This window comes from Lithobates pipiens, unplaced genomic scaffold (assembly GCF_037356315.1).
Source record: "Lithobates pipiens isolate NorthernLeopardFrog02 unplaced genomic scaffold, aLitPip1_a1.2 Scaffold_28, whole genome shotgun sequence".
NCBI lineage: Eukaryota > Metazoa > Chordata > Amphibia > Anura > Ranidae > Lithobates > Lithobates pipiens.
This window is the reverse complement of record NW_027507789.1, coordinates 19,861,984-19,922,931: the sequence shown is the minus strand read 5'-3', so window position 1 is coordinate 19,922,931 and position 60,948 is coordinate 19,861,984. Positions and strand designations below refer to the sequence as shown.

Sequence of the window (60,948 nt, the reverse complement as noted above, 5' to 3'; positions counted from 1 at the left end):
GAAGTAAAGTCGCTGTAGATCCGAGGGAGACAAGCAAGGAAAATAAAAAACAGCATTTTAGCTTGCACATGATTGGATGATAAAATCAGCAGAGCTTCCCCTCATTTCAGATCTCACCCTTAGATTTAGAGCGACTGCACTTCCAAGTACACTTGCAGTGCAAAGTGGATTTGCCTTTCGTAAATAACCCCCATAGTGTCTACAAAACAGGGAATATTTTTTTTTTTTTTTTTTTTATTTACTAGTAATGGCGGTGATCTGCAATTTTTAGTGGGACTGCGACACTGAGGCGGACAGATCAGACACTTTTAACACTTTTTTGGGACCATTGACATTTATACAGCGATCAGTGCTATAAAAATGCACTGGTTACTGTGTAAATGTCATTGGCAGGCAAGCGGTTAACACTAGGGGGCGATCAAGGGGTTACATGTGTTCCCTGGGAGGTGTTTCTAACTGTTGGGGGGATGGGACTGACTGGAGGAGGAGAAAGATCGCTGTTCCTGATCACTAGGGGCTGCAGATCTCTATCTCCTTCCCTGTCAGAACGTCGGGACATCGTGGCCACCGGCCACGCGTATCGTGTCCCCCGCGGTGCAGTGGGCGTGCACGCCCGCTTGCTATGGCTCTTAAAGGAGCCGACGTAGAGCTATGGCGATTTGCGGGAAAGAGCCTACCTGCTGCATTATAATAACGTCGGCTGGTTGGCAAGTGGTTAATAAAATAGGGCAGGGCTCTCCAAACTTTATAAACAAAGGGCCAGTTTACTGTCCTTCAGACTATTAGAGGGGCCGGACTGTGGCCATTGGAAGTAGAAACTGCCCCAGCATCAGTGGGAGTAAACAATCAGGGTTGCTGTTAGAAACCACAGGGCCCCATACAGACAAGCTGACATGGCGCCCCATACTGCCAACGCTTCAGTTATGAATGAACACAGTGATGATTGGTACCAATCACTCACTGTGTTCATTCAGGAAGGGAAAGGGCTGGTAAATATGACATATTTACCGGATCCATGCACCCCACTCTCCATCTTGAAGGATCCTATTGTGTGCTTTCAACTGTCAGTGGGAAGGAGAGTAGGGAAGCCTGACAGCATTGCTGGGGTAGGGGGGGGGGGGGGGCTGGGCAGCAAGGGGAAATGTATGTTGCACAGGGAACGGATCCCCTGTATGGCTCTCTCTGCAGCAGCTGAAAGCCAAAGGGAGGGAGAAGAGAAGGAGCACATAGGGGGTTTGTTACAGTAATTGCCAACCCCCCCATGTAGATCACCCTTCCTGCCCACATCCAATTCACCCTTCTCCATGAGCCCCCCCCCCTACTGCCCCGGGCCCCATACAGGAGTATCGGTGGTACCCCCTTATCCACCGCCCTGGGCTTAGTTCATACTGAAGAACTGAAGAAGAGGCTATAAAACAAATGGTTGATCCTACATTTTACTGCCCACCTTCAAATTCACATTGCTGCTGATGGGATGCTTGGCTTCGTAGTGTGGCAAGTTAGTTAACCCAGCGTATCGAGTTTAGACCGGACCGCAACCGCTTGCCAAACACAGCTATGGTGGTTGCGGAGCGGTAGTCCAAAATAAAAACCTCCATTTGGTATAGCAATTTCCCCTGGTGATCGAAAAAATAAAAAAAAACAAGCATTCAGGAAGCGGCAGTATTGGTTCCTGAATACCTGTACAGTCTGTCAACCGCGGTCGGAAAAGTGATCCACCGCCAAACACTGTTTGGAGGGCGGTAAAGACTGCTGTCTGTGTGAAGGAAGCCTGAAAAGTACAGAGAAACCCCGGATTGCGAGTAATGTGGTTTTCTGACTCAAGACAAGCAGGGTTAAAGCCGCTGGGGTGTGCAGTACTACATTTGGCCAGAGGTGGGGGGGGGGGCGCTGGTGACACTCGGAGACACTCGGTTCCTGAGCGTCTCTGGTGTGGTACTGCACACCGGTGCCCCCGCACCTCTGGCCACATGCGGTACTGCATACACAGGCGCCCCCGCACCTCTGGCCACATACAGTACTGCATACACCTGCACCCCGCACCTCTGGCCACATGCGGTACTGCATACAGCGGCGCCCCCGCACCTCTGGCCACATACAGTACTACATACACCGGCGCCCCCACACCTCTGGCCACATACAGTACTGCATACACCTGTACCCCCGCACCTCTGGCCACATACAGTACTGCATATACCAATGCCCCCGCACCTCTGGCCACATACAGTACTGCATACACCGGCGCCCCCGCACCTCTGGCCACATACAGTACTGCATACACCAGCGCCCCGCACCTCTGGCCACATACAGTACTGCATATACCAATGCCCCCGCACCTCTGGCCACATACAGTACTGCATATACCAATGCCCCCGCACCTCTGGCCACATACAGTACTGCATACACCGGCGCCCCCGCACCTCTGCCCACATACAGTACTGCATACACCAGCGCCCCCGCACCTCTGCCCACATACAGTACTGCATACACCAGCGCCCCCGCACCTCTGGCCACATACAGTACTGCATATACCAATGCCCTCACACTTTTGAGCCCACAGACTTCACATGCGGAACACCAGTCTGACGATTTGCTGTCTTTTACCAGTTGCTGTTTTACAGGGGCCCCTCAGGGAAGTGTATCTGGGATTTTCTGTCCTGGCAATCACAGAATTAATGATACACCTTTGCTCCATTACATCTCCCTGTCTCCCCCTCCTTGGGAAGCCCTAAACACTGCCAAAACCTGTAATCCATCTGATATTGCTTACTGCTCTTTTTAAAAAACTGTGGGATACATCCAACTGTTGTCCCAAGCTTTAGTCCTTTTGTTTTTGTTTACAGCTCCGAAACGCGTAGGGTGATCGCATCTACATTTGAATGTATAGTCTTGTATTTTGTTACTCACTACTATAAATTTCCATGATATGTATCCATTTTTTATCTTTATGTGATTTTATATATATTCAATAAAGTAAATTAACTGTTTTTGATCCTAGTTTGTACGTGCCAGTAAAATCCACTGTTAGGGGGTCCTCTCTATATAATTGTATTCCTGGATGTGGCACAACCACCCTACACAGCCCTGCCGAACCATATTATTGTTTATTGCCCCCGCACCTCCGGTCACATACAGTACTGCATACACCAGCGCCCCCGCACCTTTGGCCACATACAGTACTGCATACACCAATGCCCCCGCACCTCTGGCCACATACAGTACTGCATACACCAATGCCTCCACACCTTTGGCCACATACAGTACTGCATACACCGGCGCCCCCGCACCTCTGGCCACATACAGTACTGCATACACCAATGCCCCCGCACCTTTGGCCACATACAGTACTGCATACACCAATGCCTCCGAACCTCTGGCCACATACAGTACTATATACACCAATGCCCCCGCACCTTTGGCCACATACAGTACTGCATACTCTGGCGCCCCCGCACCTCTGACCACATACAGTACTGCATACACCAATGCCCCTGCACCTCTGGCCACATACAGTACTGCATACACCAATGCCCCCGCACCTCTGACCACATACAGTACTGCATACACCAATGCCTCCGCACCTTTGGCCACATACAGTACTGCATACACCAATGCCTCCGAACCTCTGGCCACATACAGTACTATATACACCAATGCCCCCGCACCTTTGGCCACATACAGTACTGCATACACCAATGCCCCCGCACCTTTGGCCACATACAGTACTGCATACTCTGGCGCCCCCGCACCTCTGGCCACATACAGTACTGCATACACCAATGCCCCCGCACCTCTGACCACATACAGTACTGCATACACCAATGCCCCCGCACCTCTGGCCACATACAGCATGCTTCTGGAATGGATTATGCTCGTAATCCAAGGTACTACTGTACATACCATAAGACATATTTGAATATATGTAAAATACGCTTTGAAATACATGAATTAATTTTATGTGATACATACTGTTGTAAATTGCTTTTATGTGAAGAGTAACAATGTAACAGGATCACAGCAGGTGTAACATTGTAACACATCCAGTATGTTTCTGATGAAATGTCACAAATTATCACTCCTGTTCTTCCTCCTGGACGTCTATTGTAATAAAATGCTGTTCTGAACATGAAGAGGAGTTTTTTTTTTTTTTATATTTGTATCTCAGTTAACAAGATGGTTCTCCTGCCTTCCCTGTGTATTCACCCAAAGGTCCTATAAAAAGGAAGAAAAAATAAATAAATCTGTGACTAAGCCCTGGTTCCCACTACTGCAACTTCTCATACGACTTGCTGCAATGTGCGACACACATTTGTTTTAATGGGTGCCGTCTTAATTGCTGCACCTCAAGCCGCACCTCAAGTCTGTGGTTGACTAAGGTAGTAACCAAATTTACTTAGTGCTTTACTTGCATTAAATTAGCCCCAGATCCTGTGTAATTAATATTTGTTCAGTTTAAAAGGGATGAGATGGCAACCTTACAGTCCTTACACTGTGTGCATCAATAGAAACACACAGCCCCATAGCCCATAATGGCAAGGAATGCCCTGCTCCTCCATCCTTCCCCCCCCCCCCCCCTTTCTCCAAGCTAACAGACTGACTACATACCTCCCAACATTTTGAGATGGGAATGAGGGACACCTACTACCAAATGTATGTAGACATAGGACACGCCCCCTGCCACACCCCCTTAAAGGCGAATTAGCCAAAAAATTTGAATAGTTTTCGAATTTGAAAACTTTTCGAATCAGTTTCGTATTCGAATTACAAAACTTTTCGAATCTTTTTTGTATTCAAATTAGAAAACTTTTCCAATTTGAATCGTTTTTCAATTTCCAAAGAGAATAAAATAGAATCGAAAATAAAGGAATAGAATAATAAAAAAAGTATTTATTTTTTCTATTCTTTTACTTTATTTTCTATTCTATTTTATTATTTTTGGAAATTGGAAAACTTTTCGAATCGATTCGAAAACAAATAAACAAATAAACAAACTGAATTCTGAACACGAATTAAATGAATGAAACTAATTTAAGTAAACAAATTTATGTAAATAACGAATCGAAACAAAACAAATAAAAAAAAAAGGTTAATTAAATCCACAAAGGCTTTTTTTTTTAACCACTACTATTCCTTTTTATTGGCTTTTAAAATGTACAAATGCAGCAATTTAGAAATTGGATGAAAGGTTTAGCGCTGGAAAACACTTATTGGAAGATAAAAAGTGCATTTTATATACAACTATATAGACCAGACCAAAATGAGGGACTAATGAGGAGGAAAGAGGGACAGAGGGACATTGCTCCAAATCAGGGACAGTCCCTCGAAATCAGGGACAGTCCCTCGAAATCAGCGGCAGTTGGGAGCTATGTGACTGCTGCTCCTCTCTGCCAATTCCTTCACTGGCTTCCCCTACCCCACCGTGTAAAATTCAAAATGCGAACCACAACATTCAAAGCCATTCACAACATCACCCCCATCTACATCACCAACCTCATCTGCAGATATCGCCCAAATCCTCCCCTCCGCTCCTCCCAGGACCTCCTGCTTTCTAGCTGCCTTGTTACCTCCTCTCATGCTCGCCTTCAAGACTTCTCCAGAGCCTCTCCCATCCTCTGGGACTCCCTGCCCCAATATATCCGATCAGCTCCCACCCTGTCCACCTTTAGGAGATCTCTGAAAACTCATTTATTCAGGGAAGCCTATCCCACACCCACCTAACTGTCCCCGAGCCACCCCCATCAAATCATTCTCTGCATCTATTACCTTTTGTACCACCACCCCCTCCCTTTAGAATGTAAGCTCTACAAATCGGGCCCTCCTGTACCTTTTGTATTGAACTGTACTGTAATTGTGTTGTACCCCTCCTATACATTGTAAGGCGTAAACTGTTGGTGCTATATAAATCGTGTATAATAATAATAATATGTGACTACACTGTCCATGGTTAGCCCTTTCATGTGAAGACTGGGAGTTCAGGAAATCAGCACTGAGAGTGCACAGAAGCCAGCATCATTGAAAGTTGGAAATGGCGACTGGTTATGGTTGCCACCTTTTCTGCAAGCCAATCCTGAACATTCTTGTACCCATAAAATATGCTTAGAATGCTGTGCCCCGAGTAAGACTCTCACAGACATGCATAAACCTCAGCACAATAATTTAAAAAGAATAAAATAAAACTCTTCCAACACATATGATTTGTGGACTGAATTAAAAAAAAAAACTGATTCCTCTATCCACACAATTTAGGTGGATTGAGGTATTCACTCCCTCCTTTGGTGGAGGGGGGCCAGAGAATCTGACCACTTCTGATTAGTGCACTGTGTGGCGCATCAACAGATCGCCCGACTCTGTGGAGGGGGAAGAGATCCTGCTAACTGGGGGGAGGTAATAGAGCAGTGATGGCGAACCTTGGCACCCCAAATGTTTTGGAACTACATTTCCCATGATGCTCATGCACTCTGCAGTGTAGTGGAGCATCATGGGAAATGTAGTTTCAAAACATCAGGAGTGCCAAGGTTCGCCATCACTGTAATAGAGTGTTCCTCCTGCCTGGGACAGTTAGCCACAGTTCAGTGTGAATAAATGTTTCATGCAGTCTGAACCCTGGACACATGGTTCAAAACCCGGACTGTCCAGGTGAATCCTGGACAGGTGGCAACTCTACGACTGGTGGGGTAAGAATTAAATTTTGTTACTGAGGAATGTTTGTTTCATTTAACTTATTGAACACAATAAAACACACAACCAGCTGCTTGTAATCTCCCTGGGGGGAACATGCAACAGAGGGTTATACAAGGGAGTCACCACCATAACAGGAAGTGCCTGACGTTCCCTTATGATGATGGCCAATAGAGCCCAGCATCAGCATCCTGGAGATCTTTGCCTGCTCAGGATGTGAGGACTTCCCTGGGACTGGAATCCATATAAAGCATGTGGGCCGCAGCTGTGTACACTAGAAAGCAATGTAATTAGATCTAACAACACCAACCCAGGAATGAGACACTTGCTCCTTTGTCTCCCCGCTGCCCCGAGTTATTTGATCCCAGCACAAGGACGAAACGCGGCTACATGTGGGGATCACGCTGGGGTCTCGAGCGAGTGGATTCACGGCTATGCACGGCCGTAAGGTGCGGTAAAATGTGCGTTTACGATACTGCAATGGAGGGTAACAAATGGCAAGAGGATAGGGATTTTCAGGGTGTCACAATCAGTACCCAGTTAAGTGCCAGGCCTTTTTCTGACATTTGTTGTTTACAAGTTTGAATTGGTATTTTTTGGGAGAAAATGATTTAGAACCCCCAAACATATACACGTTTAAAAAAATATACCAGGGTTATGACAACTAGCTTCTGCCATAACCACGGTATATAACATATATATACAGTGGGCGGTCCAGAAATGGGTACTCGTACACATCCATTATGCCAATCTCCCGCTCCACCACATCTCAAAGGCGCTCTATTGGATGAGATGTGGTGAGTGTGGAGGCCATTGGAGGACAGGGACCTCATTGTCCAGTGGTGAGATGATTGGATCTTTGTGACATGGTGCATTATCTTGCTGGAAGGAGCCATCAGAAGATGGGGGCACTGTAGTCATAAAGGGATGGACATGGTCAGCAACAATACTCAGGTAGGTTGTGGGGTTTAAACAATGCTCAATTGGTACTAAGGGGCACAAAGTGTGCCAAGAAAATATCCCTCACACCATTACACCTCCACCACCAACCTGAACCGGTGATACAAGGCAGGATGGATCCATGCTTTCATGTTGTTTACACCAAATTCTGACCCCACCATCTGAATGTCGCAGCTGAAATCCGGACTCATCAGACCAGGCAACGTTTTCCCAATCTTCTATTGTCCAATTTTGGTGATCCTGTGCGAACTGTAACCTCAGTTTCCTGTTCTTAGCTGACAGGAGTCGCCCCTGGTGTGGTCATTAGCTGCTGTAGCCCATCTGCTTCAAGATTCGATGTGCTGTGCATTCAGAGATGGTATTCTGCATACCTTGCATGTAATGAGTGGTTATTTGAGTAACTGTTGCCTTTCTATCAACTGGAACCAGTCTGCCCATTCTCCCCTGACCTCAACAAGGCATTTTCCTCCACACAACTACCGCTCACTGGATATTTTCTCATTTTGGACCATTCTCTGTAAAACCCTAGAGATGGCTGTGTGTGAAAATCCCAGTAGATCAGCAGTTTTTGAAATACTCAGACCAGCCCGTCTGGCACCAAAAACCATGTCACTTTCAAAGTCACTTAAATCCCCTTTCTTTCCCATTCTGATGCTCAGTTTGAACTTCAGCAAGTCATTTTCACCACGTCTAGATGCCTAAATGCATTGAGTTGCTGCCATGTGATTGGCTGATTAGCAATTGGTGTTACAGAGCAGTTGAACAGATGTACATAATAAAGTGGCTGGCGAGTTGTCGGCGGCACAGTGGTGTAGTGGTTAGCACTCTCACCTAGTAGTAAAAAGGGTTGCTAATTCGAATCCCAACCACAACACTACCTGCATGTTCTCCATGTGTCTGCGTGGGTTTCCTCCAGGTACTCCAGTTTCCTCCCACCCTCCAAAGACATGCAGGTAGGTTAATTGGCTTCTGTCCAAAATTGGCCCTAGTATATGAATGGGGACCTGGGATTGTGGGCTCCTTGAGGGTAGGGAGTGTGAGTGTGCAATGTACAGGGATAAGGATAATTGTAGACACTCAGGTTGAACTGGATGGACTGGTGTCTTTATTCAACCTTACTATGTGTATGTATTTAAAGCGGAGGTCCACCCTAAAGTGGACCTTCCGCTCATTGGAATCCCCCCCCCTCCGGCGCCACAATTGGCACCTTTCAGGGGGGAGGGGGGGGTGCAGTTACTTGGATAATCCAGGTAACTGCACCCACTTCCGGGATAGCTCTCTGCGGAAAGGGGCGTAGATCTACGCCCCTTTCCGAAAGTCCCCCGCTGCCTGCTCGGAAACACACAGATCCCAGAGGCAGCGGGTCCATCCTTATTGCGCAGCGCGATTCGCGCATGCGCAGTGGGGAATCGGGAAATGAAGCCGAAAGGCTCCACTTCCTGATTCCCATACCCAAGATGGCGGCGGCAGCACCCGAGTGACGATCGAGAGATCGGCTTCGGGTGCCGACATCGCGGGCGCACTGGGCGGGTAAGTGTCCTTATTTTAAAAGTCAGCAGCTGCTGTATTTGTAGCTGCTGGCTTTTAAAAAAAAACGCCGGACTCCCGCTTTAATAATTTTCTTCATGTTATTTACCTAGTGTAGATATCTATAAGCCCCGAGACTAGGGTTGACACCACATCTCTTTAAAACTCAACAAAAATTTATTACACAGGTTCTGGGGCTTATTTAATGTAGATAAGTAAATAGAAGTAAATAAATAGAAGCGACATTCATATGTATATCATGTCCCCCTGTGGTCATATCTACCATCACTTCTGCTGAATGCTGCCCACTGGGGAGGTAAAGGAGCATGCTTGAAAGTCCTGCCCACAACTATAATCATTAAGCCGAACATCAGCCTGTTCTGCAAGGGTAAGCAAATTGGAGGTGGAACCCTTCTTTAAAATAACATGGTGCCACAGCACCCTGAATTTTGGTGCATGTGAACAGTCATTGCGCGGTAAGGATCTGCAGTAACCTCTAGGAACCAATCAGTGAACAGTAATAATGTTCAGTAACCTCTAGCAACCAATTAGTGAGTGGTATAGATGTCCAGTAACCTCTAACAATCAATAAGTGAGCAGTATCGATGTACAGTAATCTCTAGCAACCGATCAACAAGCAGAAGTCATCTGCTGTAACCTCTATAAAATACACAATGAGACATAATATGGGCTGTAACCTCTAGCAACCAGTCAGTGAGCGGTAATGATACACTGTAACCTCTGGCAACCAATCTCAATCACTAGCCTGATCTAATTCAGTAAACTGATTTTGAGTCTAGCTGCTATTTATTACATGTCTCAGAGCAGGTGGAGAGCGAAATTGCATGGAAGAGGGGGCCCAAGAAAATGTTTGCCCAGGGTCCAAACAATAATAAAGACGGCCCTGCCCATAAGTACCCATCAGTGCAGCCCTTCACTGCCCATCAGTGCCACCCATGAGTGCCCATCAGGGCCACCTATCAATGCCCATCAGTGCTGCATATCAGTGCCACCCATCAGTGCTGCCTATCAGTGCCCACCAGTGCCACCTCATTAGTGCTGCCTTATCAGTGCCCCTCGGTGCCGCCTTATCAGTGCCCATCAGTGAAGGAGAAAACGTACTTATTTACAAAATTTTATAACAGACACAAAAGAAAAACTTTTTTTTTTCTTTCAAAATTTTCGGTCTTTTTTTATTTGTTTAACAAAAAATAAAAACAGAGGTGATCAAATACCACCACAAAGCTCTATCTGTGGGAACAAAATGATAAAAATCCTGTTTGGGTACAGCGTAGCATGACCGCGCAATTGTCATTTAAACAGCAACAGCGCTGAAAGCTGAAAATTGGCCTGGGCAGGAAGGGGCTGTAAGTGCCCGGTATTGAGGTGGTTAAAGGTCACGTAAGGAGGTAAGGGGCAGTGTAGCTGGGCCAGCACAGACGGTAATAAGACACTCCCAGGAAGAGGAGGGGGCTATGACATATATGAGAGGAGGGGGCTGTGTAGAGAACTGACTCTTCCTGAAGAGGTCACATATATAGCAAGTTCCATGAAAATCAATGTATAGAAGAAAAACAGTGGAAGAAAACAATTCCATTTGTTTGTGCTTCCACAAGCACTTTTTTTTTTATTTATGACAGGGTCTCTTTTAATAAAAAGACGTATTCCCTTGTATAAGCTATACATGGATAAAAAAAATATATATATATATATATCCTGACACTTGTGTGTGTCACCAGCAGGGAAATAACATACAAGTGACTCTGGTTGTCACAGTCCATCTCCATAGAGATGACTGACACTATATAACCACGCCCCCTCCCATGCTCCCTCCACGCGTCCTCCCTCTACAGACGTCGCGACGTTTCTCACGCCGTCTTGCTGGTGCGCGCGCCCTCCCCATGCACGGCCTCCCGTGGGCGCGCGCCCGCCTGAGGTGACGTCACTTCCTCTCCGGGCCTGCCAGCTGGGAACCGGAGAAAACAGCAACAGTGGTAAGGCGCCGGAAGTAGCGGCCAGTAAACCGGAAGATGACGGTTGCCTAGTCGCCTGGGATTCCCTAGTGGTGTTCGGTAGTATGTGTGGGCGTGGAAGGGGAGGCTGTGTGTGTATATATAAAGGCCTTTCTTATCTCTCAGTGTTTATGGGCCCTGTGTGGGTAGTGAGCTGTTGCCCCTGGCAAACAGCCACATCTCTGGCTCGGCTTCCCCAGAGGGGGACTCCTGATTGGTTGCTATAGACGGTGTAGCCAGATAGCTTGCTTCAGTCTATGGGGTGGGGGGGAGAACTGGAGCTGTTGTGTTGCTGATCTCCATAGCAACCACCGAGAGACTGCTGGAGAGATGGAGCCTCGGTTGCTCAGGGCAACCGCATCACGCGTCCTGTAGATTGGATAACCTTAGAAGGTTGATGGAGGAGGAGAGCCGCAGTTTCCAGGATCAGCGCTGGGCGTCCGATCCCCTCCCTGGAGACGATCCCTCCTGCATTGTAACTGTACTGTCCTCATGTTGTACAGCGCTGCGCAGACTGTTGGTGCTATATAAATCCTGTATAATAATAATATTTGCAGGATAAAACCGCCCTTATGATGTTTTCATGTTTATTGAAAAATCTGGAAGCAGGATGCAAATATTTCAACGTATCCACTTGCTTACCGGGCACTTAAACCCAACCCCCGCCCCCCGTCCTGACTAGTGTTCAGCTTTCAGTGCTGTCGCACTTTGACAATTGTGTGGTCATCCAACACTGTACACAAATAACATTTTTATCACCCCCCCCCCCCCCCTCCACAGATAGAGCTTTCTTTTGGTGGTATTTGATCACTTCTGCGGTTTTTATTTTTTGTTAAAATTTTAAAAAGACAGAATGGAAAAAAAAAAATTGGGCTGCACTGGTGGGCACTGAGAGGTGACACTGATGGGTGGCACTGAAAGACACTGATGGGTGGCAGTGATGGGCACTGATCGGTACTGGTAGGTTACACTGAAAGGCGGCACTGATTGGCACCAATTGTGGGCATTGATAGGTGGCACTGGCAGGGGTACTGATTGGCGTAGAGGAGGAGGCAGATGTGCCTCCTTCCTCTTCGGGACCGATGTCCCTTGAACATAAGCCGATGATCGGCTGATTCGGGAGAAAAAAAACAACTCATTACCGAGCTTTTGTTTACACACGTGATCAGCTGTCATTGGCTGACAGCTGATCACGTGGTAAGGGGCCGGGATCGGCCCCTTACTCGGATCGGTGATCACCTGTGTCTCGGGAATTCAGTGATGAATGAATGATTTGTATAGCGCTACAAATGCGAACGGAATCGCCTCAAGGCGATCACAGCACACGCCCTGCAGGGAGCGCGCAAAGGGGAGGACGTCCTATGACGGCCTTTCCGGAAATTCAGGTCCGCCCTGTAGCTGTCATTCGGCTATAGCGCAGACGTCAAGTGGTTCTAGGAATGTTTTCAAACTGTTCACTCTTAGGTTGCATTGACACTTGGGATTTTTGGAATTGCCGGCATTTCTGCCCGCAGTTCAGAATTGCAGCCGCACGTTTGGGGTGTAATTTTTCTTCGTGTTACTAAACCCAGGAGCCTGCGTTCACTATATCTGGTCTCCCACAGCAGTGGTTCTCCCCCTCCAGTCCTCAATTGCCCCCAACAGGCCATGTTTGCAGGTTTTCCTTTACCTTGCCCAGGTGCTTTAAAGCGGTGGTAATTCTATGCATTAAGGTGAAAAACCTCCTGTGATGCAGCTGCCCCCCCCCTTTTATTTACCTGGACCTGGTCTTTCCAGCGACAGGGATGAGCACGCCAGCTCCAGCCGGTGCCTCGGGTCCTGTTTGGATAGATTGATAGCAGTGCAGCCATTGGCTCCTGCTGCTGTCAATCAAATCAAATGACGTGGGGGGAGCGGGGGTGGCGGAGCTGAGTCCTGCTGTCTGTGTCAATAGGCGCAGCAGCAGGACACGGGAGCGTGCCCGCACGAGTGCCCCGAGGGAGAGCGGCTCCCCAACAGGGGGACTGGAGAAAGGAGGAGGAGGAGCCAGGAGCATCGCTGGGGGACCCCGGAAGAGGCGGATCGAGGCCAATGTGCAAAACCAACTGCACAGAGCAGGGAATCGTGACTTGTGTTTTTTTTTGTTTTTTAAACAAAGAACCTTTAGTTATCATTTAAATCAGAATCAATGGCTTGCTATTTTGGACAGCTATTTTTATTCTAAGAGAAATTCCCAAAACATGGCCTGCTGGGGGTACTTGAGGACAGGGTTGAGAACCACTGTGCCACAGTACACGGAACATGAAAATGCACATAAACTGTTAAATGCCTTTTCTCATCAGCAGTATATAGCAGTCTTGTGAATTCTATCAGCGTCTGGTTAAAGCTTGTAGGAGGAGTTTTCATTCTGTCCTATTAAGATGCAGGACCCCTGACCCTCTGTCTGGACAGTGCTGCTTGGCCTTGTGCTGATCACATGCACTCTCTGGCAATACACCCCAAACTGAGCATGTGCAGCTTGTCCCCTTGCTCTTTGTTATCAGGAAATACCATATTTATCATTGTAAAACATGCACTTTTTCACCCTAAAAATAATGCTCTATGCTATTGGGCTGCCTCAGAGGGGGAGCGAGCGCCACCGGATTACACAGAGCGAGGGATCTCCTATTTACTCAGCCGCCTCTGTAATACGAAGTCCCGCCTCCTGGACCGGCTCCTATGGTAGACGTCACATGTCCCGGCATTTGGCCAGTGTTCTTGTCTATCATAGGAGTCGGTCCAGGAGGTGGAACTTTGTATTGCAGAGGCGGCCGAGTAAATGGGAGAGCCCCCCGCTCTGTGTCATTTAATCTCTGTGCAATGGTGAGGCTGCATTGATGGGCACTGACCATTATTTGCTTTAAAGTTCGTTATTTAAAATGTAAGTTGTTTTTTTTTTTTTTTTGTTTCCCTGAAATTTCCCTCTTAAAAGAAAGGTGCGTGTTATACGCCGATAAATAGGGTATATTAGGGATAGTGGAAGAAGGGGAGGATCAGAGAAGACAGGATCAAACTGCCTTTTTACACAATGCAGAGGATTAACCTCTTGGGTTCCACAGTGAGTATAACAAGCATGCTTTACTGCATCTACAGACTGATTTTACTGTTGTGGGTTTAGTAACACTTTAATGGCACCCCAAATGTGGTGTGATTGTGCCGCGATTGTTGCACAAAGCTCATTGTCAAAAAAGGTGCACAAGCTTCTTTCGCGTTACAAAAGCGTATGGGTAGCCCCTATGCAGGGCCCATAGAATCACTGAAGATCACACACACAATTGCCTTCGAGTCGGTCCACTCTGGAACGCATGCGTTATTGCTTGTCTCCATGTGGTGTGTTTTTGACAGCCCATTCACACCAGAAACTGAGCATGTGCAATGATGTTCATTAACACGCGCCTTTTTTTTCTTTTTACACATTTTTGCATGCATTTGTATCTTCTTCTTTTGGCTTTTATGCACAGTGCATTTAGGGCCTGTTCACACTAGAATACAGTGCAGGGAGCCTGTGTTCCAGTGCGATTTCCCGCAGCGCATTCCAATTGCACTGGGCTTGCAATTGGAATTGCAGCAGTCATCTGTGAAAAATTGAAGGCTGGGTCCACACGATTGCGAATTAGATGAGGTTTTTCCCACATCCAATTCGCATGTCAGGAGATTGATTCACACATCTCCGGAGAGGCTCCGGTGCAAATTGCTTCGGAGCCCTGTGCGTTTTCAGGTCCAAATTCAGCCAAAAATTCAGGCTTAAAGAGGAAGTAAACCCTTCCAAACAACTTGGACCTATAGGTAAGCCTAGATTAAGGCTTACCTGTAGGTCCAAGCAATATCTCCTAAACCTATATGGTTTAGGAGATATTTGCCCGAAAATGGGCACCGCTGTCTACGGCGCATGCGCCGTAGACAGCGGCGCGCAGGCGCACTAAATGTGGCAAATCCAAGAATGGATTTGCCAAATTTGTCGACTCCCGTGCGCATGCGCGGGAGTGACGTCATCGCGGCTTCGCCGTATGGCAGCGGCGGAGCTGCGAGACGCGACTCCCGTGCGCATGCGCGGGAGTGACGTCATCGCGGTTGCGCCGCTGTGATTCGTCGGAGCTGCGAGACGCCACAAGCAACATGGATGCGGCGGACTACAGGGGACAGCGGCGACTTCGCTGGCTCCTGTGTCAGGTAAGTGACACATAATGAGCTACTATGCGATGCATAGTAGTCCATTATGCTTTACCTTTGCAGGGAAAAAAAGAGGAAGTAAACCCATCAGGGTTTACTTCCTCTTTAAATCAGACCTGAAATGGGGAACAGGGATGCACCGGACCCCCTGCTGTGAGCCGCTCCGTGCTGCGGTGTGTACCCAGCCTAAGTGGTTGTAAAGGCTGAAGGTTTTTTACCTTGATGCATCAAGGTAAAAAACCTGTGTGCTGCTCCCCCCCCCCAAATTATTGCCTGAGCCCAATGCAGCTGTGCACAGGAGCCTTGACTTTCCCGGGCCCCCCTCTCCTCATTGGCTGAGACAGAGCAGCGGGAGCCATCACTGCTATCACTCACAGCCAGTGAGGAGGGGGTGGTGTCAAGACACGATCCGTGTGTCTTATAAACATACAGAGGCGGCTCAGGAGCGAGCAAGCACAAGTTCCCCCAGAGCAAACAGCTTGATCTGGGGACCCTCAGCAGAAGGGAGAAGCACCAACAGGGGACCCGAGAAAAAAAAAATATCTTGTATGCAAACCATAGGTGTCAAATGCATTAACCTAAAGGTTTATTCATTTAACAACTATGACAGTCACTGCTCTCTCTGTGGACTGAGAACTGAGCGATCAGTAGTCATGTGACCTTACCAACTCCTTTACTTTCTCTCCTTTACCTAAAATTAGAAAACACCTTTTGTCTGGAGTGCCACCTTAAGGGCTAAAAGCAGTATGACAGCCTTGTTTGCTGCAGCAGGCACTGACCTGTCTTTTGGGGGTGTAAACTTATAAATTGGTGATGTCACCTCCTAAACTTTTTTTCTGGCACCCTACAATTTTTTTTTTTTTTTTTTTTTTTTTTTTTACCCACCCCCTAAACCAGCTGCACGCAGTGATATGTCTGATCTGCCCCACACACTCCTCAGTGTTTTGGTCTCTTCTTACACAGCCTCTCATACCAGCATGACGTGTCTAGGGTTTCTCAGGGATCTCTAGGTTGTTCTTCCAGGATTTGGCAGGCACAGGCCTCAAGCATTGCAGTTTGGGGGACATTCGATATCTCTTTGCCTTCCCACAATGCTGTGTGTATGGATGGGCTGACCAGCTCTTTCTATGCTATGTATGGACTGTGCTAAGTATCTGACTTTCCGTCTCTCTTCTTAGATTCTCCTGTTAGACTTTCCAGGACAACCGTTTTCCTGGCATTCCTCTGACAGACCAGCAATGACCAGGTGAGAATATTAATGCTTTGTATGAACTGTGTTGCCAGTTTATTGTTGGTATTAGTTATATAACTGCATGTTGTAGCTGAGAGTGGTCCGGAATCTTGGAGGTGATCCAGTGAAGGGGGATCCTACTTGACTTTCTGACAAGACATTTGAAGGAAGTGGTGTTCATTTATATGCAGCGGCGTAGGGGAGGAGACCTATAAAGAGAACCTGTCACCCTGAATGGTTGAAAACAAAAAAGTTGTGGCTTATGGTTGTTGGAATACACTGTGTGGTTTGTCTAAAGCTTTTTTTTTTTTTTCTTCTTCTTTTTTTTTTTTTTTTAATAGCTCTCCGGTGTCCCGTGTAGTTTATAACGGCAAGCGCCCCACAAGCAGCACACGCTCTCCAAGCAGCAGCGAGATATTCACACCAGCTCATGAGGAGAATGTACGTTTCATTTACGAAGGTGAGAAAGCCCATTAGTGGGACCTTGTCAGTTTTTACTCTTAAAGTGGTTCTAAAGGCAGAAGGGTTTTTTTTATTTATTTTTATTTTTATTAAGAGGTACATGACAATGACAGTTATCAAATGCGCTCAACATGAGCGAACAAAACAGTGCGGTACGTTTTACATTGCAAAAATTTCAATGTCTTTACAAGTGCACTGCATTTCTCCGCATGTTGATCCCGATACACGTTATAGAAAACACCATAGAAATACTAAAGTACAATAGCTATTTCTCAGATCTTTTAGTTATTTAGTTACATGTTGGTTACAGCAGGGCTCAAAATTTCAAGTCCTGCGCTACTAGCCAGGCCTCAAGGATTACTCGCTACCAGTTGCCCCACCCATAATTCCTCCCCTAAACACGCCCTCATAAATTATCTCATGAAATGACACTTAAAGGTTTTATGCACAATTAAGTTACAAAAATAAATATTAACAACAACTCTATCAGTGCCCACCATTGCAGCCTCGTCTGTGCCCACCATTGCAGCCTCGTCTGGGCAGAGAGAGAGGGAGGGCGGCCTGGATCTTGAGTTGAGGAAGAGGAGAGCAACGGGATCACAGAGCGGGATAGCACACCAGAACAGCTTGCATTACAATTGACTCCGCTCTGCGTCGTACACAGCTCCGCCGCCTCCTGACCCTGTGTCTGTGATAGACAGAAAGCGTCCCGGCATTGGACCGGCATTCTGGCTATCGCAGGCACGGCTGTGTGTGATGGCGAGTAGAGGCAATTGTAATGTAAGCTGTTACAGCGGGATATCCACTCTCTGTGATCCCACGGCTTTCCTCTTCCTCAATGCTCTGTTCCCCGGGGGAGATCGCTGCAAGAACGGTTCCCGATCAACCTTGCCCACTGACGGTGCTCTCTCTCCCCCCCCCCCCCCCCACAGGCAGCCCAACTGCTCGCCAGCCCTCATTTTCCACTCGCAAAATGTGATTTAGGCTAGTGGAAAATTTGAGGGCTGGGTTACAGTAAGGGTAGAAGAACACCAAGCTTTCCACATTTTATTATACTTCGTTGGGTATGGGCAACCCCTGTGTTCAAATATGAGTTTTTCATAGGGTAATACCTGATTCACTAACCAAAGCCATGGATGGATGCATGGAGGTGTGGGCTGGATCCTCTTAAGTGCTACAGCTTTACGGGCCTTAAATAATGTCTCAAGTATTATGGTCCTCAAAAGTTTTTTTTTATCCTGCATTAGGTTAAAAAACCTTCTGCATTCAACCCCGCCAAAATACATATCAGAGCCCAATGTCGATACAGCAATGTGCTCTTGCTCCTCATTGGCTCAGGTGCAGTAGCCTTTGGCTCCCCCTGCTGCTCTCTTTAAGCTCAGAACAGAGGTTTTGTGATCACTTAAAAAAATAACAAGTATTTGGTGTGTGTGTGTAAAAACACATTTTAATATTACACAAAGATAACCAGAGTAAATACAAAATGCAGTTTTTAACCACTTCTGGACCGGAAGACATTTTGGACAATTTCATGCTCCCAGCTTTGTGGCAGCAGTTTGGAGATGACCACTTCTTGTTTCAACATGACTTCACACCAGTGCACAAAGCAAGGTCTACAAAGACATGGATGAGTGAGTTTGGGGTGGAGGAACTTGACTGGCCTGCACAGAGTCCTGACCTCAACCCGAACACTTTTTGGGATGAATTAAAGTGGAGGTTGTGAGCCAGGCCTTCTTGTCCAACATCAGTGCCTGACCTCACAAATGCGCTTCTGAAAGAATAGTCAAACATTCCCATAGACACACTCCTAAACCTTGTGGACAGCCTTCCCGAAGAGTTGAATCTGTTATAGATGCAAAGGGTGGGCCAACTCGATATTGAATCCTACGGACTAAGACTGGGATGTCATTAAAGTTTGTGTAAAGGCAGGTGTCATAAAATGACATCTGTTTCCCTGTATGATGATTACCTGTGAACAACAGGCTTAAAACTTGTAATTTTTTTTTTTGTAAAAAAATAAATGTGCCACTCCTTTGGCTAATCACTTGGCGTGGCCTCAGGGTAAAATATCACTGTTTAAGTATACGTGGGCAGTGAACAGTCCTTAAAGCCACTCCAGAAGATCATGTGATCAGTGATTCAGAAATTACCATAATTGTCTCTCCACGTAGACAATCTAGGTAATCCTGGATTTGTGCAAATGGGACACATCTGATGTGTCTGTATCTGTGGGACTTATTCCACTTGGCTTTGAAACCATTTCCTTGTGTGGGTGAGGCAAAGTAAATGAATGGGCCTGCTGCATTTGGCAGAATTTCTTTAATACTGCTCGTTACACCCTGTCTGGCTCAAGAAGTTACCTCTTTTTTGGTTATTATGTGTGAAAGGCTTCAGTGATGACCAATCACACATTTCTTTATGTTCTCATTCTTCATCAGCATGGCAGAGTGTGGAGCGGGACCTGAGGAACCAAGTGTCTGGCGGGGACCGTGGATTTGTGGAAGAGTATGTGGAGAAGCAACCAAGCAACAACCTGAAATGTAAGTCCTGCTATTTCATGACATCCTAAGTCATATTATTTTATGTAGCCCAGCCTGCATACAGGTAGTTATATGCTCACACGTTAAAAATGGACTAACATAAGTTCCAAGGGTACTTGTCTTTAAAGAAATATAGGAGCTGATCTTAAAATTTCCCAAGAAGTCTTCCAGGACGGCACCCTGAGAGATGACTGGTCCCACCTGACAGGAAACACAATGAACAAGGTTAAAACCCCACCCCTCCCTGTGCTCCTTAGTTCTTGCTTGTGTTTCCTCACAGTAAACCCGTTTATTTTTTTTCCTGGGAAAGACCTGGGGCTGGTGGTCTCCTCCTGGGAGCCGGACCACAAGCTTGTGAAGCTTTTTGGATCTGGTAGGATATCTTTCCTTCCTGGGGGGGGGGGGTCTCCCTTTCTCTCAGGGGGGCAGGAGATTTGGAAGGGCCCCCCTGAGTGCTGAAGGACCCTGGGTACAGTGGGGTACCCAGAACTTCAGGGACCACTTTCCTGCTCCCTCCCCCATACCTGACCGTGTGTCCAATCAATAGGGGAGCTGGAAGTCAGTTTTTTCCCAAGGGGAACGCCAGAATATACAGCGGTGGCTCTCACGGTGTTCCCTGACTCCTGGAGGCTCCTGCTGGGTCGCTGGCAGTGAGGCGATGGCGCCGGTCGGCAGGTCTTCTACAGAGGAGTGAGAGCCCGGCGCCATCTCTCCCGGCTTCCTCTCCAGCGCCAGACATGATGAGTTTGCCGCATTTCCGCATCACTTCGGGCTTCAAGAAAATGGCGTCGGCATTTATCGTCAAGGAGCGGAGGTCTGGCTGGCAGAGAAACGAGCATCCACACACTGCTCTCGCCAGTCTGGTCAATACCTAACCACTTCAGGGCGCAAGCCGTGTGGCAGATGGAGCGAGAGGAGAGGCCCACAGCGGCTACAGCTATGGAGGGGACCACAGGGGGTGAGTCGGCCTAGCTGGCAGGGGTTATGATGGGGGAGGGGACCCCGACTCTTACTCCTGCGGGACACAGCTTTACGCTTATTGTAAGCTACCTTGTGTCTTTTTACAGGAGCGGACGTCACTGCCCAGGGGGTTGCCAGCCATCCTATAAAGACTCCTTCCCGCTCTAAAAGATGCGGGTACTGTAACGATAAGTTACCCCAGGACCATTCTAAGCCCTTTTTCTACAAATGTATTCACAAGTTAGCGGGGAAAGAAACCTCTCAGGTCATGAGGGATTTACTCTCCGTACAGACGGAGATGCTCTCAACTCTTAAGGCCTTCCAAGCATCCATTAATTCTAGGGAGCTGGAACCCCACACTAGCAGAGAGGGTTCTTCCTCTCAAGAGGGCTGCTCCTCTAACAGGGCAGTAGAAGGCGCCCTGAACCCGTGAGATCTCTTCAGTCTCAGGATTCTGAGGAGGAAGATGAGGCTGAGGCTTCTGACCACAGTTGTTCTGATGAGGGCTTAGTAGACAGTCAGGAGGAAGAGGACTCCAGACCCGGCAGACCTCTTTTCGGCCGACGACATGGAGGGCTTCCTTAGGGCAGTATATGAGTCAGAGGAAATACAGGAACCTGCAGCGCAGGTGTCTGCCCAGGACAGAATGTATAGAGGCTTGGTTAAGCCCCTCAAGGATATCATCCTGAGGGAGTGGAATGAACCTGAAAGAAAGCTTTTGATGTTTAAAATGTGGAAACGTAGGTGTCCCTTTTTACGGAGGAAGAAGAAGAGAGGTTCTTTAAAACGCCTAGACTAGATGCTTCCCTGGCGCAGGTTTCCAAGCAGTCTGATCCCTCTTTAGAGGATGCAGGCAACATCAGAGACCAGATGGAACGACCAACGGGCCCCTTGCGCAGGCCTGGGAAGCCAAAGCAGCGACTATGAGTCATGCATTGGCTTCGGCTTGTGTGACGAGGAACACAGACATGTGAGTCGCCAAAATAATGGATCATGTGTCACGATCCTCCAAATCCAAACGGGTATTGGACTCTTTAGAGGTGATAAGTAGAGCAATAGCCTACCTGGCAGGCGCAGCAGTCGAGGCAGTGCGTACAACTGCCAAGACTGGTTCCCTGTTAAATTCTGCAAGGAGAGCCTTGTGGGTTAAGACCTGGGATGGTGGGGACAACTCTTCTAAGACTCGGTTGTGTGGCCTTCCACTTGAGGGTTCCCTGCTTTTCGGCACGGGGTTGGATCAGGCCTTTACTAGGCCTACAGAAAAGGGCAAGAAATTTCCTATTAAACTTAAGGATGGGAATTTTTTTTCGAGGCCCGCAGGCTAAAAAACGGTTTGGAGATAGAAAGGGTACTGTTAACAAGCGTTGGGGGTTGGAAAAGGCAAGCAGAAGGGAGGTCTCCTCTTCCTCAGCCAGAAGTCGGCCGACAAGGACACCAAGTGACACAAGGGTAGGGGGCAGACTTTCCCACTTCCTCTCTCAGTGGTAAAGGATAACTCAGAGTCCCCACATCCTCCAGGTTGTAAGAGAGGTCTACAGGCTGGAGTTTCTCCACTCTTCTCCCCCAAGTTTCCTTTTAAACCACTTGCCCAAGGATCCTCTCAAGGCAGCGGGTATCTTGAGCAATGTCAGAGAGCTGGCAGAGCAAGGAGTCATAGTGCCAGTCCCAGTAGGACTATGCGGGCAGGGATTCTACTCGGACATCTTCGTAGTCCCAAAGCCCTCAAGAAGGTACTGTCTCATAATAAATTTAAAGAGGCTAAATGCGTTCTTGCGGTACAAGAGTTTCAGAAAGCACCTTTTCAAGGATGTATTTATAACAATAGACATGAAGGATGTCTATCTCCACGTCCCTATCTTTCCAGAACCACCAGGCTTTTCTAAGGTTCGCAACCTCAGAGCAGGGAGTGCAGCTCTGGCAGTTCTCTGCCCTACCCTCCGGACTGGCTGCCAATCCAAGAGTGTTTACAAAGATTCTGGCAGAGGTGGTCGATTTCCTTCATCTACAGGGGGTAACCCTGATTCCCCCCCCCCCCCCTATCTCAACGACATACTGGTTTACAACCAGAATTGATCTTCTTCTCTCCGACCTGGCCAAGGAAGTGACTACCCTGGAGTCTCTGGGTTGGATCATCAGCCAGGAGAAGTCCTCGCTGGTTCCTGCTCAAACCAAGGTCTAGCTAAGATTCCTGGTGGATTCAACAGCACAGAAGCTTGTTTTACTCCAGGGCAAGGTAGAGTGCCTCCTTTCTGCAGTAACGTCCCTTCTAAAATTAGAAGTGGTCTCTTACAGAGGGATCATTAGAGTTCTTGGACAGATGACATATTGTATCCCAGCAGTTCCATGGGCTCAGCACCATTCCAGTACTCTCCAGCAGTTCTTCCTATCCTGGGTCAGGGGAGAGGAATGCTGGACGACAGGGTTCCCATTCCAGCAGAGGTAAGGGAGTCTCTACAGTGGTGGCTCTACCCTCAGAGGCTGCAGAGGGGCCACCTTTGGGGTCAACTCCAACCCCTCAGGATAATAATAGATACAAGTGCCTGGGTTAGGGGGCCCACTTAGAGGAACTTCAAGCCCAGAGTGCCTGGAACCAGGGTCAGAGGAATGCTTCCTCCAACTTCCGAGAACTCTTGGTGGTCAGAGAGGTCTTAAGGGCCTTCGAAGAAAGAATCAGGGGGCGAGAGGTCCAGATCTTTTCCGACAATGCAACTGCGGTAGCATTTCTGAATCATCAGGGAGGCACCAAGTCTCGTGCTCTTTTGATCCTGGCTCTGGAAATCCTTGGGTGGGCAGAGCAATGAATCCTCGCTATTTCAGCAGTATAAAGGGGGCATGCAATGTCGAAGCAGACTAGCTCAGTCGGCAGCCGATTCACCAGGGGGAGTGGGAATTGAATCTCAAAGTGTTCTCCCTTGTTTGCCAGCACTTCGGCAACCCAGAGATCGACCTCTTCGCCCACAGAAGGAACAGAAGAGTGAAGAGATTCTTCTCGCTTCCCCAGAAAGGGATTCGGGGGGGGGGGGGGTGGACGCACTGGCCCAAGTTTGGGACTTTCACCCAGATCACGGTTTCTTCAAGCTGACGGCTTGGCTCTTAAAAGGGAGAACCTATGAAAAAGGGGGTGCTCTGAGAGAGTAATCAACACACTTCTTTTAAGTAGGAAGCCAGTTACGAGAGATCCCTGCTATCCTGGACTTTGTGGATCAGGGGCTGGCGGCCGCCAAGACACTTAGGTTTATGGTTGCAGCTTTGTCCTGTTTTTTTGGAGGAGATTGGCTCTGGGGGCCCTCTGATTAAAATGTTCTTGTATGTCAGAGATAGACTATCCCCAATGCAGATGAGCAGATTTCCTCCCTGGGACCTTACTTTAATTTTGGAAGCGCTAACCAGGGCACCATTTGAACCGTTAGCTCTTATCCCTTTTAAGTTCCTTACCTTTTTAAAATAGCTTTCCAGCTGGCTGTTACAGCAGCCAGGAGGATAAGTGACTTTTAGGCTCTGTCAATAAAAGAGCCCTTTTTTTCTATTTGATGACAGGGTTGTACTTAGGCAGGGCCCCCTTTTATTTCCTGAAGGTAGCCTCCAGGTTCCACAGAACTTAAGAGATTGTCCTTCCTTCTTTTTGCACCAATCCTCAGAACAAGAGATAAGGTTCTTTTCATTGTTTACTAGTCAGACATTGTCAGGGTCAGCAAGCGTCTGGGGCATCCAAAGCAAGATGGATCAAGCAGACTATTTCTTTAGCCTATGATCGAGCTGGTAGGGCACCCCCGAGTGACCTTAAAGCACATTCCACTCGGTCTCTGGTGACCTCTTGGGCAGAAAGGGTCAGAGCATCGGTAGAGCAGCTACATGGACAAGCCAGAGCACCTTCCTGAGACATTACAGGGTGGAATTGCTGTCTCCTCAGGATCTGGTGTTTGGTAGGAAGGTCCTACAAGCTGTTGTCCTGCCCTAAGGTAGGCCTGAGCTACTTGCTCTTCTCTCAGGGTGCCGTCCTGGAAGACGACTTGAGAAAATGACCAGTTACACTTACCAGTAACAGTGTTTCTGGGAAGTCTTCCAGGACGGCAGGCCTACTTCCCACCCACTCTTTTTGGTATGTTGGTCTTGTATGGAGTTTTGAGGTGGGTCAATGCTTTTTTTTCACACCTAAGGCGCACAGGGAGGGGTGGGAATTTTAACCCCTTTGTTGATTGTGTTTCCTGTCAGGTGGAACCAGTCATCTCTGAGGGTGCTATCCTGGAAGACTTCCCAGAAACACCGTAACGGGTAAGTGTAACTGGTAATCTTTCTTCCAGCAGTGGTCCAAATCGCATGTTTGTGCGAAGACTCGGATCACAGCTCCCTTATTTTATATCGCAGCTCCCCTCTTTTATCACAATCTTGTTTTTTTTTGCATCAGTGTCCTTAGCCCCCCCCCCCCCTCCTTTTCACATCACAGTTCTTCCTTCACAGTAGTGTTCTCAGCCACCCTTCACATCACCGCCTGCTGCAAAATCCTTCACAGTGGTGTCCTCGGTCCCCCCACATTACTGTCCTCAGCCCCCCTATCTTAGCAGCCAAGCACCCACTGGTTAACTTAAAGGGTAACTCCACTTTCATGGAAAAAATAATATAACATATACAATTGCGGCACAATTCATATTGTAATTGAAGGTTATTAAAAATTCCCTTTTCTTTTCAATCTGCAGCTCTGTAATTTTCTGTGAAATGCAATGTACACAGAATATCCCCCAGACATGTAATTTCCTGCTTGTATGTTTAACTCACTGATTTTTCCAGAAGTATGCACTAAGATACAAGTCAGATTTTGAACATACCCTGCAACAAAAAATACATTTTTGGTGAGATACACCCAATAGGAAATCGCATCTAAAAGGTATGCAGGCCCATAAATTTTCCACATTAGAGGCCTACAGGTGCAGCAGCTGATTGATAATTATAAAACGAATCTCACTGGACTCACTTGTGCACATGGGCACAGAGAAACACACCCATGGATTTCTTCAGAATAACAAAGGGAATCTGCATCAAATTTTGTTACAATCCCTACAACAAATCACCCAGAGGGGAATGGTTTTTTTTTTTGGTTTTTTTTCCTCAACAAAAGTGGAGTTACTCTTTTTTTTAAAAAAGAGTAAGTCGGGCATCTCCTGCCTTCCGTGCAGAACTGTACAGCCTCCTGATGTCTGCTCTGTGAAAATGACAGCAGTGCCTGGGGGGAAGAACCGGCTCTTAAAGCGGGAGTAAACCCAGTTTCAAAAAAACACTTGCATTCCCGGCATGCCGGAAATGCAAACTTTGACATTGGTTGTGCTCTCAACCAAACTTTCAAGCCATCCAATGGCTGGTGTCATAACTGATCACATGTGCAGCATTATGGTAGTTGAAGAATTATTAGCGGCCAAGATGGCAGCTTCCTTGACTGAAAACAATAGGAGGGTTTACTTCCACTTTAAATGGCATATCTGCAGCAGTCTTGATGGAGCGGTGACTCAGTCCGGATCCAGACTGTGGTCCGCCATTTAGTGATGCCTGATTTTGTTCAGTATTTCTAGAGCCACTAGCCGTCCAAGTATGCAGATCAGAAGTTCTGATTTCTGTTATTAACTATCTGCCCTATTGTTTCAGGTCAGTGACTCAAAGCTTTAGAACCAGCCTGGCAACTAGCATGTTAAAAAAAAAATAAAAGGTCAGCAATGGCAGCCTATCTATTCTTTGACGTACAAGAATATTTATAAGTGTTTTTTTATGAGATATCGGAAAACACAACAGGTCCTACAGAAGTGAATCAGGGACATCTAAAAGGAAGACTGATAATAAAGATGTGTAACCAATAAACTGGTGGAGAGAATGGAATGGTGTGCTCATTGTATGGTATGTGGAGTGGCTGGGGTTACAGATGACGGGGATATGACGGGCTTGAAAGCGGAGAGTTTTTAAGGAGTATTTTCATGTTCAGAGATGGTATAATAAAATCAGAGATGGCTTCTAGTGTAAAGGTACAATGTCAGAGAAGTCCTACATACAGCTAAGGGATGGCACAGAGTTCTCTTCATGCTGGGGCACCCTACAGCCAGGCTCCTCTCCCCTGTGTTTACATTTTTTTGGCATAATGGTTATTAGACAGTTTGAGCAGATCAGCATCCCTTCCGTCTTTCTTACATAAACCTGCCCAGTTCATACTGACCATATGATGAAAAAAATCGCACAAGCAGTGGTAACTTTCAACAACAACCATGTGTCCAAATATGATCCAGAGATGCAGGTATCAGCAGTTTTATGTTAATCTTGACTTTTCCTTTAGAATAAATAGCTGGGTCCTGCTTCTTTATGATTTTCTTTTTTAAAGTATTCCAATCCACCCAATACTGGCCATGTGTTAAAGTATTTCTAAAGGCTTGAAATGTAATTCACTATTACAGAAAATCTGTAAGGTGAACTTACACTGGACCCCCTCAACATCACCTTCCTCCTGCCATAGCTGTCAGACATCGAGTCGCCGATTCACCAGTCTGGGGATTTGAAATCCCAGTGGCTAAATCTCCTATCCGTACCTCTCAGCATGTATGGATAGGAGGCCTTCTAATTGGTTAGCACTGTCATATGGATGGCGCTTGCCAATCAGAATCCGCCTAGCCCACCCTGTCAGTGCTGGAGGAGAGAGCCAGGAGGATTTTAAATCCCCGGACTGGTAAAGAGGCCACCAGGTGTCTGACAGTGGGGAATTGCGGGACTACGATACAGCGGGACCGGGGGTGGGGAGCGGGTCCAGTGTCAGTTCACCTTACAGATTTTCTTTAAAGTGAACTTACCCTTTAAGGTTGCCCCTCTGTCCCCCTCCTTATACTTACCTGGGCACAATCTGTATCCAGTGCTGTGCCTGAGAGCAGCAGCTTTCTCTCTCCTCACAGGACAGAGAGGCAGCAGTGGGAGCCATTGGAAGAGGATGCCAACAGCTAGTATGGTGCAGGCTGCAGCCAGGAGACGTGAAAAGAAAGTAAGCTGAGAGAGAGAGAAAGAACGAACATTGTGGTGTGCTTTTTACATTTTTAAAGCGGCGTTCCACCCAAACGTGAAACTTCCTCTTTAAGGACTCCTGACGTGCCACATTTTGGCATGTCAATTTTTTTTGGGGGGTTACCTAGTTTTTACAGGTACCCAGCTCCCAGTTCTGCTCGGCCTCCTAGGTAACTTGAGCAGAGGTTCTCCTCTCCCCCTCCCTCCCTGCAATCTTCTGGGACACGTCACAGGTCCCGGAAGATTGACGGCCATGCAGGTGGCGCATCGTGACTCGCGCATGCACAGTGTGCACCCTCAAGCTGTTGCAGCCGAGCGCCCACAGTAGTGATCCCAGCACGGGGGAGAGAAGCGAGGCTTCGGACAGCCGCATCACTGGTACGTGGGACGGGTAAGTGTGTGTTTATTAAAAGTCAGCAACTACACTTTTGGTAGCTGCTGACTTTAAAAAAGGAAAAAAAAAAGAAGAAAACATAAAAACAGCTGGAACTCCGCTTTAAGACCCCTTTCACACCACACCGCCCATTGCGTCGGCAGTAAAACGCCACTATTTTTAGTGGCATTTTACCGCCAGATTTGCGGCGCATTTTGGGCGCTAGCGGAGCGCTTTTACCCCCCCCTCGCTAGTGGCCGCGAAAGGGTTAAAACCGCCGGCAATACGCCGCAATAGCGGCGTTTTGCCGGCGGTATTACAGCGCTGCCCCATTGATTTCAATGGGGAGCAGCGGTCGAGGAGCGGTAAACACACCGCTCCTTCACCGCTCCAAAGACTTTTTTCTGACGTCCTGCCAGCGCACCGCTGTAGTGTGAAAACCCTCGGGGCTTTCACACTACATACAATGGTGCAGCTTCTTTAGGGCGGATTGCAGGTGCTATTTCTAACGCTATAGCGCCTGCAAAGCGCCCCGGTGTGAAAGGGGTCTAAGATCTTTGATCTTATGATTAAAAAAGGATCCTGGTGGCTGAGTTTATTTATGCTTTAATGGTAGAAACTAATGTGAATGGGATTATTGTTCTCTTTTTTTAAAACACTGTTTTGTATGTTGGTCCTATATAATTAAGACAAATGCCGAATATTCTCCCATAATAGTGCACAGATGTCAATTGTAGTTAGAGCGATAACAAATGTATTCTCCTTTTTATGGCTTTTTGGCATTTGTGTGCATGAAGTTTACCGGCTTTCCTTTCTGTTCCCCCCCCCCCCATTAGCTTTCAAACCAGTTGATCTCAACGACCTGAAGAGGAGAAGCACACAGGACCCCAAGAAGTCATAACTTTCTTACAGCTGCTCGACTTTTTCCGACTGGCACAATTGGGACTCACTTTCATCCTTTTCCATTTGGTCGTCCATTACTGACAGAACGAATCTTCTTTGAGACTGTACTGTGTGGACTAGGCAGAGTTTTTCTGCGTCACCCCCCCCCCCCCCCCCCCCTTCATACTTATCTTCCCTTCCCCAGTAAGAGGAGAAAACGCTTCCCCTATACCTTAGTTTGTCCTTTCCCTTCCACCCGTGCATCTAAAGCCCAACAAAAAAAACGATTGAAGCTCCCCTTTTTAATAATTATTTATCCAACTGAGATTCTGACTTTGAGGGTGGTATTATATATTTATGCGGTAGCTGGGCTCATGTTTAATCCCAGCATCAAAGTTCCATAGGTCAACTAGCTATTAAATGGCTCATCATACCGTGTTCAGCTGTTGTCCTGCAATACCATCCAGACTACTCCTTCTATTAAAGATTAAAACAAAAAAAAAAAAAGCAAGAGGCCTTCCAGTGTACTAAAATTTGGATGACTAACAAAGGGCGGCAAAGCATTGTGAGTATACAGACCGGGCTGTAAAGATTATCCTGGACAAGAAAGAATACATTTGTTGTTTTATCAAAAATATTTCCTTTTCTAAGATGCTGTGAAAAAGCAGCCTGCGTTCAAAACCTTTACCCTAGTGCCTTGAGCACCGATCGCTTTCAACCCTGAGTTCTCTGATATACAAACCTTGTTTTTTTTTTTTGTTTTTTTTATTTATTTTTTTACAAAAGTCTCACTTGATGGCTCCACCAACCTTCTGCAACCAGGTATTGGTGGTTGAATTAATAGGCAGCCTAATTTCCCAGTAGTTGCAGGAGGAGGTGAGTCCGCCTGCTACCTAAAGCCCCTTTCATACAGGACTGACTCTGTTTGGATCATCAGAGGATTTTTCTGTCAACCCCCTGCTGAGCAGAGCGGGTGGGTGACAGGTCTGTGTACGCTCAGTTTATGCAGAGCGGGCATGGAGCGATGCCGCTCTACTCTATGGGGGGGGAGGGTCTAAACGGACTCCCCTGAACTGATCCAGAGGAGGACAGATCCCCCCTTCTGTGTTTTCTGTGGACTGGATCATATTGGAGGTAGGCAGGTGTAAATAGACACAAGTCTGTTTACAATCGCCAGTCCATAGAGGTGAATTGAGGGTCCGATCAGGTCCACCTAAAAAAAAAAAAAAAAAAAAAAAAAAAGTGACAGGTGGACATGATCAGACCCTTTGTGTGAAAGGGGCCTAGGAGTCAATAGAAGAGATTTACTAAAACTGACACACACAGAATCTGGGGCAGCTGTGCATAGTAACCAATCAGCTTGTTCAATGAAAGTGGAAGTAAACCCTCTTATCATTTTCAGCCAAGGGAGCTGCCATCTTGGCCTCTGTTTAAAGCGGAGGTCCACCCGAAAGTGGACCTTCCGCTCATCGGAACCCTCCCCCCCTCCGGCGCCACAATTGGCACCTTTCAGGGGGGAGGGGGGGTGCAGATACCTGTACAGTACAGGTATCTGCACCCACATCCAGGATAGCTCTCTGCAGAAAGGGGCGTATATTACGCCCCTTTCCGCAAGTGCCCCGCTGCCTGCTGGGAAAACACACAGATCCCAGAGGCAGCGGGGACCGTCCTTATTGCGCAGCGCGGCTCGCGCATGCGCAGTAGGGAACCGGGAAATTAAGCCGAAAGGCTCCATTTCCTGATTCCCATACCCAAGATGGCGGCGGCAGCACCCGAGAGACGATCTACAGATCGGCTTCGGGTGCCGACATCGCGGGCGCTGGACAGGTAAGTGTCACTATTTTAAAAGTCAGCAGCTGCAGTATTTGTAGCTGCTGGCTTTTAAAAAAAAAAAAAAAAACGCGGAGTCCCGGCGGACTCCCGCTTTAATCTGCAACTGCAATGATGCTGCACATGTGATCCGTTATGAAACCAGCCATTGGATGGTTTGACAGTTTGGTTGGGAGCACAAGCAAATGTGACAGCTAGCATTTTTGGTGTGCAGGAATGTTGACTGTTATTTGAAACTATCAAATCGATGAGTTTACTTCCGCTTTAAGCTTTGCCAATAAAACCTCGAAGTTGATTAGTTACTATGCACAGCTGCACCAGTTTTGGTAAATCTCCCCCAATGCTTGCATATGTGTCAGGGGTTTAGGCTGGGTTTCAGTGCAGTGCAGTCTGGTGCGGTTTGGTTCAACGGTTCAGTTGCAAATTTTTACCTGAGATCGCATCTGGACCAGACCCAAAATCGCACAGCGGCCGTCCTGCACGTGCGTGAACCAGCTCTATTAAAAGCTAGTCGGATTGAAGGTTGGGTGAATCGGATGCGGTTAGCCACTTCCCGCCTGCTGTATAGTAAAATGATGGCGGGTGGGATACACTCTCGTTTTGGGACGACGTCATATGGCCGTGCCCCAAAACTGCCTCTCACGTGCCCACAGTCGCGCTGTGTTCCTAGGACAGGGCGTGACCCCGATCTCCATAAAGGGCTGATTCTTTACCCATGCGATCGACTGACCAATCACAGCTGGTCACATGTAAACAAGGAAGTGTCATTTGTCAGCTCATACTGACAGTGTGTGTGTGGCGAGGAGAGCCAATCGGCAGCATCTACTCGCAGGGGACACCCGTACAGGTAATCCGGGCACTGAACATCAGTGCCCTGATTACAGTACATCCCTAGCAGTGCCCATCAGTGACAGCAAGCAGTGCCACCTATCTGTGCTCATCAGTGTCTTTCATTGGTGCCTCGTCAGCACACATCAGTGAAGGAGAAATATCGCCTATTTACTGACGGAAACTGCAAAAGTTTTTCTTTCTTTTTTTTTTTCTATTTTAATTTTCTGTATTTTTTTCTTTTGCTAAAAAAAAGAAAAAAAAAACGGCAGTGCTTAAATACCACCAAAAGAAAGCTCTATTTGTGTGAGAAAAGTGATTAAAATGTCATATGTGTACAGTGTTGTATGACCGTGCAATTGTCATTCAACAGCTCTGAAAGCTGAAAATTGGCCTGGGCAGGAAAGGGGTGAAAGTGCCTGGTACGCAAGTGATTAAAACTGCATCCAATTCGCATATGTGAGCAGAGCCTTTTGGGCCGTACATACGATAGGATTTTCCGACAACAAATGTTGGATGCGAGCTTGTTGTCGGAAAGTCCGACCGTGTGCTATATAGAACATTTGTTGTCGGACTTTCCGCCAACAAATGTTTGAGAGCAGGGTCTCAAATTTTCCGACAGCAAGACTTGTCGGAAATTCCGAGCGCGTGTACACAATTCCAACGCACAAAAATCCACGCATGCCCGGAATCGAGCAGAAGAGCCACACTGGCTATTGAACTTCATTTTTCTCGGCTCGTCATACGTTTTGTACGTCACCGCGTTCTTGACGTTCGGAATTTATGACAACATTTGTGTGACCGTGTCTATGCAAGACAAGTTTGAGCCAACATCCTTCGGAAAAAAAATCCATGAATTTTGTGGTTGGAAAATCCTATTGTGTGTACATAGCCTAATGCCGCGTACACGCGATCGGAATTCTCGTCGGAAAAAGAGCTGATGTTTTTTCCCGTCGGAATTCCACTCAAGCTGTCTTGCCTACACACGGTCACACCAAATTCCGACCACCAAGAACACCTTGACGTACAACACGTATGACGGGACTAGAAAAAGGACGTTTAATACCTAGTAGCCAATAGCTTCCATCTCGTAGTTGAATCTGAGCATGCGTGAGTTTTTGCACGTTGGAATTGCGTACACACGATCGGAATTTCCGACAGAAAGTTTTTTCCATCTGAAAAATTGAGAACCTCCTGTCAAATTTTTGCTGGTGGGAATTCGCCAGCTAAATTCCGATGGAGCATACACACGGTCGCATTTTCGGATGAAAAGCTCTCATCGGTCTTTTGCTGGCCGAAATTCCGATCGCGTGTATGCGGCATTAGAGTTTCTCAGGGCACTTGAGATGCCTGGTAAAAGTATGTGTGGGCACCTGGGGCCCATTGTACAAAACTATTAATACTCGCATAAAGGAAACCTTCCAATGGAGAATCACAATGGCCGCCGCTATGACTGAAAATGATAGTTGTCTGGTTGTTCCGTTGATGGGTTTTCTTTAATGTTTTCTGGTTCACCCACATAGAACAGGTATAGACCTAGGGAATTCTGAAACACGTTTACAACAAGTATGTTTCTGGTCTGTAACTCCAAGTATTCTAGCTACTACCATTTTCAGTATGCAGATTATACAGTGTGTTTCTGTGCCCTATCAACAGGGTATCATATCTCTATTTACTGGAGCAAAACCCACTACAGTGGGAAAGAGCAAGGATTTGGGACTTTGTGATACCACCAAAATGTAAGAGGATCCCATAAATGATTAGGGATTGGATCTAAAATAGTGGGAGTCTGCCACTACTGTTTTTGGGTCAAAGGACCACATATCCCCATGCTATAACATCTTCAACTCTTCTGAGAAGGCCGTCCACAAGGTTTAGGAGGGTGTTTATGGGAATGTTTGACCATTCTTCCAGAAGAGCATTTGTGAGGTCAGCACTGATGTTGGACGAGAAGGCATCACTCGCAGTCTCTGCTCTAATTCATCTCAAAGGCGTTCCATCGGGTTGAGGTCAGGACTCTGTCTTTATGAACCTTGCATTGTGCATGGGTCCAAATCATTTGGTGGAGGGGGGATTATGGTGTGGGGGGGTTGTTTTTCAGGGGTTGGACTTGGCATCTTATTTCCAGTGAAGGGAACTCTTAAAGTGTCAGCATACCAAGATATGTTGGACGTTTTCATACTACCAACTTTGTGGGAACAGTTTGGGGATGGCCCCTTCCTGTTCCAACATGACTGCGCACCAGTGCACAAAGCAAGGTCCATAAAGACACGGATGAGCGAGTTTGGGATGAATTAGAGCGGAGACTGTGAGCCAGGCCTTCTTGTCCAACATCAGTGCCTGACCTTAAAAATGTGCCCATGACCTGGCGTCCTTGCTGAGATCGAATTAAACTAAAACAAACACATTTTTTGGCAGTGCATGTGTCTACTGGGCTCTACCCAGGGGCCCTATGTATGGGTACATTGATGAGGACACCTGATGTATGGTTACACTGGGGTGGGGACAGCTGATGTAAGGGGACACAGTGATGGAGGACACCCAATGGATGGGGACATTGATGAGGACACCTGATGTATGGTCACACTGGGATGGGGACAGCTGATGTAAGGGGACACAGTGATGGAGGACACCCAATGGATGGGGACATTGCTGAGGACACCTGATGTATGGTTACACTGGGATGGGGACAGCTGATGTAAGGGGACACAGTGATGGAGGACACCCAATGGATGGGGACATTGATGAGGACACCTGATGTATGGTCACACTGGGATGGGGACAGCTGATGTAAGGGGACACAGTGATGGAGGACACCCAATGGATGGGGACATTGATGAGGACACCTGATGTATGGTCACACTGGGATGGGGACAGCTGATGTAAGGGGACACAGTGAGGGAGGACACCCAATGGATGGGGACATTGATGAGGACAACTGATGTATGGGAACACCTAATGGATTGGGACACCTGATGCAGACTGATAGGGGCCCCAGTGCATTACTTTGCCCAGGGGTCCATGATGTTATTAAGATGGCACTGTTTATGTGCCCCCTTCACCCCACAATGGAGCCGAGAGGTGCGGAAAAATGCAGCATCACTACTCTGCTACAGTGCATAGAAATGTCAGGTAAACGAACAATGAACTTCTCCTCTTTTCTCCCTTTTGGGTCCGTTATGTAAATTATAATTATTTATAGACCATTGAAAATGTTTTGTTATATCTGATAAGTGCAAAATAGACCTGTTGACCCTACCAGTAATCTAGTGAGCGGATATGTAATAGCGAGGACATGGTGTTCTGTAGTCCCATCCTGGGGTGACAACACTGCTCTTCTATAGACAAAGAACCATAAGGGTTGTCACTGTAGCACAGGAAATGCGTTACTGGTAGAAGCACCAGGTGAAAAAGAGAGAACCAACCCAGTTACCACATGCAAGGGCTGGTTTTAGTGGCACTGCAACAAATTCTATTATAACGAGCACAATATAAACATTTAGTGTCCTCATTCTGTTGTCCCAACTATGGCACATGACAGTACTGATGTGCGTCGCCTCTGGAATGTACTAACCCTGAGCCGGAAGATTGCTCAACCCTTCAGCCAGATCAGCTTGTACTTAAACATAAGCGGGTTGCCTGGCACAAGCAGGGCAAAAAAAAAAAAGAAAGTCTCTTGGCAACGTTGCACAGTTTGCTAGGAATTCCTAGTACGAAAGCGTGAGCTCATTACTTGATATTGAAATAATGTCAAATAAGAAAGCAAAAATAGACTCTGGGGCTTGTTGACTTGGCTGCTTACCGATAAAGACTGAACTCAGGAACAAAGTCACCGGTGTTGCCAAGTGCACAGTGCCAATACTTAGTAGCTTAAAAAAAAAAAAAAAGGGGGCACACGGGTGTCTTATGGTGGCCATACACTAGAGGAATAATTGTTAGAAAATCTGTTGTCATTTGGACAGTTCGTTCATCGTCTAGTTAATGGGCACAAATCGAAGATCGGTTGTGACGTTTTTGAGCCGAGAAATCAAAGGAAAAAATTTGGAATACTTCGGCCAAGCGGACGATAAATTGAAAGGTTAATGTGTTTCTCGCCCGAACAGTTTGCACCGGGCTTATGTGACAAAACGAAATGAAAAATGTATTAATTTATATCAGTTGAATGAATTATCGATCAAATTTCGGGCATTACACGATGGCAAAATTGTTTGCTCTCACGACCATGTGTTCGTTTTTTTTTTGAAAAACTCGTTGGAATGATTTTTCGACAGGCTTGCAAAACTGTTGTCTTCATTGTCCATTGAGGGACATGGGAATTTTTAGAATTCTCGCACTGTTGGGTTATACTGTAAACTACAAGAGAAATAGACACTGGCAACAAGAAAAGCTATTGGCCAGCACAGTATAACCCCGCCCATAACCATCATGCCTCAGTTTCTTCTAGTGTCCTCAGTAGGGTGGATGTGCTCTCTTAAAGTGATATTAAAGGCAATTTTTTTTTGTAAATAACAAACGCGTTATACTTACCTGCTCTGTGTAATGGTTTTGGGTTTTCCCTGCCGGCGCTCCTCAACATTGAACCCTATGGACTGGGATGCCGTTAAAGTTCACGTGTGTGTTAAAGCGGTTCTCCACCCTAAAGGGGAAGTTCTGCTAATCTGATCCCTCTCCCCCTCCGGTGCCACAATCGGCACCTTTCAGGGGGGAGGGGGGTGCAGTTATCTGGATAATCCAGGTATCTGCACCCACTTCCGGGACAGACCGCCGCAGACGCCCCCCCCCCCCCCCGTTGTGTTCGGGGAAACACACAGTTCCCAGGACACAGCGGGGACCAGAAGAGACGCGCAGCGCGACTCGCGCATCCGCAGTAGGGAACTGGGCAGTGAAGCCGCAACGCTTTACTTCCCGATTCCCTGACAGAGGATGGCGGCGGGGGCAGCAGCGAGACGAGCGATCGCTCGTCATCTGCCGCCGACATCGCTGGACCCTGGGACAGGTAAGTGTGATTTTATTAAAAGTCAGCAGCTGCAATATTAGTAGCTGCTGGCTTTTAATATTTTTTTTTTTTAGGTGCAGAACCACTTTAAGGCAAGTGTCCCAATACTTTAGGCAATATAGTGTACCTACCTAGCAGATCCAGCATTGTCCTGCTGTGATCGACCATGTCATTGCCACAAGCCAGGTCCTACACTGTCATCTTTGTTTCAGACGTCATCGGGTGCTAGGTGCCTCTAGCTTGTCCAGGCAGTCAAGTCCCCTGATGATACGTGCCAGGTAGGGTTGCCACCTCATCCCTTTAAACCTGAACACATATTAATTACACAGGTTCTGTGGCTGATTAAGGTGGCAATTAAACTTAGTGCCTTATCTACATTCAGTTAGCCACAGAACCTGTGTAATTATTGTGTTCAAGTTTAAAGGGATGAGGTGGCAACTCTAGTGCCAGGCCCGCTCTCCACCAGCCACTGTGATTGGAAAGTGAAGCACCCTGGGATATGTGACATACATACCCCAGAAGGCTTCAGAGTATTGAAGACATCATTGTCATCATGGGCACGCTGTGTCCCTGGGACTTGGCGCAACCCCTGATCTTTGGTAAAGAGCCAATGATGACGCTCTTTACCCATGTGATCAGCTGTGTCCAATCACAGCTGATCACATGTAAACAAGGAAACACCGGTTATGGGCTCTCCTCGCCTCACACTGACAGAGGCATCTCCTCATAGGGGAGACTGTACAGATAATCAGTGCCCTGGTGATCAGTGCAGCCCCAACAGTGCCCAGCAGCGATGCCAATCTGTACTCATCAGTGATGCCAGTCAGTGCTGGCTGCCCATCAGTGCCTTCTCCTCTGTGGTGCCCATCAGTGCCACCTATCAGTGCTGCATATTAGTGCCACCTCATCAGTGCTGCCTCATCAGTGCTACGGTTGCCAACTACCAGTAAATTTACTGACAGCTTGTAAAAATCTGTGATTTGAACTGCCTGTAAATATCAGGGGCTGATAATGTCATGTTGCGTTGACTTTTAAAATCAAGCAAATTACTTTGTTATAGGTATTGTCAGTGTTTCCATATCATGTTTATGCTGTTTAAATACTCAATGAGTTCGTTTTCAACAGGAGTTCTGTCATTTCTCAGGTTGCCAATAAAAAATGTGCTCCGCCAGTAAATTTTCCATGTTTTGTCAGTAAAAAATGCTGTGGGAGGTTGGCAACCCTGATCAGTGCACATCAGTGATGTCAGTCAGTGCTGCCTTTCAGTGCCTGCTCATCAGTGGCACCTATGGGTGTCCATCAGTGTGGCATATTAGTGCCTCCTCATCAGCGCTCATCCGTGAAGGAGAAAAATTATGCCCCATACACACGATCAGACATTCCCACCACAAAATCCGTCAGATTTTTTTTCAGACGGATTTTGACCGAAACTTGTCTTGCATACACACGTTTGCACAAAGTTGTCGGAACACTACGACGGGACTACGTAGAGGCCAGTAGCCAATAGCTTTCGTCTCCAAATTTTTTCTGAGCATGCGTGACACTTTGTGCGTCGGAATTCTCTATACACGATCATAAAAAGTCAGTTCGGATTTTGTTGTCGGAAAATTTTAGATCCGGCTCTCAAACTTTTTCCGTCGGAAATTCTGACAGAAAAAGTCCAATAGAGCCCACACACGATCGGATTATGTTGTCGGAAAATCCGATCGTGTGTGGGCTCTATCTGACTTTTTCCGTCTGAATTTCCGACCGTGTGTACGGGGCATTACTTAATTACAACTAAGAAAAACTTTTTTATTTTTTCAAATTTTCTGGTCTTTTTTTCTTTTTTGCCAAAAAATAAAAAACCCAGTGGTGATTAAATACCACAAAAAGAACGTTCTATTTGTGTGAAAAAAAATATATAAAAATGTCATATGGGTACAGCTGAAAATTGGCCTGGGCAGGAAGGGGGTGAGAGTGCCCGGTATTGAAGCGGTTAAAGTACAGTGGCGTGAAAAAGTGTTTGCCCCCTTCCTCATTTCCTGTTCCTTTGCATGTTTGTCACACTTAAGTGTTTCGGAACATCAAACCAATTTAAACAATAGTCAAGGACAACACAAGTAAACACAAAATGCAATTTGTAAATGAAGGTGTTTATTATTAAAGGTGAAAAAAAATCCAAACCATCATGGCCCTGTGTGAAAAAGTGATTGCCCCCTAAACCTAATAACTGGTTGGGCCACCCTTAGCAGCAACAACTGCAACCAAGCGTTTGCGATAACGTGCAATGAGGCTTTTACAGCGTCCTGGAGGAATTTTGGCCCACTCATCTTTGCAGAATTGTCCTAATTCAGTTACATTAGAGGGTTTTCGAGCATGAACGGCCTTTTTAAGGTCATACCATAACATCTCAATAGGATTCAGGTCAGGACTTTGGCTAGGCCACTCCCAAGTCTTCATTTTGTTTTTCTTCAGCCATTCGGTGGTGGACTTGCTGGTGTGTTTAGGATCATTGTCCTGCTGCAGAACCCAAGTTCGTTTCAGCTTGAGTACACGAACAGATGGTCGGACATTCTCCTTCAGGATCTCTTGGTAGAAAGCAGAATTCATAGTTCCTTTTATCACGGCAAGTCTTCCAGGTCCTGAAGCAGCAAAACAGCCCCAGACCATCACACTACCACCACCATATTTTACTGTTGGTATAATGTTCTTTTTATGAAATGCAGTGTTCCTTCTACGCCAGATATACTTGGACACACACCTTCCAAAGAGTTCCACTTTTGTCTCATCGGTCCACAGAATGTTGTCCCAAAAGTCTTGGGGATCATCAAGATGTGTTGTGGAGAAATTGAGACGAGCTTTGATGTTCTTTTTGCTCAGCAGTGGTTTTCTCCTTGGAACTCTGCCATGCAGGCCATTTTTGCCCAGTCTTTTCCTGATGGTGGAGGCATGAACGCTGACCTTAACTGAGGCAAGTGAGGCCTGCAGTTCCTTGGACGTTGTTGTGGGGTCTTTTGTGACCTCTTGGATGAGTCGTCGCTGCGCTCTTGGGGTAATTTTGGGCGGCCGCCCACTCCTGGGAAGGTTCACCACTGTTCCATGTCTTCGCCATTTGTGGATAATGGCTCTCACTGTGGTTCGCTGGATTCCCAAAGCTTTGGAAATGGCTTTATAACCCTTTCCAGACTGATAGATCTCAATTACTTTCTTTCTCAATTGTTCCTGAATTTCTTTGGGTCTCGGCATGATGTGTAGCTTTTAAGGATCTTCTGGTGAACCTTATTGTGTCAAGCAGCTCCTATTTAAGTGATGCCTTGATTGTGAACAGGTGTGGCAATAATCAGGCCTGGGTGTGGCTAGAGAAATTGAACTCAGGTGTGGACAACCACAGTTATAGTATGTTTTAACAAGGGGGGCAATCACTTTTTCACACAGGGCCATGATGGTTTGGATTTTTTTTCACCTTTAATAATAAACACCTTCATTTACAAATTGCATTTTGTGTTTACTTGTGTTGTCCTTGACTATTGTTTAAATTGGTTTGATGTTCCGAAACACTTAAGTGTGACAAACATGCAAAGGAACAGGAAATGAGGAAGGGGGCAAACACTTTTTCACACCACTGTATAACTAAAGCCAAAATTTTCTTTTTTTTTCTTTCATTTTTTGATAGAGTAGAGAGAGATTAGTATTCATGTTTTTGCCCCCGTTAGGGAGATTAATGTTTACCAATTTCATCGAAAATTAAAGGAAATACCAAATTTTGGGTTGTCCCCAGAACAGTATTTGGTAGAAATTTTTCTAATGGCCACACTGGTTAGTAACCCTGGTGACAACCAGGGATTCCCTCTCAGTTCCTGTTTTGGCTATGGGACAGGAAGTGAAAGAGAAATCTCCCCTCCCCAATGGGACACAGATGTAAAAAAAAAAAAAAACTGACAGGGGTTAAAACCCTCTTTTAATCTCTCCAAAATGAAGAAAAAAAAGTTTTGCCTTTTAGTTTTACTTTTAAGCGTCTGCGTGTTCTAAATTTGGCAAATCCTCCACCAGATGGAGCTCAACTATCAGTACATGCCGTGAAACAATACAGCGTTTCCAGGAAAATAGTGCACTGGAGTACTGTCCATCATACTTTTATTTTTTTAATTGGCGCTAAAAAGTTAAATTTTTGGTACAAACTTTTCGGGGGTACTGCTTGGGCCGAGAAGAAGGGGGGAACACTCCCTAAAGCTTGTTAGTGCAAATAAAAAATATATATATATCAGACGGTATTCAACTGTGTTGTTGCAAGCACACTATGATGCCCCATACACACGGTCAGACATTCCGACCACAAAATCCATCTGATTTTTTTCCGCCGGATTTTGGCCCAAACTTGTCTTGCATACACACGGTCGCACAAAGTTCTCGGAATTTCCGATCGTTCTGAACGAGGTGACGTCAAACACGTACGTCGGGACTATAAACGGGCCAGTAGCCAATAGCTTTCGTCTCTTAGTTTATTCTGAGCATGCGTGGAACTTTGTCCACACACAAACGGAATTTATGCGATCGGATTTTGTTGTCGGAAAATTTTAGATCCTGCTCTCAAACTTTGTGCGTCGGAAAATCCAACGGAAAAAGTCAGATGGAGCCCACACACGATCGGATTTTCCGACAACATGATCCGATCGCACATTTTCCATCGGAAAAGCTGACTGTGTGTAAGGGGCATTACAATTACAATCACAATTTTAATCAACAACTTTAGCGGTCAGTGTTGAGTTTCCCTTTTATATTGTCGGTCAGTTGCAGGTAGGAGATCAATTCACCATTGCTCACAGCTCACCTCTGTAAGCCCCTGTACACACGGTCGGAGATTTCAACAACCAAATCCGTCGGATCTTGTCCGTCAGATCTTGTCCGAAACTGTTGCATACACACGGTCGGACTAAGTTGTCGAAAAATCCGATCATTCAGATCCGATCGTTACGATGGGACTACGTTCAGGCTAGTAGCCAATAGCTTTGATGTAGGAATTTGATCTGAGCATGCGTGACACTTGGTCCGATCAAAATTCTCTACACATGATCGGAGTATGTCCGACCGGCCCAGTTGGTCGGGAAATATTTCCAACAAGTTGGAAAATTGGGTCCGACGGATATTCCGATGGAATCAGTCCGATGCATACCACACACTGTCGGATTATCCAACAACACGGTCCGTTAGGACACATTCCGACGGATTCTCCGACCGTGTGTACAAGGGCTTAGGGGGTCATTCTTCCAACTGCTCACCAACATTAGGGGCATTTTGATCACAAATGAATTTATTTTAGTGTAGCACCCTCCTAGATAGGCGCTAGGATTGGGTAAATTTAGTTCTGGCTCACTGTATCCAGTGGAGATGCTGTTTTGTTGTTAGGTAAATTTAGTGCTGCTCCCTGTAATCAGTGGAGCTGAGTTGATTATTCTGGTCTGTTCAGTGTTTCAGCTGTAGCAGGTTTGATTCCACTGCTTTCCAGAGAACCGTGGATCTCGCTGGAACATAGGTGTGGAGTAATGTAAATTGCAGTATGAATATTTATGCAGCCCTGGCCAATCCCATTGAGGGTGACCCTGAAGGCTGCTGGGAGTCTGTATAAATACCCAGAGACACAAAGCAATGGGATATTGTCCTGGAAAGCAGATGTCCAGCCTGGAAGGTTTGTTGCCCTCTGGGAAGCCCTGCCATGTGCTTGGTGTTCTTGAGGTCTCAGCTGGGATAGCTGAGGGGCCTGGATGCTGAAGTTGTAGAGAGCTGACTGAGCTGTCTGAAGATCTAATCTGATATCAGGAAAAAGGTGTTGCATAGATGTTGGAAGGAGGCAACCAACTTTCCAAGGACATTTGCGGGTACAGACTGCTGTGCGAGATCTTCCAGCCTTCTGGTGCTAGAGAGTCAGCTGTGTCTTTGCGTAAAGGGCAAATTGGTTGGTGTCCCGATGAGCTCAGTCTATCTAGTTCTTTGTGAAGGGACTCTGCTCTGATTGCTAATAGAAAGAAGCTTTTGTGCTTTCAACTGCTTCTACTACAAAGCCAAGTCCACGGTTTGCTTTTGCAATGACTTTTGCTTCAGTTCTACAGAAGGAACCTTACTGTCCTCATCTTTTAATAGTTCTTTTTCGAATATCTCACTCAACTCAACACCAAAAAGAACACCCCTGGACATGTTATTGAGCCAAAGAGTAATGCCGCGTACACACGATCGGAATTCCGGCCAGAAAAAGACCGACGAGAGCTTTTCATCGGAAAATGCGACCGTGTGTACGCTCCATCGGAATTTAGCTGTCCGAATTTCCGCCAGCCAAAAATTGATAGCATGTTCTCAATTTTCCCAACGGAAAACGGTAATTCTGCTCGTGTGTATGCAATTCCGACACGCCAAAAATCACGCATGCTCAGATTCAACTACGAGACAGAAGCTATTGGCTACTGGCTATTGAACTTCCTTTTTCTAGTCACGTCGTATGTGTTGTACGTCACCGCGTTATAAATGATCGGAATTTGATGTGACCGTGGTAGGCAAGACAGCTTGAGCCGAATTCCGTCGGGAAAACCATCAGAGCTTTTTCCGACGAGAATTCCGATTGTGTGTACGCGGCATGACTGTGATCATGTGCCTGGCTACGGGACAACTACTGGGAAAAAAGAACCTGGGCAGTTTTCAGCGGCTCCTACGGGGGTTGCGCTACAACATTAGCAAGGGTTCCTCCAGTTATGAAAATCATTTCAAGGGTTCCTCCGGGGAAAAAAATGGTGGAAAAGGCTGGTACTGGATGTTGAACTTTGTGTTCATTGAGCAGTGCACATGTGTTGGCCGGAGCCCTGTGGCTTTTGTGTCTGATGACCTGAGTTCAACGTCTCCAGGGAATCGTTATTTTATTTACCACAAACCCAATCAGGAGATGACAAAGAGGCCCGAGATGATTTCTTTATGGCCATCTAATGCAGCTTAATCAGGAGTTTCAGCTGTAACAGGACTCCATCCCATCAAGTTCTACTCCAGCCTTGGGCTTCCAGCATAGATGCAGGAATGGATTGAAGGAGAGACATCTCATAATCCTATTAAAATGGATGTAAACCCTAACTGGATGACATCTGGTTTTGTAAAATAATGTGTATCATAAGCAGTTGCCATGTTTTTTTTTTGTTTGTTTTTTTAGTTTTTTTATATACTTATTTTCACCTTTTTTCTGCTACAATATTTTGTATTAAAAAAAATAAAAAAATGAGGAGAACATGACAGAATATGCATGAAAAACAAACAAGTCCTACACAGGGGACATAAGTAACAATGTGACAAATTGATCTCAGAGTAGATACATGCGTTTTAAAGTGTACAAAGCTATAAACCAACGACCTCCGGAAAATGGTGTCGGAGGCAACCATGAAGGGCTGGGTGTGGGGGATAGGAATGGGAAACCCTATCCACTGGATAGGGGACCATAGTCCGGGTGTGGGAGGGGGGGAGAAGGGAAAAAAAAAGGGGGGGGGGCATAAGGAGGGATAGGACTGAAAGGAAAAAACAAAGGAGGTAAGGAGCCAGCAAGACTAGGAAGAAGAAAGAGGCTCCAGCAGGCTAGGTAACACATAGTGGAAGCCAGGAGCGCCCAAGCTAGTCAGGAGCAGGGTCAGGAGAGCATATAACGAGCATGGGTCCCACACTTAGCCCTTGTACACACAGTCAGACATTCCGACGGAAAATGTCCGATCGGACCGTGTTGTCGGATAATCCGACTGTGTGTGGGCTCCATCGGAATATCCGACGGACAAAGTTTTAGAGCTGGGCTATAAAACTTTCCGACAACATGATCCGATTAGACTTTGTCCGATTGTGTGTAGAGAATTCCGATCGGACAAAGTGCCACGCATGCTCAGATCAAATTCCTAGGGCTAAGATGCTCTTCACTTCTGTGAATCGGACTGATGGTTTCTTTCAGGCTCCGGCTATAGCGCATTTGGCAGCATTGACAAGGTATGTGGCTAATTTCTGTTGATGGGAAAGGAAGCCCCTGGTTGGGCAGTGGAGAAGAGCATGTCTACCATCTTTGTAGAAAGGGATGTGGAAGAGTGTCATCAAGAGGCCAAAGACCCTCGACCAGAATCCCAACAATCGGGGGCAGGACCACATCCATGGTGGTATGTGGATGTGGATCTTGTCTCACGCAGGCCACATCCCTGGAAACATCTATCTCTATATGACGGGTCTGAGTTGGCTACTAGCCTGAACGTAGTCCCGTCGTAACAAAATAACGTCACCACGTTCTGAACGATCTGATTTTCCGACAACTGTGTCCGACTTTGTGTATGCAGCACAAGTTTCGGACAAAATCCGACGGATTTTGTTGTCGGAATGTCCGACCGTGTGTACAAGGGCTAAGAGAAATTTGGAGTGGGAGTCATGAAGGATACTGGACATCTTCTCATGAAGGTAGCCAAGATGCTCTTCACTTCTGTGAATCGGACTGATGGCTTCTTTCAGGCTCCGGCTATAGCGCATTTGGCAGCATTGACAAGGTATGTGGCCAATTTCTGTTGATGGGAAAGGAAGCCCCTGGTTGGGCAGTGGAGAAGAGCATGTCTACCATCTTTGTAGAAAGGGATGTGGAAGAGTGTCATCAAGAGGCCAAAGACCCTCGACCAGAATCCCACCAATCAGGGGCGGGACCACATCCATGGTGGTATGTGGATGTGGATCTTGTCTCACGCAGGCCACATCCCTGGAAACATCTATCACTATATGACGGGTCTGAGTTGGCAATACAGGCAGGATCAACAGGGGCAGGGAACAATCGTGTGTTTAGTTATTCCTAAAGTAAACCTGTGGTGACCAAAAATGCAGGCTTCCATTCCTGACCAAAAATAGCAATAAGTAACCCGCGCTAAAAGTGCTCTACAATCAAAAGCTTTACAGCAGCCCTCACCAATATTTATACACATTTATAAACATACCCTAATAAAATAACAAAAATGTGTTGCGCTGTCACTTTAAAGTGGTTGTAAACCCTTGCAGTGAAGTGACTGGCCTCAGGTGATACACAGAGATAAAACAAATCATCCTATATAAGTTGTACTTGTTTATCTGCTGTCTTCTCTTTTCTACATCCATTAAATGTGCTAAGTTGTAAAGCTATTCTGAGACCGGGTTCACACTGTAACCCGCTGTGGATCGCACATGAGTGCTGTGTGTCCCTATTCCCCATTTCAGGGACGATTCCGGGGCCGATTCTGTGCCTGAATTCGGCCCTGAAACTGAGCCAAAGAAGCACGGTGCAGTGCACTCCACACGGAGATATGTGAACCAGCTCCATAGGGAGCCAGTCCCATTCTCCTGCTATGCGAATTGGATGTGGGGAAACCTGCATCTAATTCACATAGGTGTGAACCCGGTCTGAGAGTGCAGAAAAAAGGGGGTGGAGAGCTGAAGTTACACTCTGCATAGCTCAGTGAGGAGAGCTCTGAAAGCTGATTGGTGGGAAGGGATACACCCCCCCCTCCCTCCCTTCATACAGCACACAGGAACAGAGCTGATGTTGTTAATCAGCTGGAGCTCCCTCCTCATCACCATTTTTCTCTTGGTGTCAGGAAAATTTGGCAGGAGTGACTCCTGCAGATAGCAGAGGAAAGGAGCAGCAGACAGAAATTTTATCTTATTTAGTGCTTTTAATTGAGAAAAATACAGACTATAGAGGGATAGGCTTTGTTCATATTTCAGTTTTAAGTGGTTCATATAAACCTTGCTCAATCACAAAAATCCAACACAAAAAAAGTGAATAAATTTTGAAATAAACAGTTCTCATATTCATTTGTCCATAAAAAGTCCCAGGTACATGAGTTCCAAAATGTATCCAAAATCCACCAAACAGTGAAGACGGTTCGTCTCAAAGGACACCACCACTGCGCATCAGCCACCGAAAATCCACACAGCCACTTACCAGAGGGCCGGAACCCAATTGCAAAGAGGTCCAACAGCGCTTAAGGGATAACGCCGAAATGGATGGATGGTAATTAATCCCAGGCACAGCACTCCATGCTTCTAGGCTGCACTGCTTACAGTTCCATTAGATATATTGTTCAGACCAGTGCCGCATCAATCACTTATACATGAGGAAAAGAGGAGAATACTAATTGTAAAGTACATTCCAACCCTACTCTATTACAAAAAATTGCATGTATTCACAAGATCAGAAAAAAGTATAGGAATGTCACATCCGAAGGCGGGTGCAATGACGTCACCGCTTAGCTCCGCCATACGCGTTTCGTCCAAAGAGACATCTTCCAAGTGGCACCTTCTGAAAATGCTATTTGCTTGACTGTCATGCTGACCCCTTAGGGCCCTTTCAAATGGGCTTTCTGAACAGGATTGCTGGTCAGTGTATCATGCAGGCCTGACTGGAAGCTTCATGCAGCCCTATGGCCAGTCTGTGTACACCGACCTACCTCCAAGTCCGTCCAGGTCCATTAAAAAAAAAAAAAAAAGCAGGACTGCAACCTTTTCATTTTTCAGGACCTAAAAGTGATGGATGGGAGGTAGCTTAAGGTGAATGGACAAAAAACTGTTTACATCCAACCACCTCTGAAGCCATCACAGGTCCACCTATGTCCGCTGTCCAAATGTGGAAACAAACTGAACGGGCATGGATGTAAAAAAGAAACTGATATCTGTCCCGTTCAGCTCTGGTTCAGCATGGGGATTTGCTCATGGATGCCCTGCTGAATGGAGGGAAGCGGCACCATGTGGAAGGGCCATTAGTCTTTAGCTCTGCCTAAATGGCCATACAATCACAATCATCCTACAGAACATTAGCGCCATCTTCCAATGCTTTGTCATATCCATGGCTAGCCTTGCAGTTGAAGGCATTAGAAGTCTCCCCGGGGGGTCCGCTCTATTAGCCTCATCCTCTGCTGATACACCTTCGTGTCTTCAGGTTCTGATCGATGCTTCTGCCATTAGCAAACAGGAAATCCGCTATTAGCGTGGGTGTATAAAGGCCGGAGGATCATTCTGGAAACCGAGTACATGTCTATCCCTAAACAAGATGGTAGTAATTCGGTAAACCCTCAGCAGTGTTTCATTTAATAGATAATTTCAAGCGTTCCGTAGGAGTTTCACCTTTATCCTGAAGGCGCACCTCAATTGATTAATACAGTAAAAAAAAAAAAATGTCTCCTATACTTTGTTCCACCTGATTAGCAACACTTATGTTTTCTTTCCATTTTTTTTTTTTTTTTGGAGCTTGACCCCCTAGCCTCTGTTCTATCAGGAGATGGTTTGGGGGTCAGTGAAAGAATGGGAGGATCAGAGAATACAGGATCAAACAGCTTTTTTACACAATGCAGAGGATTAACCTCTAATGTCGTGTACACACAGCTGGACTTTTTGACAGCAAAGGACCGACGGAACAAATCCATCGGACAATACGATGGTGTGTGGGCTCCATCGGACCTTTGCTGTAGAAAAATCAGACGGTCTTTAGATTTAGAACATGTTTCAAATCTTTCCGACGGACTCGAGTCTGGTCGAAAAATCTGCTTGTCTGTATGCTAGTCCAACGGATGAAAACCTACGCTAGGGCAGCTATTGGCTACTGGCTATGAACTTCCTTATCCACTTCAGTCCCGGACCATTTTGCTGGCCAAAGACCAGACCCACTTTTTGTGATTCAGCACTGCGTCGCTTTAACTGACAATTGCGCAGTCATGCGACGTGGCACCCAAACAAAATTGACGTCCTTTTTTCCCCACAAATAGAGCTTTCTTTTGGTGGTATTTGATCACCTCTGCGGTTTATTTTTTGCGCTATAAACAAAAATAGAGCGTCAATTTTGAAAAAAACACATTATTTTTTACTTTTTGTTATAATAAATATCCCCCAAAAATATATAAAAAAATATTTTTTCCCTCAGTTTAGGCCGATACGTATTCTACATATTTTTGGTAAAAAAAAATCGCAATAAGCGATTATTAATTGGTTTGCGCAAAAGTTATAGCGTTTACAAAATAGGGGATAGTTTTATGGCATTTTTATTAAAAAAATGTTTTTTACTAGTAATGGCAGCAATCAGCGATTTTTATTGTGACTGCGACATTATGGCGGACACATCGGACATTTTTGACACATTTTTGGGATCATTGTCATTTATACAGCAAACAGTGCTATACAAATGCAGTGATTCCTGTGTAAATGACACTGGCAGTGAAGGGGTTAACCAGTGGGTGGCAGTGTAGGGGTTAAGTGTTCCTAGGGGTGTGTTACTAACTGTGGGGGGGCTGGGCTTTCATTTAGTGAACACTGATCTCTGCTCCAATCACATGGAGCAGAGATCAGCGTCACTTGTTGCTAGGCAGAACGGGGAGATGCTGTTTACAATGGCATTTCTCCGTTCAGCCGCCCCATGAGACGATCGCTGGTATGCCCGCGGCGATCGAGTGCGCGGGACCCACGACCGGACTCACGGGGGTCCCGACCAGCAGCGGCACGCTCGCGATGGCAGGGGCGGCATTAAAGATTGTAGTGCGCTGGTCGGGAACCGGTTATTCTAGTCCGGTCGTACGTCATCACGGTTGAATCCGTCGGACTTTGGTGTGCTTGTGTGTGGCCAAGTCCGTTTTGAAGGAACTCCGTCGGAACTCCGTCAAAAAGTCCTTCGGAGTTCAGTCCGTCGAAAAAGTCCGGGCCGCGTGTACACGGCATTAGGTTCCACTGTATAAAAAGCATAATTTAATGCATATACAGACTGATTTTACTGTTGTGGGTTTAGTAACAATTGAATCAATCTGAATTAGGATCGGATCTCTGTCACACGCAGAGAATACTTAGGCCGTGTACACACGGGAGGACTTTGGTTTCAGCGGACAATCCGCTCGTGAGTAGGCTAGTTCGACGGACTAAGAATGGCGCATGCTCAGAAAGGATTTACACGGCGGAAGGGTGCATTGCTGTGTATTGGACTTCCTATTTCTAGTTCCGTCGTACGTGCTGTACACGTCATCGCGCAAGCTTTCGACGGACTGTTTGTGCATCCGTGTGTGGTCAAGTCCGTTCATTCGAAAGTATGACGGACTGTCCGTCGGATTGTATGACGGACTAAGTAGGCCATACAGTCCGCCCGTGTGTACGCGGCCTTAGAAGCCGTCGTCAAAATTTAGCAATGGCCAATCGACTTGCTAGAGTCAAAATCGTAAAAAAAAAAAAACATCACTAAATCGATCGGACGGGGGGTCTTTGATTTGCAATTTGTATTTAGTTTAGTTGCGCTGGATGACCTCACAGCCAATCACAGACAAGGTGCCGTCACGCCCTTGGTGAAGCAATCCTATATTTGCTTCCTAATTCTATGATGGCTTCCTCTGGTCGTGATGGAGGGATTGCAGTGAACTCAACTTTACCAAGAGTAAAAAAAAAAAAAAGAAAAAAAGAAAAAAAAAGAAATCCATAGGCTGACCCCGTGAATGAGAACGTTCTTGGGATTATAGCACTTTCCCCAGGCAAGGGGCGAGGAGATTGTGTCAGGAGAGATTTAACACGCACTGATAATCCTAAATCCTGAACAGCATGTTTTTCTTTCAGATTAAATGTCAGATTTCCGCTCTCGGTAATGAGCTCAGGCAGATATAAACAAAGTTTCAATTCACGGCCGAGCGCCCTGCGGACGGATGGTAGATGCGGCCCTCGGTGGTAATGGTCCTTTAGCAACACAATAATCCAAAATTGTGTTATTTCTCTTGGCTGTATTATCCACCAATGGTTCCATTCTTTCCATGAATTAACTGCATTCTTCAGCGGCCGTAAAGACTTATAGGAAAATTAGAGATCCTGAAAATCCGGTTACTTTTATACATGGCAGCCAGTCCTGAGCAGTTTGGTATAAATGGATTGCGATAATGTTGTAACGACACTATATTGTCAAAATTATTGGGACGCCTGCCTTTACACGCATATGAACTTTAACCACTTGCCGACCGCTGTGCGCCGATATACATCGGCGCAATGGCAGTGGTGGACAAATAGGCGTACCTGTAGGTCCCCTTTAAAGTGGTTGTAAATCCTTACAACCAACTTTGACCTACAGGTAAGCCTAGATTAAGGCTTACCTGTAAATCCAAGAAATATCTCCTAAACCTACACGGCTTAGGAGATATTTGGCGAAAGCCAGGCACCGCTGTCTATGGCGCATGCGCCGTAGACAGCGGCGCGCAGGTGCACTGAGGGCGCCGCGGTCAACTGTGATATGCCGCGAGTGGCGGCTCCCGTGCGCATGCATGGGAGTGACGTCTTAGCGGCTTCACCGAATCACATCGGCGGAGTAGCGAGACCCCACAGAGAAGATGGATGCGGCGGACTACAGGGGACAGCGGCGACTTCGCTGGCTCCTGTGTCAGGTAAGTGACACATAATGGACTACTATGCGATGCATAGCAGTCCATTATGCTTTACCTTTGCAGGGAATGAAAGAGGAAGTAAACTCATCAGGATTTACTTCCTCTTTAATTGGTGGGGCTAGCCCGCCGCGTACAACGTGACCGTGCCCGTGGGTCCCGCGGACTCGATGTCCGCTGGTGTCCCGCGATCGTATCATGGAGAATGGGGGGATGTCTATGTAAACAAGAAATTTCCCCGTTCTGCTTTGTGAAATGACAGGGATCTACTGCTAGCCCGCCGCATCCCGCGGACTCAATGTCCGCCAGGTGCCCGTGATCGTGTCACAGAGCAGAAGAACGGGGAGGTGCCTATGTAAACAAGGCATTTTCCCATTCTGCCTTGTGACATGACAGAGATCACTGTCATAGGTAGCAGTGATCACTGTCCTGTGAGTAGTAGCGCACCCCCCCCCCCCCCCACCACAGTTAAGCCCCATACACACTATCAGATTTTCTGCTGATTTTTGTCTTACATTTACCAAAACCATGTAGAAGAAGGGCCTGCCTGATTGCATACACACTGAAACTTCTAAGGTTTGACCTCATATTATATGGTTTTGGTAAATATGAAGGAAAAAATCTGTAGAAAATCTGATAGTGTGTATGGGGCTTCAAGCCCCATACACATGATCGGACTTTGTACAAACTTTCCCGTGGACTTTTGTACAAAGGGCGTTGGCCGTAAGTTTGTATTGCATACACACGGCAGGACTTTTTAGGCAACAAACATGAACGTAGTGACGTTTCAACCTACTGACGACACTTCAAAAGAGGACGTTCAATTACTCCAGCGCCACCTTTGGTCAACTTCTGTATTATTGTCTGATCTTTTGCATTGGTTCTGAGCATGCGTGTTTGTACTTTGTACAAAAGTCCGATGGTTTTGTGTACACACGATCAGACTTTGCTCCATCGGACTTTTGTTGTCAAAAAATTTGTCAGTTCGCACAGCCAACAAAAGTCAGATGAGAACCGAAAAAATGTGTCCAATGGAGCGTACACACGGTCGGATGTTGCTCCAAGACAGATAATTTGCGTGTTTGTTGTCAAAAAGTCCGATCGTGTGTACAGGCCTTAAGAATCACTCCCTAGGACAAACCTAACTCCTTGATCGCCCTCTAGTATTTAACCCCTTCCCTGCCAGTGTCATTTACACAGTAATCAATGCATTTTTATAGCACTGATCGTTGTATAAATGACAATGGTCTCAAAATAGTGTCCGATGTGTCCGCCATAATGTCGCAGTCACGATAAAAATCACAGCTCCCCACCAGTACTAATACAAAAAAAAATGAATAATACAAATGTCATAAATCTATCCCCTATGTTGTAGAATGTAGACGCTATATCTTTTGTGCAAACCAATCAATATACGTTTATTGTGATTTTTTTTTACCAAAAATATGTAGAAGTATATATATCGGCCTAAACTGAGGAAAAAACATTTTTTTATATATATTTTTGGGGGATATTTATTATAGCAAACAATAAAAAATATTGCTTTTTTTTCAAAATTGTCGCTCTTTTTTCGTTTATAGCGCAAAAAAATAAAAACCGCAGAGGTGATCAAATACCACCAAAAGAAAGCTCTCTTTGTGGGAAAAAAAGGACGTCAATTTTGTTTTGGTACAACGTCGCACGACAGCGCAATTGTCAGTTAAAGCAGTTGTAGTGCCGAATCACGAAAAGTGCTCTGGTCAGGAAGGGGGTAAAATCTTCCGGGGCTGAAGCAAAGTCTTAGGCCCCTTTCACACTGGGGCGGTGCGGGCGTCGGCGGTAGAGCGGTTCTATTTTTAGCGCTGCTTTACCGTTATTTTAGCGGTCAAAAAAGGGTTAAAACCGACCGCGGTGCTTTGCTGGCGGTATAGCCACGCTGCCCCATTGATTTCAATGGGTAGGAGCGGTTTAGGAGAGGTGAATACACCGCTCCAAAGATGCTGCTAGCAGGACTTTTTTTTACCGTCTTGCTAGCGCGCCTCTGCAGTGTGAAAGCACCGTCCGGCTTTCACACTGGAGTGAAAGGGGCCTTTTTTTTCAGGCGCTATACAGGCGCTATTTTTATCACTGTACCGCCTGAAAAACGCCTCAGTGTGAAAGGGGCCTTACTCCGTAGGGTTCAACATTGAGTTGGCCCACCCTTTGCAGCTATAACAGCTTCAACTCTTCTGGGAAGGCTGTCCACAAGGTTTAGGAGTGTGTCTATGCTATGGGAATGTTTGACCATTGTTCCAGAAGTGCATTTGTGAGGCCAGGCACTGATGTTGGACGAGAAGGCCTGGCTTGTAGTCTCCGCTCGAATTCATTCCCAAGGTGTTCTATTGGGTTGAGGTCAGGCCAGTCAAGTTCTTCCAGTTTCTCAAGTTCCACCCCAAACTGGCTCATCCACGTCTTCGCTTTGTGCACAGATATACTGTTGACAGTGTATTTAAAGAAAAAAAAAAAGAAAAGAACGTAAAACACAAAATGTATGAAACCTGCATACAAAAACACATAAAAAAATGAAAGGTTTAAAGACGCAAAATTCACAAAGACAAGCTTCACAAAGACATACATTCACAAAGGGCGCTCTGGGCAGCACCCCACAGAGGACCCGGATACTAAACCCTGTAGATGGGCATATGTGGCATACCGTGAGGGTTGTAGATACTACTCCTTATTGAGTCTTCGGGTCTGTCCTTTCTTGGGAGCGTGGGAACAGTCTACCATTTGTTTCTGAAGCTTCGCTTCCTATAGCAATCAGGTCCCTTTCCCATACCTCACAGCCTGTCTGGCCGGCAACTTTGGGTCGTCTACAGGGCTTAATATCCGGGTCCTCCAGGGGGGTGTTTTTAATCTGGATGCAATAAGTTGTGGCAAATCTTAGTGCAATGTGCAGGGCGTATTACAGTCTTGATGTAACCATTTTCCCCTGAAGAAGAGAACCTACAATATATATATTTTTCTTAGCAGACCGATCCTCTGAAGAAGACCCTTGGTATATGGGTTGAAACGCGTTAGTCCAATCTTTCATACTGTCGACATTTTATTATTAATGTTGCTAGGAAACTCCTGACTGCAAGTGTATATTTGGTTTAGTTTTAATTTTCCAACTGGAGCTCATTTTTTAACCATCATGTTATGCCCTTTGGTACTACCAATAAACAACTATTTTTTCATACAATATTGATAAATTTTTTCACTTTGCTGCCTAAAAACACCACTCTGTGGGAACCGTTCTCCCTTGTGTTGATGTAACCACCCTCCCCTGAAGAAGAGAACTATAACGATAGATTTGAAACGCGTAGGGTTATCTCTTTTTTCTTATATTTGTTTCAATTGAATATTGGTTTACATACATTGTAATGCCCCGTACACACGATCGAACCATTCCAGCGGATTGTCCACCAGACTAAGTCCGGCGGAGGTCCGCCGGACTTTCCGAACGAGCGGACTTGCCCACACACGATAGGGACTTTTCCTATCGGCGGCAAAAGAGCAGAAGATAGCGGAGGAGCCTGGCGTGAAGCCCCCCAAAGTCGGAAGAAGACCCCCGGAGCTGCCTAATAAACTACTTTAAAAACCTGTGTTGTGTGTTTTTTTATTGACACTTTTCCCCCCAGTTGAGTGGGTAGGGGTACGATGGACCAGGATCTGGGGGCCCCCTTATTAAAGGGGGCTCCTGAATTCCGATAAGCCCCCCGCCCACAAACCCTGACAACCATCGGCCAGGGTTGTCGGGAAGAGGCCCTTGTCCTCATCAACATGGAGACAAGGTGCTTTGGGGAAGGGGGGGGCCGCAGGGCTCCCACCCCCCCATGTTGAGGGCATGCGGCCTGGTTACGGTTCAGGAGGGGGGGGGGGCGCTCGCTTGTCCCCACCCCCTTTCCTGACTGGCCAGGCTGCGTGCTCCGATAAGAATCTGGTATGGACTTTGGGGGGACCCCCATGCCGTTTTTTCGGCGTAGGGGTTACCCTTAAAACCCATACCAGGCGACGGAGCTCGCAAGGTGTCAATCTCGCCAGTGAAAGCGGCGACATTGACTTCCTTCTCTAGTCCCATCGTACCTGAAGTCATGTTCAAAATGAACGCACTTTAGTCCGGGTGTGGGCAAGTCCGTTCATTTGGCGGAACTAGCACACAGACGAGCGGATTGTCCGCTGGAAAGCCGAGTCCGGCGGACAATTTTGAGTCAAGTCTTCTTTCTTAGCCCTTGTACACACGATCGGAGATTCCGACGGAATGTGTCCGATCGGAGCGTGTGTGGTCTGCATCGGACTGTTTCCGTCGGACCAAATTTTCCAACTTGCCGGAAATATTTTCCGACAAAATGCTCCGATCGGACATACTCCGATCATGTGTAGAGAATTCCGATCGGACAAAGTGCCACGCATGCTCAGATCAAATTCCTACATCAAAGCTATTGGCTACTAGCCTGAATGTAGTCCCATCGTAACGAAATAACGTCATCACGTTCTGAAAGATCTGATTTTCCGACAACTTCGTCCGACCGTGTGTATACAACAGTTTCGGACAAATTCCGACGGATTTGGTTGTCGGAATCTCCGACCGTATGTACAAGGGCAAAGTCTGCCGGACTTTTGGGAAGAAAAAGTCCGCCAGAGCCCACACACGGTTGAATTGTCCGGTGGACTCTGGTCTGCCGGACTAAGTCCGCCGGATAGTCCGATCGTGTGTATGCGGCATTATTCTTACCTCTGTATCTGCCCCTCTGCATCCTGTATTTTCACGTCTTGCACAATTGTGATATCTTTTACTTCACTTAATATATAAGCAATATTTTGATAATAACATTGCATAACTTTACTGAACAGCATCCCATATAAAGTCCCAATTAGTTCTTTGGATAAAAATAATAATAAAAAAAAATAAAAAAAAAGTTCCACTTAGAAGTAAGCTCTTTCTAGATTGTAAGCTCTAACGAGCAGGGCCCTCTGATCCCTCCTGTATTGATTTGTATTGTAAGTGTACTGTCTGCCCTCATATTGTAAAGCGCTGCGCAAACTGTTGGCGCTATATAAATCCTGAATAATAATAATAATAATAATAATTATTCAGTGATTTATCATACAATTTAGGGATGTGGGTCGGCTGACTTCATTTTCTAAAACGGAAACACCATAAATCCATATCCTCCTGGTGGTTACGGAGGCTGCTTTCAGCTATCCTGGGTCTGTTTTTGTGCCAAGGTATGGCCCATCGTTAGCCTCATTATTTAACTTTTTTTTATTCCATCAACACAGAGAAAATAGGTGCTGTGTGCAATTTTTGCAACACACAGATAACCAAGCGTTAATGGTTGTAGCCCAATGGATGGCACTGCAATCCAACCACGTTGTATATTCCGGCAGTAGCGCACGTTACCAATGTGTTGCCGCAGCACAATTGGTGTGAATTGGCGCCTTCGGCTTTGACTGAATGTTTTTTTGTATCCTGCGGTGAAAGGTAAGAACACTTAGAAGTGGTATTTTAATCACAGTGGTGCTCGCGGTATCACCAGCAGGGGGCAGGAGAGATCAGTCGCTCCTATCCGGACGACACTTGGCAGGCTCTGTGTATTTAAACTTGAACTTTTATTGATCAAAAGCCCTGTTATATGTTAACACTTGTGTAACAGATATTATTTAACCATTAATACCTATTAACGTCCCGCTAAGGTCGCGGTCTGTTTACTCCTACGCAGTGCGGTATTTATAACCCTCGTACACCGCAGGGGCTCTTATCCCGCTAAATGTATTAATCAAACAGCTGTCCAGATTTCTTCCGCTAATACATACGTTGCACAACAGAGTATTAATGTCACCAGCTAACCATATGTTTATATTACATCTCTGTGAACTTTTATTGCAATGGCTCAATAAATTGCAAGCTTCCATTACCCACCTTCTTCTGGCTCTTGAAGTATCTATGGAGCCTGGTTAGAAAATGTTCCAGGCTCCGTAGCACTGAAGGCGCCACTACAGTGCCTTGAAAAAGTATTCATACCCCGATTTTCCACATTTTGTCAGGTTACAACCAAAAACGTAAATGTATTTTATTGGGATTTTATGTGATAGACCAACACAAAGTGGCACAGAATTGTGAAGTGGAAGAAAAATGATAAATGATTTTCAAATATGTGAAACGTGTGGGGGGTACATTTGTATGGCGCCCCCCCGGAGTCAATACTTTGTAGAACCGCCTTTCACTGCAATTACAGCTGCAAGTCTTTTTGGGGATGTCTCTACCAGCTTTGCACATCTAGAGAGGGACATTTCTGCCCATTCTTCTTCTTTGTAAAATATCTCAAGCTCTGTCAGATTGGATGGAGAGCGTCTGTGATCAGCAATTTTCAAGTCTTGCCAAAGATTCTCAATTGGATTTAGGTCTGGACTGTGACTGGGCCATTCTAACACATGAATATGCTTTGATGTAAACCATTCCATTGTAGCTCTGGCTGTATGTTTCGGGTCGTTGTCCTGCTGGAAGGTGAACCTCCGCCCCGGTCTCAAGTCTTTTTCAGAGGTTTTCTTCAAAGATTGCCCTGTATTTGGCTCCATCCATCTTTCCATCAACTCTGACCAGCTTCCCTGTCCCTGCTGAAGAAAAGCATCCCCACAACATGATGCTGCCACCACCATGTTTCACGGTGGGGATGGTGTGTTCGGGGTGATGGCAGTGTTAGTTTTCTACCACACATAGAGTTTTTCTTTTAGGCCAAAAAGTTTAATTTTGGTCTCATCTGACCAGAGCACCTTCTTCCACATGTTTGCTGTGTCCCCCACATGCAAACAGGACTTCTTATGACTTTCTTCCAACAATGTCTTTCTTCTTGTCACTCTTCCATAAAGGTCAGATTTGTGGAGAGCACGACTAATAGTTGTCCTGTGCACAGATTATCCCCCCTGAGCTGTGGATCTCTGCAGCTCCTCCAGAGTTACCATGGACCTCTTGGCTCTTCTCTGATGAATGCTCTCCTTGCCCGGCCGGTCAGTTTAGGTGGACGGCCATGTCTTGGTAGGTTTGCAGTTGTGCCATACTCCTTTCATTTTTGGATGATGGATTGAACAGAGCTCCGTGAGATGTTCAAAGCTTGGGATATTTTTTATAACCTAACCCTTCTTTAAATTTCTCCACAACTTTATCCCTGACCTGTCTGGTGTGTTCCTTGGCCTTCATGATGCTGTTTGTTCACTAAGGTTCTCTAACAAACCTCTGGGGGCTCCACAGAATAGCTGTATTTATACTGAGATTAAACTGCACACAGGTGGACTCTATTTACTAATTCGGTGACTTCTGAAGGCAATTGGTTCCACTAGATTTTAGTTGGGGGTATCAAAGTAAAGGGGGCTGAATACAAATACACCCCACACTTTTTACATATTAATTTGTAAAAAATGTTGAAAACCATTTATCATTTTCCTTCCACTTTACAATTATGTGCCACTTTGTGTTGGTCTATCACATAAAATCCCAATAAAATACATTAAGTTTTTGGTTGTTACATGACAAAATGTGGAAAATTTCAAGGGGTATGAATACTTTTCCAAGGCCCTGTGTATCAAGAATGTATTATCTGTGTATATGGAGGAGTATTTAAAGTTTTTTTTTTTTAAAGAGAAATTTTCTCAGTTTTCAGTTTTTCTCTCTTCCTGTCCGGCTGATGTTTTGGTTGACAGTGACACCACTGGCAGGTGACGTGGGCTCACCCAGGGTATGGAGTCTAAGGGACATCTTGGTGGTCTTCACTAGAGTCCACTGTAAAGGTTGATAGGCCAGTGGCCCTAGTGGCCCTGGGTTATTTTGCTGCCATCAGGTCACCGCCCTCGTGGTTGTCCACAGCCGATCAGCAGGTTTCAGCTGATTGACTGAAACCTGCTGACAAACTCGTGCTACGTCCAAGCATGGGCACCTAAAAACCAGTAAGTTCACCGGGTGCATTGCGGTGCCCGGCTGTGTCGCTCGCTCACAGTAAATCTACGTAATTTAAAAAAAAAACATTTATTAATGAACACAGAGCTCCATTCATTTGTATCTTTTACATCTAGAGTTCAGCTTTAACCATAAGAAATAAGACACCTGGTGGTAGTAGAGGCTTGGCACGTGCCCGCATGGCGGGGTGGGGTGTGTACTGATAGTAGGTGCGGGGTGTTTGCCAGAGAAGGCGGGGGGTGTTAGGAAGAGATAGGATCTAGCATGCAGCGGTGTGCCAAGCAGCGCTGTCGGAGAATATAGGCATTAATAACCATACGCAAAATGTCTGTGCGGAGTGAGAGCGATAGACTGTGCCAAGCATGCTGTAAAGTTAATAAGGGACAGATGGTAAAGCTTTGTACCAACAGCAGTGCACCGGAGGAAGGTCCATAGGTGACCAGGACATGGGTGTACACACCCGCATGGTACGCAGTGCCGGTCACACCCATGGAGAAAAACATGTCCAAAATTTGGCTCCTTTCCTGCCTACATGAGATATCTTCTGCCGTATCTGACGTCATTCGAAAAATACTATTTAGAATTGAATGGTTTAGCTTTAGCCTCAGTTATACTATAAATAAACCACTGTGCCCAGATTCAGTAGGCTTCTCAGAGTGCTTCTATTCAGGGCTGCAGCATCCCAAATGTGTTGTGTAACCAGTTTAATTGAGAACTGCAGAGGGCAGAACTCAGAACCCAGGAGCACTTGCATTTCCCAGAGTCCATGGTGCTAGGCAGCGGCGGCTGGTGCTCCATTTTTTGATAGGGGGGGTCAAGCAGGCAGTCAACCTCCTCCCCCGCCTTTTAATGAGTGAAATAAGTATTTGATCACCTATCAATCAGCAAGATTTCTGGCTCCCAGGTGTCTTCTATACAGGTAACAAGCTGAGATTAGGAGCACTCTCTTAAAGGGAGTGCTCCTAATCTCAGCTTGTTACCTGTATAAAAGATATCTGTCCACCGAAGCAATCAATCAATCAGATTCCAATCTCTCCACCATGGCCAAGATCCAAGAGCTGTCCAAGGATGTCAGGGACAAGATTGTAGACCTACACAAGGCTGGAATGGGCTACAAGACCATCGCCAAGCAGCTTGGTGGGAGGGTGACAACAGTTGGTGCGATTAATTGTAAATGTAAGAAACACAAAATAAGCGTCAATCTCCCTCTCGGTCTGAAGCTCCATGGAAGTTCTCACCTCGTGGAGTTTCAATGATCATGAGAACGGTGAGGAATCAGACCAGAGCTACATGGGAGAATCTGGGGGGGGGGGGCAGTGGCATTGAGAGGGGGGGACTGGAACCCCCAAATGGGTCCCCGGCATGCACAACTGTATTAGTAGCCCCGAGCATCGCCGAACAGGGACCGATCTGATCCTGAGCACCGCCGTGTGCGGCCGAGTCACATAGCAGGTCCCGCCTTCTGGAGCCTGCAGCGTCTATGATGGACGTCCCACTGATCCAATGGCGGGACCGCGGGACGTCCATCGTAGGCCCTGCAGGCTCCAGAAGGTGGGAATTACCATGTGGCCGCCGTGCCACATCATTGTGAGGGGGGGCGGCTCTCCTCTTCTCCTCTGGCTGCCTGCTGTGATGATGGGCGCGCTGCACACCACGGCTGAAGTCTGTCTCCTGGTCAGGTAGGTCATTGTGTGTCACTACTGTCAGTGTATTTATGTCAGGTAGGTCAGTGTATGTCAGGTAGGTCAGTGTATGTCAGTTAGGTAGGTCAGTGTATGTACCCTGTTTCTCCGAAAATAGGACCTAGCGGGATTGTCGGTGATGGCTGCAATATAAGCCCTACCCCCAAATAAGCCCTACCCTGTTTCCCCATAAAATAAGCCCTACACTGAAAATAAGACCTACAAGGGCTTATTTGGGGGGTAGGGCTTATATTGCAGCCATCACCGACAATCGCGCTAGGTCTTATTTTCGGGAAAACAGGGTATGTCAGGTAGGTAGGTCAGTGTGTCAGGCAGGTGAGTTTAGTGGTCAGCATTGATGGGCACTGGTAAGCCAAGCAGCAACCAGCAAGTGAGCTTACCCCCCCCCCCCCGCCACACAACCACACAACCCCACCGTCCAGC

General features: G+C 46.4%; 1 protein-coding gene across 7 annotated transcripts; it reads left to right on the top strand.

The window, feature by feature from the left end:
* The first annotated feature begins 11,011 nt into the window (after positions 1-11,011).
* Positions 11,012-29,274, top strand: MCRIP1 (MAPK regulated corepressor interacting protein 1). Of its 7 annotated transcripts, XR_013263469.1 has the most exons (7): positions 14,192-14,253; positions 16,544-16,611; positions 16,938-17,056; positions 19,497-19,598; positions 24,771-24,830; positions 26,193-26,253; positions 28,791-29,274. XR_013263469.1 is itself a non-coding variant. In XM_077458844.1 (6 exons), the coding sequence occupies exons 1-5, from the start codon at positions 14,224-14,226 to the stop codon at positions 24,788-24,790; spliced, it is 339 nt and encodes a 112-aa protein (XP_077314970.1). In that variant the 5' UTR covers positions 14,194-14,223; the 3' UTR covers positions 24,791-24,830; positions 28,791-29,274. The 7 variants fall into 7 exon arrangements, 5 of the variants coding, with proteins under 5 accessions (XP_077314971.1, XP_077314973.1, XP_077314974.1 ...); XM_077458844.1 differs by lacking the exon at positions 26,193-26,253 and having other exon boundaries at positions 14,194-14,253; XR_013263470.1 differs by lacking the exon at positions 24,771-24,830 and having other exon boundaries at positions 14,198-14,253.
* The last annotated feature ends 31,674 nt before the right edge of the window (positions 29,275-60,948 follow it).

Bases quoted from the DNA above. Each gene is read 5' to 3' on its own strand.
- MCRIP1 (XM_077458843.1), top strand. From the start codon at position 14,224: ATGCAGAGGATTAACCTCTTGGGTTCCACA. The intron at 16,612-16,937 runs GTGAGAATATTA...TTTTTTTAATAG, and splicing joins GACAGACCAGCAATGACCAG to CTCTCCGGTGTCCCGTGTAG. The intron at 19,599-28,790 runs GTAAGTCCTGCT...CCCCCCCATTAG, and splicing joins ACCAAGCAACAACCTGAAAT to CTTTCAAACCAGTTGATCTC.